This window comes from Gadus morhua, chromosome 6, assembly GCF_902167405.1.
Source record: "Gadus morhua chromosome 6, gadMor3.0, whole genome shotgun sequence".
Lineage (NCBI taxonomy): Eukaryota > Metazoa > Chordata > Actinopteri > Gadiformes > Gadidae > Gadus > Gadus morhua.
Window position 1 is genome coordinate 24,747,415 of NC_044053.1, and position 63,588 is coordinate 24,811,002.

The following is a 63,588-nucleotide window of genomic DNA, read 5'->3' on the forward strand; positions in this document are numbered from 1 at the left end:
TGGTAGGAAGGATGGATCTCAGCCTGCGGCTGTTGAGCAGCTGGGCCGGTGATTTGAAACCGTCCACTGGAGTGTTCCGGTATTCCAGTAGGCTGAGGTACGGGTCCTTCTTTTCTGCCCGTGCCTTGTCCAGTATAATCTAGGCTGTCTGGACAGTTTTTTCTGCGAGCCCATTGCTTTGGGGGTAGTGCGGGCTTGTCGTTGTGTGTTTGAAATCCCATGTGTTTGCAAAGTTCTTAAAGTCCTGTGAGCTGTATTGTGGGCCATTATCCGAGATCACCTTCTCGGGGATGCCATTACGGGAGAACATGGCTTTCAGTTTTCGGATTACCGCTGATGAAGTAGTGGAATACAGCCTCTCGATCTCGAAGTACCTGCTGTAGTAATCCACCGATACAACATAGTCTTCTCCATTCCATGCAAACAGGTCAGTTGCAATGACCTGCCATGGTCTGTCGGGGATTTCATGAGATAGCATTGGCTCTTTTGGGTTTGACTTCCTGTGTTGCAGGCAGATGGTGCACTTTTCCACCATGGCCTCTATTTCTCTCCCCATTCCTGGCCAGAAAAGGATGTCTCTCGCTCGTAGTTTGCTCTTTTCCATGCCTAGGTGCGGAGTGTGTATTGCTGTAAGCATGCTGGCTTGGAGAGAGTGTGGGACTATGATCTTTTCCCCTTTGAATAGGATTCCGTCCATCTCTGATATTTCATCCCTGTGGTTCCAGTATTCGGCAGTGGTGGGTGAGCATTTCTTCCTGGTTTCAGGCCACCCAGACAGTACAGACTCTTTCAGCATGGTGAGCTGAGGATCCTGTTCAGTGGCTGTTCTGATGTCTGTAAGCTTTCTGTCGCTCACAGGGAGGTTGCTGATAACCGTGTGGACTTGCGTATCCATGCCCTCACTCAGAGTGTGGTCGTTGCAGGCTAATGACTTCCTGGAGAGTGTGTCTGCGACAGGGATGTGTTTACCTGGGCGGTGGATGATGGTGATGTCATACTTCTGCGGCTGCAGGATCATCCGTTGTAAGCGTGGTGGGGCCGCTGCGAGGGGCTTTCTCATAATTGATTCCAACGGCTTGTGATCGGACTCGACGACAACCTGGCGCCCGTAGACATACTGGTGAAAACGCTTACATCCAAAGAGAACAGCGAACAGTTCCTTCTCAATTTGAGCATAGTTTTCTTCTGTGGCTGTGAGTGATTTTGAAGCGTAGGCGACGGGCTTTTCTTCTTGCAGGAGCACAGCCCCCAAACCACTTTTAGACGCGTCGACCTGGAGCCTCAGCTCCTTGCTTGGGTCAAAGTAGGTGAGCACAGGTCCTGGCTCCCGTGTGATGAGGTCCTTCATTTGCTGGAAGGCGGAGTTGTGTGTTTCATCCCACACAAATTCGCTGCTTTGCTTCAGTAACTGGCGGAGGGGTGCGTTTATTTCAGACAGACTTGGGGCAAATCGAGCCAGGTAGTTCACCATCCCCATAATGGTCTCCAGTTCGGCTTTGTTCTGGGGTGGCTCCATCTCTTTTACAGCTTTCACCTTGTCAGGTTCTGGCTTGATACCTTCTCGTGTGAGCCTGTGTCCAAAGTATTTGACCTCTGTGACACAGATCCTGCTCTTCTCGGGGTTGAGCCGTACACCTCTCTCTCTGGTCCTCTCCAGCATGGCCCGCAGGTTAGCGTCGTGTTCCTCTCTGGTTCGCCCGTAGACCAGGATATCGTCAACTATTGCAGCGACGCCTTTCAGGCCCTCATACGTCTCGTCTATTTTTCTCTGAAACTCATCCTGGGCTGATACGATGCCGAAAGGAAGGCGGAGGAACCTGTATCGGCCGAACACAGTGTTGAACGTCGTAAGCATGGATGAATCCTCGGTTAGTTTAATGGCCCAATAGCCTGACCTTGCGTCCATGACGCTGAAAAACTGTGCGCCTGCCAGTCTTGGGGTGACATCCTCCAGAGTGGGGAGTGGGTAGTGAGGTCTTTTTATAGCTTTGTTTAGCTCGCGGAGATCTAGGCATACTCTCAGTTTACCTGTATGTGGCTTCTCTACTACCACCAGTGCATTCACCCAGTCTGTAGGCTCGGTCACTTTCGCGATGATTTCGGCCCCTTCCATCTCATCGAGCTCGTCCTTCAGGCGGCTGCGGAGGGTGAACGGGATTCTCCGTGGTGGGCACACGACGGGTGTGGCTGTGGGGTCCAGGCGTATGCTGCATTCACCTGGGAACTGTCCAACGCCCTGGAACACATCTGCAAATTCCTCCCTCACATCACAGCCTTCTGTTTGAGTTGCATTTACAGACAAAACTAGTTAAATGAGGTCCATATCAATACATGCTCTAAGTCCTAATACAGGTGGAGCTTTGGTGGTGACTATGTAGAACTCCAGTGTCATAGCAGTTCCTTTGTATTTACAGCTTAGGTTGCATGTCCCTTTTACATCAAGTGGCTCACCACCATATCCTGTGAGGCGGCGGGTTGTGGGCTTCATGTCTGCCTTGCTAAACAGTTTGTGAAATCTTTGAGCTGGGATTATGTTGACTTGGGCACCGGTATCTAACTTGAATTTGACTTTGTGATTTTTCTGTCCAATTTCCATCTCAGCAATGGCCACATCATTGTCTGTGCCTTTTGAAATTGTGTCAATGTATAGTGTCTCCTGTTCGTCTGTATCGCTGTCTTGGGCGTTAGCGCCCTCTACTGCATGCACTGGCTTGGCCCTGCGTTGCTGCTGAGATCTGCATACCTGGGCGAAATGATCAAAATGTTTGCACTTGTTGCATTGTCGGCCCCTAGCTGGGCAGTCCTGACGGTCACTGTGTTGTTCTCTTCCACAATTCCCACACGTTTTGCCATGTGGTCTGGCTCTGTCTCCACTGCTTGAATATTTCCCCCCTTGACTGTAGTTAGCGCTGTATTTTGGCGCCTCTCTGTGCATCTTGGCGCGGCCCACAGCGTGTATGTCGTGGCTATCAACGTTAGCTGGTGCTCGACTGTTCATGGCTTTCATTTGTCCCTGGGCTAGCTCATGCGAGCGTGCAATGTCTATTGCTTTGATCAGATCTAGCGTAGCTCCATGACTGAGTAGTTTCTCACGTACCTTATGAGAGTTCGTTGCGAAAACTATCCGGTCCCTAACCATCTGGTCCGATTCAGCATAGCCATGGTCCTTGACCAGCAACTTCAAATCCCCGACGAATTGCTCAAATGGCTCGCCAGAGCCTTGCATTCTTTCTTGAAACTTGTATCTTGCAAAAATGGGGTTCGCTTTTGGGGTCACATATTCCTCAAACTTGACGTAGTACGTCTCCAACAATTTAGCCTGATCTTCCGTGAGTGTCCAAGTGTTAAAAATGCCCCGACCTTTGTCTCCGACCCACAGTAGAAGGTAACTGCATTTATCCTCCTCGCTCACGGCTTTCAGTGGGCCGGTGAACATTAGCTTCACATGCTGCTTGAACCTTCTCCACGACTCCGGTAAATTAGCAGATTCCCAGTCCAAAGTTGGGCTCTGAACACCAGAGGAATGCATCCCGACTGAATGGTAAGCGTTGAGTTCTTAATAACTCTGACACCATGTAATATTCTTATGTTGTAGCAGTTAAATGACGGGACCGATTTAACATGACGGGTACTTTATTCGAGCGTCCATTTCCTTGTGCCCACAAAACGATACATCCCGCGCCTCACCCTTCACATATGCAAATGAGGTGTCATCTGACCAATCACAGTAACCCATCTATCTGTAGGATATTACAACCCCCACCCTCCTCCTTGACCCGCATCGCTCCTCCTCATTTGCATTATAGCTACAAACACCAAAACAGCGCATTTGGGGGAAGCTCAATGTGCGACTGGCTCGGAGTGGCTGTAACTCTGCACCACGGCTGAATTTCGGGAACGTCTTTGAAGCCCTGTCTAACCTAACGTTACATAATATGAATAATATTATGATGCGACGCCACATAACTGGCCATAAACTTTGTCTTGTAGCCCCTCAGATACAAAATGCATCACCAAGCACCAGCCATGACCCCACAGGTCTAGAGTGCGCAGGTAGGATTGCTCATTAAGTGAATGTTATTAGAATTAATATAATGAGAATACTGTGTTAGTTGCCCACTAATACCTTTAGGCTATTAAATACATAAAATAGCATGTCATGGGACCTTTAAGCACATTACGCTTGCGGGTAAAAACGACCAAATATTTTATCGGAAGTGCCTTTCGTTTAGACGGTGATGGCGTTTTTGATGCTTAAAAAAGCAAAAATCTGAAACTACCCTCCAGAGTGGAAAACTTGAATACGCTCCGCACACTGCCATGACGCATAACTCTGCTCACGTCGCGTACGCGTTTACGTCACACAGAGCGCCAGTACAGGGAAATAAAACATGTTGGATTATTTCCATGCGTCGGACCGTCAAGATGCTCTGGCAGCTCTAATACATTTACAGGAGTCTTTCCACGATATGTACAGATAGTATTACTGAAAAGAGAAGGATCTGTAATTATGTTTTGGTTTTCGCTGCGCAGATAAGAGAAGATTCAGCGCATGCGCTCAGACAAGTGTGATAGTGTATCACAGCACAGCACCACCTAGCCATCTGACATGCATACCCAATCTAAAAACACTTGTCACCGTATGCACGCAGATTTCCCCCCGAAAACGCTCGTTTAAACGCGGTATAAAGTGAAGACGCGACGCCACTTTTGTGTCTTCTGTTCAGACCCTCATCATGTAGCCTAGGCTAACCGGTTTACTTCTAAAACCAACATGACCGTGTGCATCACATTAAAGAAACAGCTTTTTGGTTCATGCCAAAAAAGGCTTGCGCCACTGCCTAATATTTTTGCCAATGCTGCTTTATGCCTCATGAAGAAATGTATAATTTTATGTATATTTCTGAATATACCCAGAATAATGTTAAGTCTGAAAATAATCCAACCACTTTGCCCATAATATTTGTAGCCTTTCAATGATGAACCCATTGTGATGTTATATACGAAGGATAGCTTATTGTCCTGAAGAGGACAATGGTTGGGAAGTTTGTAGGTCCAGGATTATTACACATAAAAGGAACCTTTCAGGACATTTTCTTCAGTAAAATTTGATTTCTCCCTTTGTACATTTACTGACTAAACTCCAACCGATCAGAGTAGCTGGGCACATGGAACCCCTGTCAGTCAACATTAAATGGGACGTCCCAAAGTAGCAACAGACATCACTTGCTAATAACGGAAGACAGAAAGTGAGTCTTTTCATTTTTTTATTGAAGCAATTGAAAGAAACCTTTAAGCCTTGACTGCGAACTTGCGCACAGCATAAATAAGGTCCTTGCGCTGCTGCTTCTTGGTCCTCAGACTCTGCTCACTTTTGGTGAGCTCGCGTCGCAGAGCACGGGTCTTCTTGGGTCTAAGGTCCAGGGGCTTGTACTTCTTGCCCTACAGAAGGAACACAATTTTGGTCAACAGAAATCAATCAATTCCTGCTGGATCAATGAGTTATACAGTGCAGGTATAAACCTTTTACATATAATTTAAAGGGGCTAAGAATCAGGCTGTACAAGACTAAAATGTTTCACATTTAACCAGAGAATATAAAGGATTTGTAGGCCTTTAAAAGATAGACATATAGTGGTCCTCTCTGATCTCAGTCTTTTGGTAAGCGGTTATTCATCAGAGAAACATCAGCTCAAAAGTATCATCTCAGACCAGAAGCAACATCTTTACTAGCATTGTTGGAGCCATCTTCAGACCCGTGCTTCATTCTCACCTTGTAGAACTTCCTCAGGTTCTCCTTCTGTGTCTGGTTGATGACGGTGAGGACTCTGGCGATGGATTTTCGGACAACACGGCTGAAAGAAACAAGGCAGGTTAGAATTTCATAGTCTACCATCATCATCACTTTTTCCCTCTTGGCACACTAGTTGCCTTGGGTGCTCCCGTCTGAAGATATTGTCGAGCTATCGCAGTGGGCAGCCAGTGCCCGGGGAGCAGGTTTCAGGTGTCTTTGCTGGAGGACACCTCATCCGTGGATGAGGACGTAGGAGAGTGCTGTACAACTACTCGCCACGTCCACATTTTTGGGTAGCGGTCGGGACTCAAGCCGCCAACCTCCGGTTACCGGTCCAACTCCTTAACTAGTAGGCCACTGATGCCCCATCCACTCATTAACCCATCTGGGATACAATGACCAGCATACCCTTAAACAAAAAAATCACATTAAACGAGTACGCCGAACATTACACGGTTATGTTCCTTCTTCACAAAATACTTTCCCTGATCTTTCCCACATGTTAAGTAAAACTCCAGAAGGTTTGCAGTCATCAAGTGATAATCAGTTCGGACACCAACAGTCCAAGAGAGCTGTTTGAAGACAGTGTGAAACAGTAGTCACTGCCGTTGAGCCAAGAAGACATCCTATGACTTCGGCAAACATCTGTGTGGGTTGAGGAACATGGCAAACTGATTTTAATAAAACCATACATTTTATAAGCCAATAACCATTTGTCATCTTGGTCTCAGTCTTTTGGTAAGCGGTTATTCATCAGAGAAATATCAGCTCATAAGTATCATCCCAGACCAGATGCCAAAACAGAAACTCAGGTTCAATCCGTCAATCAACCGCCAATCAATTATACCCCTAAACAGACACTTACATCTTGGAGAGCTTGGAGGCTGCTCCACCGGTGACCTTGGCGACGCGGAGCTGGGACAGCTCGTTCTTCAGGTCGTCCAGCTGCTTCAGCAGCTCCTCCTTCTTCTTGCCCCGCAGATCTCGAGCCTTGATCTTTGCCTAAGGATAAAACGTCAAAGTGTTAGAAAGTACAGTACCTTTATAAGACAACCAAAATAAATTAAGGCGTGAATTGGAAGGGTAGTTTTAAAAATAAACCACTGTTCATCTCTGGTCTCAGTCTTTTGGTAAGCGGTTATTCATCAGAGAAACATCAGCTCAAAAGTATCATCTCAGACCAAATCCCAGAAGTGGATCTATATTTTCCGTTTTGTAACACACGACGCACACGTACACTATATTTAACCAACAAGTACTGTTCCGAGTTGTGATTTAGCGACATTAGGCCTAAAAATGCTTCTCAGGCAGTGAGCCCCCAATGGTTCGGTAAAACAGCTTTAAAAAACGATCCATCCGAACCAAAGCAGCGGTCCAGCTAAACATCAGAAGGCTCTCATTAACGCAGTTAATATGACAATATAATACCTAGTTTATGCACGTAATTATATTATAGTCAATATACAAATTATGCGGTTCATCCGCATGGCTTTATGTATCGGCTGCACACGGCCCACAGACCGATACACGACCGCGTGGATACGACTGATTAACGTTCAAAACCCAAATTCTACGGAGCTAGTCGAGCTAAATACACATAATTGACGAGCTAACAATCTGAGGCGAAAAATGTATGACAAACTACGGCGTTTTGATTTACGAATAACATGTAAATTAGCCGTTTTTCCGAGGAGATATTTCACTCACCATGTTACTCCTCGCTGCCCTGTTGGAAAGACCGGATGTAGTGCGCGGCGAGAAGAAGTAGCTTCCGGCAAGGGCGGGGCTTATCTCCTCCAGAAAAAGCTCCCCCTCGCGTCACGGAGGACCTAATAGTCATAATACCAATACAGCACATCATTATAAACATCAATGAGTGTTACAAATCAAGAATGCCAAACCAATGAGGACATTTGTTTTCATGGAGCATTAAATTGAAAAGTGGAGGAAAATACATGAAATAGAGAGTACCCTTAACTCTAATGAGTGCATGTGTCACGGAAAATATGAATGTGTTTAATTAAGTCAAGTTCACGAAAACTCATACATCTTTTATTAATAAATGAGAAAGATTGTGCTGACAGATATTGTTAAATTGAAACATGAAAATCTGTAGTGATTGTACAGTATTTGCTGAGATTCCAACACACAGAAGACAGTGAAAGCAAGTCACAGAAGTGCATCACTCTTGTTTGTTGACAGTATGTAAATCCTTGGGTGAAATACCAGCCATTTCTAGCTTAAACTTTTATTTTACCGTTTCATATGTAAAGACTCTACATCCCCCTTCATCGATATCTCGGTCGATTGAAAACCTACCGCTTCAATCCTATTGCAAGCATGCTGAACCACTGTACATATCATTTTTTGCATAAAGTTTTTTTTATTTTTTATATCTTTGAGAAGAGAGCTGGTTCTATCCCAGAGAGAGAGAGAGAGAGAGAGAGAGAGAGAGAGAGAGAGAGAGAGAGAGAGAGAGAGAGAGAGAGAGAGAGAGAGAGAGAGAGAGAGAGAGAGAGAGAGAGAGAGACACACCCACCCCTTAGGAGCGCCATCAGGAGGCATGCAGATATTGTGGCGCTTTCATCAAAACAACATCACTCTGGTACACAGATCACAGCATTGTAATACAGTACAAACATCATAGCACTGTGGTAACAGGACTATAAATACTGAGGCGATCATATCGTGTCCACTCCTCACTTATAAAGTTCTGAATGCAAATTAACATTTCCATATGTATAAATATCATACCTAATGTATATAATATGTGGAATGTCAGTTCCTCTACAGCGACACAAGGCAGGTCAAGGTATGTGCATGTCCTCTGATCAACCTTTACCCTTCATTCACCAGCACCACCAACCGGTAACCACCAGTTCCCACAGGTCTGAGTCGTGTAGGCCCTGGAAGCCCTGCAGGATGAGTCTTCAAGCGGACCTTGTCAGCTTTGTACAGACAACAGGTTTGGAGGGGGTTGGAAGGCCCAGTAAGTGTCATGTTTTGATTCTGGATGGAACCCAGTGCCCAGCCCTAACCCCCAGAGTTTAGAGCAAACGCCTGGTAAGCCCTGTATCTAACACCTGTCCCTGGAAGCCCCTCCCCTCGGCCCAGCAAGACACACCTCCTTGTCTCTCTGGCCCTGTAACTAGGTCCTAATATCAAACCCCTTTCCTAAACCTGGTTCCCAATCATTCTTCCATAGATGCCCTTGTCCACTCGTCACCTGAAAGTAAAAAACAATCCAAAGCTTCACAAGAGATAATAAATAGTTCTGTTTGTCTCCTGATCACTCTGAAGAAACTCCAAAAAAGCTCCATTATCTTGATATAAAAAAGCAGAAAAAGTAAAGGAACATTTGAAAGCAGAGTTGGAAACAGATTAAAGCTCAGTCATCATGGTGGTGTCCAGGTTCTCTTCATCAGCTCCATTGTGCAGCAGCTCCAGAGATAGAAGGTCGGATGCTCCCTTTAGGAGAGGGCTTGGATCCAAACCAGGACATCTAGCAAAAGATCACATGAAATATCAGCTTCACAATATCTTTATTACTCCTAGGAATATTAGGGGACCAATAACCCAAAGTAATCATTGTATCTGAGAGGGCAATATTCTGGGTCGAAATGTGTTCCCAAAGTGTAAGCGCTGCACCAAACACAAAATAGGAAACACCTGTTTGATAAGGTCTACGTTACACCAGATCTCATGGTTGGTCTACGTTACACCAGATCTCCTTGGCCCAGTTTTTCAAAAGAAATCCAGTGGGATTTCGGATCACGGATTGAATAAAATCTTGGAAATGGGTTTTTCAAAGCTAAAGAGAAATTACGAACTAAAATCAGATCATGTAATCCGATTTTAAATTTGATCTGGATCAAAACTGCCCTTTGGGTTATTCAAAACTTTGAACTCGGTTGGGGTTCTATTTGATAAAAAAAAAAGGATTACCTGTTCCCATCGGAAGGTTGATTCAGTTGGTTATCCTGAAATTTAATATTTGGATCACAGTGATCCAATCCAATGCCGTTCAAAAACGGCAAAAAAGTAAGATGGATCAGGTGATCCTGGATAGCAATCCGGATCAATTTGATCCAGATTATAAAAAACAAAAAACTGGGCCCTGGTTGGTCTGCGTTACACCAGATCTCCTGGTTGGTCTACGTTACATCAGATCTCCTGGTTGGTCTATGTTACACCAGATCTCCTGGTTGGTCTATGTTACACCAGATCCTCTGGTTGTTCTACGATACAACAGATCTCCTGGTTGGTCTACGTTACACCAATTGTTACGTAGACGGTAGACCGGATGTTCATATGTATGTTACTCCAGACATTGTGTTTGGACTGAAAGTTAGTTACTCTTAAACGTTCACAAAACACTTAAGAGAAAGAGTCACTAAGAGGCCTTGGAGATGTTCTTGTGGAGGTAAACCCTGCTATGTGGGTTCGCTGCCCACCTTGTACTCTAGTGTCTTCTTCAACAAGTCCTCCTCCTCTCGCGTGAAGTTGAGCAGAACGGAGACGGCTCGGATCAGATGGAAGGCCTGAGGATCAGAGAAACATCATCACCTTGAGGAGTCAGCCAGAGTGGTCACATCAACCTATCACACACTGAGCAATCAAACACATAAACCCAAATTATGCTCCTAAAAAGGTGGATCTCTATGTCCCCATTTTTGGAGCAGAGGTCCACATAAGCTACGTCACCCTCATCAGTTAGGCTTAAAATGCACACTCCACTGAGACGGCTCTACTCGCATTGACTGAGTCACTCAGTTCTGCCAGAGCCTCGTCCCTCTCATTCTCCTCGACCCGTCTGCGGCGTTCAGCACCGTGAACCACCAGATCCTCCTCGCCACTCTCGCCGAACTTGCCTTTGCTGACTCTGCGCTATCCTGGTTCACATCCTACCTGACGAATCGCACCTCTCAGGCAAATTGAATGGCTCCTTGTCCAAACTCTGCACTCTTGACACTGGCGTCCCTCAAGGCTCTGTACTGGGACACCTTCTGTTCTCCCTACATACTAGATCATTATGCTCTGTTAACACATAACACGTTTCTTCCTATCACTGCCACCCTGACAACTACTGCTTTGACTACTGCAAGCTCCTGGGTAGACTCCCTGCGTCCGTGTTCAAACCTATGCAGCATATCCAGAACGCTGCCGCACGCCTCCTGTTCAATCTACCTAAATTCTCCCATGTGACCCCCCTCTTCTGGCACCTCCACTGGCTCCCTGTAGGAGCTTGCATCAGGTTCAAGAAGATGGTACGCCATCACTACGGGCAAGCAAAGTTCGATCATCAAAGTCACAACTCTTTTTTTCTGTTTTGGCCCAGTGGTGGAACGAGCTCCCTGCCGATGTCAGGACCGCAGAGTGGCTCACAAGCTTCCGCAAGAGACTCAAGACTCAATTGTTCAGAGTTCACCTGGACTCTTCAAAGCCACCCCCTCCTACCCCTCCAACTCACTTATTCAATGATGTACGTCCTGGTACTTAATGTACGCAGTTATTGTATGTTTTACGTCCTGGCACTTAAAGATAGTACTTAGTATCATGTAGCATCTTATCCTAGCTTTGAGGAGAATGGGTTAACCTAGCGATTGTTCGTACTTGGCCCTTAGTTCTATGAAAAACCTTACTGTACACACAGCGATATATTGTTTGTCTTTCTTCTGACAAATTCATTTATTGTACTTTGCTTTGAATACATTTACTACAATATGCCCTAAATGTAAATGTAACAATTAAAAATAAATATTTTTCTCATTTAAAAAAGGAAATTTCATTATCAAATCCATAACAACCAGAACTTTGGATAAACTCCATCTTAAAAAATAAGGGCATATATATTTTTTTTAATTGAGGCAAATGCTTGAGTTTCTGTTTTTTACTTGTTTGTTAACTCCATTTCAAATCTTAACAGTCTTGACCAATTTGATCAACAATATCAAAACATTGTATCTACTTAAATGCTTTGATGATGCTTTGATATCTCCCATCTTTTTCTTTCGCTCTTATATCCCATACCCCTGCATTCTCTGGAGTCTGTCCATACTTGAATATAAGCTGATGCTGATTGCCCTGTTGAATTTAATTTTTTGTTAGTTCACCTCCATTTGTTTGTGTTTCTCACTCACTAACTTGTAAAAATGCTTGTCGGGTATTTGGATTTGATTGGCTGAGTAGCATCACATTTACAATGCAATTGGTCTCCGAGATTCCTGGGCCGCTAAACCATTGCCGTGATGGCTAGAAAGTGATCCATTAGAACTAGAATCACTCAGTCAAAGTGTAATAATTCTCATTAATTTATGCGTCATAGGTTGGGCTCTGGATAGGATGCCGTCTTGGTCCAGACCCGGGCAGAGGATTACTGTACGTCCACACCAGGAGCGACCAAAGCGTCAAAGACGCTTTGGTCGCTCACAAAGTTTCGCTGCGAATTTTTCTGTTCGCTTTGGTCGCTCAAGTCGCTCATGACGTACAATTCAATTATGCAGACGCATTTAAAGGAGCCGTATGCGTTTAGTAGGCCCTACAGACAGCCATATCAAATAGTGAACTCTCCCATACACCTTGGCCATATTGCCGAGACGGTTTTGCTTGTTCGATAAAGTGCTTCGACAACAAGTAGGACAGTGATTCCCCCCAATACAAAAAAAATCCTAAAATGTAGGCTAATTACAACCGAGAACAAAAAACCCTGCGTGCTGTAGTAGTTAAAATATGTTTCACTGATCTGGATCTGCAAATCATGATCTGCACTCATTCGTCGCATTCAAAACAAATAGACATTCGCGCACATGGCTAATTTGCATACGCGCACAGGACTGGTTGGCTCCGCAAGGCAAATAATGGAACATATCGATCTATCTAGGCTTTTCTGTCTATCTATCTATCAACGCGTGTCTAGTTTTAATGTGATGTATTGTGTGTATGTCCAGTCAGACTTGTTCTGTGTGGTAGGCTACTGTCCTGTGTGGGCCGAACCACCTAAATGGATTCCCGACGATTTGTGTCGTTTGGTATTAATAAAGACTTGACTAGGCTTTCTATCTATCTAGACTAGATATATCCCTTGTCATTTATCCCTCGTCTTGTCGATTAGTTTGTTTATGTGACGATTTCAAAAACTTTTTGGGTTTTGTTTAAAGCATGCTACACGCGATTGGTTGGTTAGATTGGTGGCATGGAGAGCAAATTAAAATGATTCCCGCTTAAATACGAACGTTCTAGATGTAGCCTATAAATACTCCCGCTTATCATCACTTGATATCCAAACCACTACGGCGTTTCGATCTCTGAACTGAAAAGGGGTGGGTTCGTACAACACCGGGTGCCCAGTTACAGCCGCGATTAATACTTCAGCCGACATTTTGTTCAGTGAGTGAATAAAGATAGGTAGGAACCAAAGTGCCTGCCGATGTTCCCTGGGATCCACGCAAGCGAAGAGCGTCTACATTCCGATTGGCTGTCAGTGTTTGGCCGCTGAAGCGAATAATAGTCATTTGCATAAAGTTAAAAAGTTTTCAACTTATTTTTGACGCTCTGGTCGCTCAACTTTGGCCGCTGGTAGCGTTGGTCGCTTTGGTCGCTTTGGTCGCTCTTGCCCATAGAAAGTGAATGACTTCCGGCGATTTGGTCGCTCAATTCGCTTCTGGTGTGGACGGACAGTTACTGTCCTCTGCCCTAGACCAAACCCAGACCTTCTCACCTCAGCCTCGCGGCACGACATGAACTTGAGCACCACATGTTTCAGGTACTCAAAGTTGATCTCCCGTGAGTCGTTGAGGTCGGAGGTGTTGGTGACGGTGACGGTGCAGGTGGAGGTAGGGCGGCGGGGCGTGGCCAGGCCAGGTAAGGGGGCGGGGCCTGGAGGAGGGGCAGGGGAGGAGGTGGTGAAGGAGGTGCAGGTGGTTGCTAGAGGATCACTGCTGGGCCGTTGGTCCTGCCTCTCTCCCCGGTCCTCTGCTGCCCTCTCCACTCTCCCCTGGGGCTCCAGGTCTGGCTTCAGCTTCTGGAAACACCCACAGGTACCATGAATACTGCTACGTAGTGCTTTTACATTGTATACTTCCAGTGAGTCTAATGAAGAATACCATGGTAAGCAATCACCATGCTCAAATATCTTATTGCGCATACACAAGTCATTTTTGTAAATAAAAACATCAGAGAAATGTGACCAGCTCAAGGCGTTTCACCCACCAGCTCCTTCTGGAAGGTTCTCTTCAGCTCAGCTAACCTCTGCTGCAGCTGCTTGATGGTCTGCAGAACACAAGAAACAACATCTGTTTAAACATAGTCTGCTTTTATGGCGACACATTAGTGCCATAATTCACTAATGTGATAAAAGATGCATTCGGGCGTATTATATTATTCCACACGCGTAGATATTAACTGCGAGCGCGCAAATGATCTCTGCGCGCGCAAATCAGCCTCTTGCGCGCGCAAATTACCTCAGCGCGCGCAAAACAGCCTCTCGCGCGCGCAAATTACCTCAGCGCGCGCAAAACCTCTCGCGAAAGATGTTTGTACGCTCTCGCTCGAATTTCATTTTGGCACTATGGGGGAGGGAACCAAGGCAGGGCGGGCTTTCCTATGATTGGCCGTTTCTGAAGCGCGATATTTGATTGACAGCCCTCCTCTCATTCAATTCTGAATTGTACAGTAAATGGCTGAAACGATAGTTACTTATTGTAACTCTAGATTCTATGAGTATAGGCGCCTTTTAAGGCTATCGCTATTGGGTTATCCCTAGGCGTGAGCCGTAGCACTGAAAAATTTGTAATCCCCGACCACCAACAGCGTGGGCCTCAATTACGTCCGCGTGCGGCGTGCCTCAACGACGTCCCCATTTCGCAGATATAGTCGGGCGCCGGCGGACGTTCTGCTCCCAATAAACAGCTTTTCTTCAGCTATTTAAGGGAAAATTAGGCCGACACTTAAAAGGCTGCGCCTATACTCATAGAATCTGGAGTTACAATACGTAACTATCGTTTCAGCCATTTACTGTACAATTCAGAATTGAATGAGAGGAGGGCTGAGGAGGGCTGTCAATCAAATATCGCGCTTCAGAAACGGCCAATCATAGGAAAGCCCGCCCTGCCTTGGTTCCCTCCCCCATAGTGGCAAAATTAAATTCGAGCGAGAGCGTAAAAACATCTTTTACGAGAGGTTTTGAGCGCGCTGAGGTAATTTGCGCGCGCGAGAGGCTGTTTTGCGCGCGTGAGAGGCTGTTTTGCGCACGCAGAGATCATTTGCGCGCTCGCAGTTAATATCTACGCGTGTGGAATAATATAATACGCCCGAATGCATCTTTTATCACATTACTGAATTATGGCACTAATGTGTCGCCATATGCTTTGACCATTCACAGCTTCACTTGGGCGGTACTTTTGAAGTCCTGTCTGCTTAATGGCTGAATGTAAACGTCCACATCTCCATTCACCTGGCAGATTAGATAGAAGTAGACATCTCCATTCACATGTTAGGTTATATAAACGTCCACCTCTCCATTCTCAAGGTAGGTTATATAAACGTCCACTTCTCCATTCACACGGTAGGTTATATAAACGTCCACCTCTCCATTCACACGGTAGGTTATATAAACGTCCACCTCTCCATTCACACGGTAGGTTATATTAACGTCCACCTCTCCATTCACATGTTACGTTATATAAACGTCCACCTCTCTGTTCACATGGTAGGTTATATAAACGTCCACCACTCCATTTACATGGTAGGTAACATAGGAGGATAAGTGAGGCTGCAGACCCGGTTCTTGTCGGCCAGCTGCTGCTCCAGGTCTCGGTTGGTCTTCTGGAGCAGGTCGAGGTCATCTACCGTCACCGCCCCGTTTAGCTCCGGCGGGACGCAGGTATCCGGGGGCTGGAGCTGCTCCGTCAGGGTCTCCACCTCCACTTCCAGGAAGGAGATCTGCAGACAGAGGAGACTCCTCAGTCTGGAGCTATATTGAAGTCGCTCTGGATGAAAGCGTCTTCTAAATGCCCTGAATGAATGCTTTATTATCCTTCTCCATTTTTCAATGTGGACCACAAAGATGTGTGTAGCAGCGTAGGAAGAGGACTGGGAATCCATATGTCCTCAAGGGCCAACATATAAGATAAAACAGCAGTAAATAATTAACTATTATTATTGATTCTATTGGAATAAAGAAAGTCACAATACTGACTCCTCACCACACATTAGAATCCAAAATAAAGCCTCCAAACTACAGCCCTACACCCTACGGGAGCCTTCGTCATATTTTACGTGCAGAAAGGTGTGCAGTCCTGACCCGTGATTGGCAGGAGTCCAACAGCTGTAATTGGCTGACGGCGTCCTCCCGGAGGCAGGCCAGCTGCTGGTCCTTCTCCGCCTCCTGCTGCTTAGCTTGGGCTCGCTGGCCCTCCAGCTGGGCCTGGACCTGGGCCTGGAGCTCCACAACACCTCCCCTGGATGCCTCGAGGTCTGAGATAGGGTCAGAGTTAAACACTGGAGGGACGTCAACCAGAAGACGCTAATAATTTGTATACAAAATAAAATATACAAATTCTAAGCAAACTAGTTGGAATGGCACATACATATAGCCTCATTTCGTACAAAATAAAACTAATATAACTCAATTTTTAAATCAATGTTTAAATCAATGTTTAATCAACATGATCAAGAGAAGAATTTACATAACTATAGTGACCATAAACACACTTTTAAAGACCACCAGAGGCTGCATAAGGCGAAAATACCTGATGGTAAACCAAATGCAAATCAGCCCTGTAAGGTGGAATCTTACACATAATCACATTAGGGGCTCGTATAACAGTACAGTACAGTTATATGCTCCTATAACGGCTAGCCGTTGGGAGTTGCTGGACCGGCCCAATTGTCGATCCAGCGATGAAATTCATTCAGTAGTAGATTTCGAGGAGAGGGTTACTGATCCCACCTGCCTCTAGTCCTCACAGGACGTGAGCTAACAGTCAGGGTTAGGTGCCTTGCTCAAGGACACCTCGACACTCAGCTAGGAGGAGCCGGGGATCGAACCAACAACCTTCAGGTTACCAGCCAACCCGCTCTACCTCCTGAGCTACTGCCGCCCTATATGTATAAGGTTCATACCATTCTTGAGCATAGTAATCTGCTCCTCTCTCTTGGCCAGCTGATTAGTGAGACCGGTCACTTTCTGTTGCACTTCATCATGGGACTTCAGCAGGTCTCCCACCTGAGATTTGGAATACCAAACTAAAGGTCACGAAAGGACAAAGGCAGCACTAAGGCCATGTCCACGAGGGAAGGGGGACAGAAATCCATTAATGTGACGATCGGGATTCTCTGCTTCTGCAGTATTTGCATGAGGTTATCCTAAAGAGGTAATTTGCATAAACGATGTTGTGGTTGGCAATATTCATTCATTAAAAAAATAAGAAAGCCAGACTTGTAGAACACCAACGTCTAACCACAGAAGATAAAATCACACAAAAGATTTAACCCAATGTCCTATGGTGAGTGTGTGACCTGTGCTTGAAGCTCCTCCTTCTGCCTCCTGCTGTCCTCAAGAGCCATGGCTATCTCCACACTCACTGTCTGACGGCTGACCAGCTCCGCCTAGCGCGCGCGCGCACACACACACACACACACACACACACACACACACACACACACACACACACACACACACACACACACACACACACACACACACACACACACACACACACACACACACACTTGAACCTGAAAACGATGGCTGCAGAAGTTTATGTTGGCCTTAAGGAGAGCAGTGTGCTCTTACCCTGGCTGCAGTCAGCTCCTCTGCCCGGGCCTGGAGGGAGGTGAAGGCCTTGTCCCTCTCCTCCTCCATACCCCTCCTCGCCTCCTCGAGACTCCGCTTCTCCTCCTCCATACACCTCTTGTCCTCCTCCACCTCCCTCTGGAAGTGAGACACACATGAATGGGAGCGAACCACCTCAATGCATATACATATCAAACAACCAAACAATCAAACAACCCTATACTATACTGGAGAGTCAGGTATAAATCTGTCAGAGCGACAGCCACTCCGTCTACTTCCCCCCTTCGGAGGCAATAGAGGGGGTTCTGCAACGTCTCCTATGCACTCTGCGGTCACCACGGAGACCTGATCCTCACATCTCAGGTGAGATCTGCTCCTCTACTTCCCCATGACTGTACTAGCTAGACTATTTTCTCTATGTTCTTAACCCAGACTCATCTCTGGCTACAAGATCTAGTTTAATAAGTTATAATATAATACATATAACAATGTAAACTAGAACTGCAAGCAGTTATGCAGGGGTCCAAGAAATGTGCATTTCGCCGGCACAACGCGAAGCATGTGTGCAAAACGCTACCGTGAACCTGTGGATATAAAGGTTTTGACTGTGGGAGGTTCGGTGTGGGAGACATATCACCAAACGCGTTTTCAGAACATTCCTTTGGCCAGTTAGGAGATGAACAATTGCCTCGTTTATGGCGGCCCCTAATGGCGAAATTTTGTAGAAGATAAACAATTTCCTCGTTTATTGCGCCCCCTAATGGCGAAATTTTCCGAATTTTTTATCGAATGTCATGAAGGTTCGCACCAACATGTGTGTAAAATTTGGACTCGATCCGATGTCTAATTCTGGATTTTTTTGGATTTTTGATTTTCCACGTCTAATTTAGCTAATAAACCAATATTCAAAACGCTACCATTTCGTCGTCGAAGGACGGATCAAAAAAGGCAGTTTTGCGGTTTTCTCGATTTTGCGAAAAAAAATTATAGACGCAAATTGGCGTGGCCTATGCCAAAAGATGCGGCAGACTCCAGTGAATCTGTGTGTCTAACTCTTTTGACTGTGGGAGGTTCGGTGTGGGAGTTATAGCCCCAAACAAGTTTTCCTTGGTATAGCGCCACCTAGTGGCCGGCATGTCTGGATTTTGTCGTCTGCCGTCACCTCACGGACCTGGATCTAGTCATGTAATTGGCTTGTGTGCACCATTTACAGTTTGGGCTGTAGTACCACTTCTACGGAAGGAAGTATAAGACTAGAACTGCAAGCAGTTATGCAGGGGTCCAAGAAGTGTGCATTTCGCCGGCACAACACGACAAGAAATGTGCGTTTCGCCGGCACAACGCGAAGCATGTGTTCAAAACGCTACCCTGAACCTGTGGATACAAAGGATTTGACTGTGGTAGGAGTAGCGAGAAGTCAGTGTAGCGTTTTCGCGGCGAAATTTTGTAGAAGATATACAATTTCCTCGTTTATGGCGCCCCCTAATGGCGAAATTTTCCGAATTTTTTATCCAACGACCCTACAACATTTTTGCGGTTTTCGCGAAAATAAATTATAGACGCAAATGGGCGTGGCCTATGCCAAAAGATGCAGCAGACTCCAGTGAATATGTGGGTACAAGTTTTTGACTGTGGGAGGTTCGGTGTGGGAGTTATAGCCCCAAACGTGTTTCTCCTTGGTATAGCGCCACCTAGTGGCCGGCATGTCTGGATTTGGTTATCTGAGTAGCGGTGCCGGACCTGGTTCTAGTCATGTAATTGGCGCGTGTGCACCATTTACGGTTTGGGCTGTGGACCCACTTCTAAGGCGTATAGTATAATAAGAAAAATCCTTACAAAAACAATAGGGATCCAACCTGTTGGCTTGGACCCCTAAAAAATCCTTACAAAAACAATAGGGATCCAACCTGTTGGCTTGGACCCCTAAAAAATCCTTACAAAAACAATAGGGATCCAACCTGTTGGCTTGGACCCCTAATAATACAATTATGCAGATGCGGATAGAGCTACAGCAGCATGCTGTGAATAATTTCCCCCAGAAAGTCCTCCAAGCATTCTGAATGTGTCTACTCTATACACCATACTAGAAACGCACTGTGTTTGTTGACAGGTTTCTAACAAGCAGAAACGATGGGCTGAGGCAAGAGTACACCTAGTCGGTGTAACAACAGTATTTAAATGCTTATTGAAAACACTTCACGGCAATGGCCAATCTTGTCTCACCATCCTGAGGCATAGAGCCTCCTGCATGGTCTGGCTCTCTGATTTGACGATGGCCTTCTCCTGCTCTAGTCTATCATTGGTGTCCTCTCTGAGCTGCTTCTCTACCACCAACTGCTGGTCCAGCGATGCTTTCTCGGATAACCAACCTGTTTGCTGAGGAGCAGAGAGAGAAACATATCCCATCTAGGATTAATACAATACATCGTATTTTATGAATGATGGTGAATTCATGAATCCATGGAACATTTTTATTGGGTGTTCAAGACTGTTTGAGTCTTGGTTCTCAGCTGCTGCTCCTCACCATTGTGCTCAGCTCGTCCTGCAGCTCAGTGATCTCCCGCTCAGCTCTCTGGACCTTCCCTCTTGCCTCCACCACCTGCTGCTCGAGGGCTGTGATCTGCAGGGAGACAGGGAGGGGTCATGGAGCACAACCACCACCACTACTCCACCGCCACCATCGTGGTGGTGGTGGGTGTGCTGGTTTTGATCAGCCATTACAAGACATTTCAAAAGGAAGCCATAGTGACATCACAAGTGTGAGGGTCCACCCAGGGGCATTATGATGACTTCAGAAACGGAAAAGAAACTTCAGATCTTTGGGACATTTTCTTTCACTTCAAATTAGTTTGGACTCATATTGCAAGTGGCAGGGGTCTGTAGACATGTGTCACATGGAGCGGGTTTTTACTGGAAACAACCGGCTGAACCACAACAAACGTGATATGGCTGACCATTAATCACAGATCAAAAAGACAGAACCATAACTTCAACAATAGCATCTTCTTCCTATTGTCCGAATCCCTGCTTGGCAAACAAAACCAATGGTAAACTTCACTTTACCCACAGCTTGTGGAAAGTGCCCGGACACCAACATCCTGAAACAAAGTGTCGCTAGATGGGTCCCAATCATCCTGTGTAATAAACTGGCCCCTTTATAACCAGATTTGTTAAAATAGACTTCTGAAACCTCCATCTTGCACTCGCAAATAAGTTGATCTTTGAATAAATTGATCCTTAACAACACAGGAAACACTAACTCGGCCCCTCACACTGCCCCGCCTCAGGATCCAAGATGACCCCCCCGCTAAAGGGTGGCCCTACACACCTCCGCCATCTTGACCACCTGCTGAAGGGGCCGCCCTACATGATGGACCCCCACTGAAGGGGCGGCCCTGCACTCCATCTGGACCGTGTAAACTCAACACCTGGATGAGCCCCCAACATGTGATTTCACTAGAGGGTAAATGGCTGATGGTGGGGGCACTATGGGTCCTGGGTCTGACCTGAGCGTCGGTTCTCTCTCGGTAGGACTTGGACGAGTCTTCCTTGTGTCGGATGAGGGTCTGCAGCTCGCCCACCGTGCCACTGGCCATGCTCACCTGAGGAGACACAAGGTAGGGTCTAGAACATAGAGATAGTGTATCTCTGCAAAGATTCTGGGTGACAATACCAGAAGTAGAGGTTGAATGTTAAGCTCCTTTTTGTTTAAGGGACATTTGCTGGCTGGGGAGTGTCTCTATGGTGTGTCTGTGTGTATGTGTGTACCTGTGCTTCCAGGGAGCTGACAGTGTCCGCATGGCTTGTCCTGGCCTCCAACAGGTCCTCCCTTGCCTTCTCCAGTCTCTGCTCCACCTCCCGCTTCTGTGGAGAGGAGGAGATTCAGGTGGTCAGGGAGTATAAAGAAGGGAGTGAGGGAGGGAGGGGAGGGACTGGGAGGGAGGGGAGGCACTGGGGGTGGGGGGGGGAGGGACTGGGGTGAAGGGAGGGACTGAGGGTGAGGGGAGCGACTGGGGATGAGGGACTGGGGGTGAGGGGAGGGACTGGGGTGAGGGGAGGGACTGAGGGTGAGGGGAGGGACTGAGGCTGAGGGATTGGGGGTGAGGGGAGGGACTGAGAAGGACTGGGGGTTGATAGGGAGGGTGTAGCGTGTAGGTGTAGACCTCCTCCATCAGCCCCTGGAGGTGCTGGTCCAGGCTGAATTCCTGCTGCAGCCTTCTCTCTAGACTGACCACCTTGGCCTGGAGCTCTGATAGGGTGGAGGCATGGTCTTCCTCCACCACCTCCGCCTGGAGACATACATATCACTAGATAGATAGAGGGTACATGGCACAAGATACCGAAATATTGACTTATGCCGCGTTTCCACTGCAGGGTGCGGAACGGATCGGATCGCAAAGGGGCGGTAGGGAGGGGGCGGTATAGCCCAGCTCAGTTCCGAGGTCGCGTTTCCACCGCCGACAGTACCCTTTGTGGTAGGCCGGATGTCGATCGCCGCGGCAGCTACGTAAACATCGTAAACAACGTCTTCCTCCGCAAGAATGCAGACAAACGTCTCCACCTCCTTGTTCGCCCAAGCAAGCTTTTTACGCGACATGTTAATTGTAAAGAATAATACCTCGAGGCTACTGTTTGTTTGTTTTTATCCCCGCGTCAGCCGGAAGTGACGATTCTGTCGACCAATCAACGGAGGGGGGGTGTAGCTAGAATTCCAGGGTACCCTTTCAGGCGTCTGGTCTCGTTTTGGGTACCGCAACGGAGGAGTCCCTAAAATGGGGTCGGAACGGGCACGGCAAAGTCCGGGTCACGCCCACTTTTGGCGGTGGAAACGCGATCCGACCCGCACCTTTGCGATCCGATCCGTTCCGCACCCTGCAGTGGAAATGCGCCAATAGATATAAAACAGCCAGCTTGAGGGCTCCACTGTCACCTTGTGCTGCTGTAACTTGAGGTTGTTGTGTTCTGTCTGCAAGGAGTAGAGAGACCGCTCCAGACAAGAAACCAAGGCCTGGGACTGGACACACACACATATATCAAGACTATGCACATGCAGATTAATCACAGACTGACAGACACAGACACACACCCCTACCTTCTGGAAGTCCTCAGAGACCTGCTGGATGACCGCCTGCAGCTCCCTGCCCCTATGCTCCACCAACCTGCTCCTCTGCTCCGCCTCCCTGACCTTGCTCTCCGCCTCGTCCCGGGACACCAGCAGCTCCTCCCTGCCACAACATGAGAAGCAACGTTGAGTAATACTAACTCAAACAAGTAGTAACCAATACTAACCAAAACCAAACCTATTCCAACTTATACTATTACTACCCAATATTAACCAAAAACACTAACTTATACTAACTAACACCAATACCATCTAATACTATTACTTATCTATACTAACAAATTCTAACCAATACCAAGGTGCCATGGCATGAAAATCTGACTTTATGAGGTTTCCTAACATAAATATGAGTTCCCCTAGGCTGCCTATGGTTCCCCAGTGGCTAAAACTTGCGTTCGGTGTAAAATGAGCACTAGGTGTTCTGCTCGCCTTTGAAAAAAAAGAGGCTCAAGCGCGCTGAATTGGAATGTGGTTTCTTATGTCGTCACACTGCAGTAAGCTCCTCCCCTTACTCTGCCTGGCCCGCCCAGAGACTTGAGCCACGACCGTGCGAGCGCCGTGTGTGTGTGTGTGTGCGTGTGTGCGTGTGTGTGTGTGTGTGTGTGTGTGTGTGTGTGTGTGTGTGTGTGTGTGTGTGTGTGTGTGTGTGTGTGTGTGTGTGTGTGTGTGTGTGTGTGTGTGTGTGTGTGTGTGAATACACACTGTACCGCAAGTGTTTTTTGTCGGTTCTTTGACGTCTCTTGTATTTCCACAATGAGACTGTAGTGGGGTTTATCTCAGCCATGGTTGAGAAGGAATTGGGGGAAAGGAACTTTGGCTTTGACTCCCTGAAGTACATGAACTGCGACATGCCGCCGGTTGCCGCCGCGAAGCACCACCGCCCGGCAGCGGGCATCCGGCAGCAGGCCGTGATAATATGTATTATATGATATAGATATCTATGCATTATATGATATTATTTAGATATAGAGCTCCAGAACTGTAACGCAAGTGTTGTACACTTCCTTGTTATTTGGATAACCGTTCTGCTTTTGGTATTATGGCGCACAACACGTCGGACTCTCGTCTCTGGTATTTCTACAACGAGACTCGTAGTGGGGGTTATCTCAGCCATGGTTGAGAATGAATTGGGGGAAAGGAACTTTGTCTTTGACTCCCTCAAGATTATGAACCACGACATGGAGGAGAAAGGGATTGTTGGCGGCGAATGTCTCCTGCTTGAGCCCCGCTTCCCGCTGCCGAGGGACCACCGCCTCGGCGCTGCAGGAGGCGGAGGTGCCTAAGCGATACCCGGCAACAATCCCTTTCTCCTCGTCGCGGTTCAGTCTACTTCACATTGATGTGGACGTGGAAGAACCAGGAACGTCGGAGAACCCAACGCGGTCGTTTGAGATTCATAATATCGGCTCACACAGCTTTTGGCCGTGATAATATTTATTATATTGTAGTGCTGGAGGAAAAGGAGGCAACGTAATAATAACCGTTATTCCAAGAGACAGAGAAGGACAATCACTCACAAGCTGTGTTCGAAATCGTTCCCTATCATGGATATAGTGCACTAAATAGGGTGCACGCCATTTTGTAGGGTGTTCGAATTCTCACTGGTCCACTATATAGGGCACTATATAGTGGAATTAAAATAGGGTACATACGATGTACCCTACATGTTACTCCCGTATACCACAATGCAATGCGGTCGTGTTTTTCCGGAGGAGAAGAAGAAGCTGAATAACCGCGAAAAAAAACGGAAAGTCTCCGGCTTTCGTATATAAATGTCAACAATTTATTTGGGATTTAACATAGAAAATTTAACATTCAGAATTAGTTAAAAAAAACTTGAACAAGGAAATGTAACATTCAACATCAATACAACCTCCAGCTTTCCTCGTGAGTGCCCGGTTGTTTACATGATGTGGGCGCATCTGTCTGCGTCACACAAATACCCGGCGCATTTACTGACGCAAATGAAGTTTAGAAATGTTCAGCGTAGTGTCCGAATTCTCGTTCCCTATTCCCTATATAGTGCACTATATCATGTACACTATATAGGGAATAGGGAACGAGTGTATAGGGAACGATTTCGAACACAGCTACAGTGCATGGCTAGAACAACTCGTGCAACCGCAAAAACAGTCCCCCTAGACCCCGTGACTCATAGCCAGTTCCCTCCCACTCAATCAGTAAGAGGGGAACACAAACCCATAATGTAGTCACTACACCAGCCCCCCCAGTGTTCACCTCAATATTCAAAATCCCCGCGGCGAGGAGGGCGTATGGCCCGGCCCCTACGACTGTAGGCAAAGTCAGGAGGTGCGGGAGGAGGTGTGACATCGTCCATCACATCCTCTTGTTGGGCGGGGCGGGGGGAAGCGACGACAGGAGGGCCGCAAGCTGTGGGGGCTTGTAGGGGCTGGAGGGGGGGTAGCAGGGCTCTAAAGTGCGACCAATTTGGTCGCACATGCAACCTAATTTCTCAATGGTGCGACCAAAAAAAATCAGAGGTCGCACCGGTGCAACCAGCTGTTCAAAAAGAAAAAAACGCAGGGGATAACATGAGAGCCCCAGCTCGCCGCATAGTAGCCTGGGTGATTTAAGCATGGAATAAGCTGGATACGGAGTGGGTGAAAAACTATGTGTGTGTAAAACTATGTGTGTGTGTGTGTGTGTGTGTGTGAGAGAGAGTTTGTGTGTCACTCTGTTCGAGCTTGCATGAGAGTTCAATGTTGTCATTAGCTGTTACGTCTTTCTGACCAATCGCAGTCAAGGCCGACCTGGGCTGTACCACTTCGGGAGGGGGCGCTCAGTTACTCCCCTCTAGACAAAACCGAATTGGTTGCGACGTTGACCCGGCGCCGCCCGAAACGCTAACGGGCCACAGGGAATTCTCCCAACTCTCCCGATTACTACTGTGCGTGCGTGCGTGCGTGCGTGCGTGCGTGCGTGCGTGCGTGCGTGCGTGCGTGCGTGCGTGCGTGCGTGCGTGCGTGCGTGCGTGCGTGCGTGCGTGCGTGCGTGCGTGCGTGCGTGCGTGCGTGCGTGCGTGCGTGCGTGCGTGCGTGCGTGCGTGCGTGCGTGCGTGCGTGCGTGCGTGCGTGCGTGCGTGCGTGCGTGCGTGCGTGCGTGCGTGCGTGCGTGCGTGCGTGCGTGCGTGCGTGCGTGCGTGCGTGCGTGCGTGCGTGCGTGCGTGCGTGCGTGCGTGCGTGCGTGCGTGCGTGCGTGCGTGCGTGCGTGCGTGCGTGCGTGCGTGCGTGCGTGCGTGCGTGCGTGCGTGCGTGCGTGCGTGCGTGCGTGCGTGCGTGCGTGCGTGCGTGCGTGCGTGCGTGCGTGCGTGCGTGCGTGCGTGCGTGCGTGCGTGCGTGCGTGCGTGCGTGCGTGCGTGCGTGCGTGCGTGCGTGCGTGCGTGCGTGCGTGCGTGCGTGCGTGCGTGCGTTATTCAATTGCCTGGTAAACATATAGGCAGCTACGGTAATATTCATACTAGGGATGGACGTGAGGAATCGATTACTCGAGTACTACTCGTTACAAATGAACTCGGTTGGTGGACAGGCAAACTCGAGTTTGCATATACAGACACAAACAAAGTTTTCTGAAGCAAATGTATCAATTTTCTGTCGGCGCCACTAACGCATGACGTGGGCACAAAGAAAATTAAATGCATCCATTTCCATGGCGCGTTCCGTCCCGTGTGCAGGCACGCCAGAATTCAAAAAGTTAAGAGATGGCGGTTAAAGCAAATCGCAGCGAAGAATTGAAATACTTTAAAGAAATAGGAGATCATAAGGTGAAATGTAAAATATGCCAAGCGAAATCGAGCTACCAGAAAGTACTATGCGGCAACATATGCTCCTGAAACACAACGGTGAGTTCGGGAAAGCAGACCCGCAGCAACGGTGAAAGTGAAAGTGTGTCGGCTATTTTCACCGCCGCAAGACGCAGCTGTAATCCCGGGCGTGTAGAGAAGATCACAACACTTGAGTATTTCCATAGTCCATTTGCTGCCGTTTTATTTGCAGCTTTAAGCATTTATTTGCAATGGTTAGGTTACTTGTTTCGGGGTTTTTTTAAAACTGTCACAGGCCTTGGTTCGACGTGATTTAAATTGTGAGACGCATATTTATTTTTGTAAGGAAAATGTGTTTTGAACGTTTGCAAAAATAAATAATGAATACTCTGATAACTCTGACTGTTTTGATGGAGAATAAGCATTACATGTTTGGTTGGTAATTGCCGTTCATCATCAGGCCTGCCGCCTATTCCTGCTGCAGATGCGTTGCATTCTAAAAATAGATTTGATTTAACGAGTACTCGATTGATCCTCGAGGAATTCCTTCGATCACTCGAGTTTGGAATTTACTACTCGTGCCCATCCCTAATTCATACTGGTTTAAATAATGCATTTGATAGTAGGCTATTTCCCATCGTTTTGTTCGAAAGTTCAGTGATAGAAAACAAATAATAGCCCGGGCTATTGACGTTTTACGGTACCACTGTCATGCACCTACCCGATGTCAAGTGGACCGGGTTGAATTTACTGCGGGTCTCTCTTCTTATATCCATCTTACCAAAGATATTTTGGTACTGTCCTTCTCAACACTCTGATCTCACTAAAAGGCTAGCAGCAAGAAACAGCAATATCGACGAGATGCGCTATGCATAGAGAAGAAAGAATATCGACGTTGAATTTGCAACATTTTGCAACAAATTACGGCAGAATTTTGAGGTTTCACTCGCTACAATGTTGCATCTGTGGCTGCTGGTAATTCAATCACAAAGAAGTAAACTCTACGGGGCTATTTTCAGCATTATGTTGGTTTTTTTACGGCACAGTGATCCGGGGCTATTCCCAAAAGATCCGGGGCTATAGCCTCGAATGCCCAGGTCTAACGACGCGCCTGGTGACCAGACGTCCCCGTTTTGGGTGACCTGTCCCCGGTCAAAGCTGTCCCCGAAAATGTCCCAGATTTTGACACTGAATGAGGGAAATATGTGCGCAGACACAAAAACGAGTTATTGCGGTAGCCATTTAAAGCATCGCCAGAGAAGACGTCGTATGACGTACAGACGTTATCAGGACGTACGACCAGATGCAGCAGCGTCAACGACAAAAATCTAGAGGCGGCAAAAAGGAAAGAAAAGAAGATCAGCGGTCATAAATGGTATGTTGTGTATATATTAATTTATTTATTGAATTTAGGTGGAAAACTGCTTTTGTAACATATGATTTTCCTGTAGGCATAGGAACATGACTCGACTCTGTTAAAAATAATAAATCAATTAATAATAAATCAATGGTTGATAGTTCTGTATTTTGTGTCGGGCTGTGAGGGTAACTAATGACTGTAGTAGGCCTAGCCTAGTTATAAATGCAGACCATCTGATTAGCTGATGCCCTCAGTCATGTATAAATTAATATAGTATATTAAAAATACATATTTAAACATATGAGTATAATACTCATATGTTTTGACTTGGTAATTATTATTATTTACATCTTTGATATTTACGATATTTATTTATGATAATATTTCATGATTTTTCACGGCGCCGCATTGAAAATGTCCCCGATTTTCATTTCAGAAATCTGGTCACCTTAATGTGGAGTGGATGACAAGATCAAGATGAAAAGAACGATTGAAAGCTTTTTCGTTAAAAAAGTTAATAAGTTAAGGCCTGATCCGAACGAATGCTCTGACACGGATCTCCCTTCAACTTCCCAGGTTATGTCAGGCCCTAATCAGGAGACGGCATCGGCTAATGAGCCGCACACGATCAACTCCGAGCCACAGCCCGCCGAAATTAAAAGGAGGAAAGTGTATGCATTTAGAAGAGAGTGGCTTGACCAGTTTCCCTGGCTAAGATACGATAAAACCGGGAACGAGATGCACTGCATTTACTGTAAAGAGTGTGGGAAGACCATGGCCGGCAATAGTGCTTTTGTGACTGGTTCCAATACATTTCGTATTGAAACTCTGAAAAAGCACAATGCATCCATGAAACACATTACATGCCGCGATAAATGCACTGCCACAGTGTCCCCTCTCCCCGCTGCCTTTCAGCGGCAGGAAGCAGCAAACAGAACATCAGATGAGGCCAAGATGATGATCAAGTTTAACATTGCCTACAATATTGCAAAAGAAGAACTTCCCTTCACTAAATTCAAGTCTGAAATAATTCTTCACAAGAAAAATGGCTTGAACGTAAACCCGACCTACAGCAATGATGTCATGTGCGCCCAATTTATTGGAGTCATCGCAGATACTCTGAAAAAAAATACATCGGTGCAAATTGCGAACAGTGCATACATGGCATTCCTGATCGACGGAGACACAGACATCGCCAAAAAGGAATGCGTCATTGTGTATGGTCGTATCTTGCAGAGAGGAGGACCGGTGAATATACTGATTGGACACATCGAGGTCCAGCATGCCCATGCCCAAGGTAAATGTCATTTAGCCTATGCCATGCCTACCGTTTCAGTTCTGAGTATGTTATATTGTAATTACTGAAAATTTAAAAATATATATTTATAATGAAATGAAAATTAAAAAGTGGATTGCATTATAAACTCTTGATCTGGGAAATAAATTGTATTCTTTTTTTTATTTGTTTAATTAGGAATTTATGCTGCCTCAAAGAAAGCATTTGCTGCTCTTGGGGACCAGTGCAGTAACTGGCTGGAGAAAATTATTGCTCTGGGTGCTGATGGTGCTGCTGTTAATTTGGGCAGCAAAGGGGGTGTCATAGCCCTTTTGCAGCAAGAGGCAGGTGATCACATTGTGCCTTTCCACTGCATGCCTCACAGGTAAGACTAGGAGATAAGGTATGACTGAAACCCTTAAGTCACTGTTATTTTCTTTTATAGAGCGGATATATCTATATTTAAAATGTGACTATCTTTTCAGATTGGAATTGGCAATGCTGTCAGTGCAGAGGGACAATCAAATGATGGGGCAATTGTACGACCTTCTACATTTAATTTGGAAGACTTACCATTTCAGCCCAAAATCAATGAGAGAGCTCAGGGTCATTGGGGCTGACTTGGGGGTAAATGTGCTGATGCCCAGTGGGGTGAAGGGGACAAGGTGGCTCCCACATGTTTCAAGGGCCTTGGAGACCTTTCTTAAACCAGGACAGTTCACTGCTGTGTACTACCATATGGACCATTTGGCAAGCTCCTCTACCAATGCAGACATTGCAGGCCGAGCTACAAAGGCCAGTGCATTCTTTCAGGATATTCCTTTCATTAGAGCCACTTGTTATTAAAGTATTTTTAGGAATTTAGTTCATCAATGTTCTATGTGACTAATTTTTATTGTTGTATGGTACAGGTTAAGAAATCAATGGAGGATGCTACCTTTGTGGCCTTTTGCCATGTTATTGCAGACATGTTCAGTGGCATTAGTAAGTTTAGCCTCCTGCTTCAGAGGAATGACATCATCTTACCACAGGTAAGGGAAATGTGCAAATTTGAATTGTGTTTGTGGTCATCTTCAGCTGTGTTAATAATACTGCACTGAAATATCTAAACAGGCAGTTTGTGGCCTTGAAAAACTGCTGGTGACCACAGAGGCAATGGCTGTGAGACCCAAGCCTGGGGGAAGACTGTCAGAGTTCCTGGCTGACCTGAGGCTGCAGAGGAGGAGGCAGCAAGAAAAGGGTGAAATGGCAATCTACAAATTCCGGGTATGTGGTTCTGTCTCCCATTTAAACAGAGAACAGTCTATTTGTACAAATATTTCTAATATCTAACTCACAATCTCTATGTATGGTTTATGCAACACACAGACAATAACACTCAAAGGACAGGCATCAGAGCTGGCAGGAGACACTAAACTTGAAAAAGTAATGGATGCAACGATCATATCCACTGTAAAACATCTGAAAGCAAGATTCAGTAGCCTCCTAGGTAAGTGTAGTCACCTGTCTTATAAACACATGTAGATGAGAAATATTGTTACTCATTAACTAAAATGTATTTGTTCTTACAATAGGGGAGAGTGCTTCTGGGTCTGACACAGCCAAGGCTGTCAAATGTTTCAACATTTTCAATCACGATAGCTGGCCAGAGAACCAAGAAGACTTAGTAGACCATGGTGCTGATGACCTTGCATTTCTCTTGGATCACTTCTCCACAGTTCTGAGAAGGTAGCTGGTGGATTACTACAATATTATGTGTGCTGGTGGTGGTAGATATTTTGTTCATGTAGAATAGAATATCTTTATTGTCATTCTAACAGGTACAACTAAATTTCAGTACGTATATTTTTATATTTTGGTATGTGAACACTGATTAGCTGTGTAATCCACATCATTTTCAGAAATGGTGTAAACACTGACCTTGCAAAAGAAGAGTTTGTGGGCTTAAAGCTATTAATTGCAAGGATGTTCCAAGACAAGACCTACCTCAGCCTTTGGGAGCTCATGCTGACCAGAGAGCCCTACTGCTCACAGTACAAGGTCAGTTTTTGTTAATGTTCTTTCTTAAGATTGTGTCAGTTTTGCTATCTAACACACATTGCTTAAATACATCTCTTGAATGTATTTTTTTCCAGAACATCCTGCATCTTGTACACATTATGCTGGTCCTCCCTGTCTCAGCTGCAGTTTGTGAAAGAGGATTCTCTGCACAGAAGAGGATCAAATCAGACACTAGGGCATCCCTCCATTCAGACACAGTAGAAGATCTGATAAGAATCAGTGTAGAGGGACCAAGTCTGGAAGATTTTGACGCTAGAGAGTGTGGGAAGCTGGTTTAGCCAAGGCCAAAGATCAAGAAGGCCAAACTTCCTTAGTTGGCCATCAGAGGGGCATGTGACTGCAATTGAGGTCCATAGTCCATAAGACCTGGAGCCATGAGATGTGTTTGAAGTTTCAGTTTAAAACACTTAATTTAGATTTTCTTTTTATTTCACTTATCTTCTGATGTTTTAAATTTAAATCGCAGCTCAGTGAAGCTGCAATAATTATTCAAATAAAGAACTTTATGTTGACCAGATTCTTAGTTCATCATTTACAAGTCAATATTGCCTATATGGACAGCTATTTAAAAAACGTGAACCTGTAAAACTGCAGTGTTGAATGCGATATGGTTGACAATTTGGGTGCACCTAACTTTTGTGCTGGTGCACCTAAGAAAAAAAGTTAGGCGCACCAGTGCAACCAGTGAAAAATGTTAGTTTAGAGCCCTGGGTAGGACGGGCGGGGGGCGGCCCCTGCGCGGTGGCAGAGCCAAGTCTGGGGGCAGTTCAAGGTCCAAGTGAGCCGGTTTGAGGCGATCAACAGACACACACTCAGGCTTACCCCCATGTCAACCTAGAAGTACTTGGCTCCTGCCTCGATGACATGGAAGGGTCCATCATAGGGGGGGTCGTAGCGGAGCCCTGTGGCCGTCATGGCGGATGAAAACGTAACCCGCTGACTGCAGCTCCGGGGGCACCTGCGAAGCAGGGACGCCATGCCACGTGGTCGGGACCGGGGCAAGGACCTTGCACCGTCCAGCAGGGAGGCGCGATGAGCGGAGGCGGACCAGGGCTCCGTCGACTTGGGGATGAAGTCACCAGGGACCCGCAGCGGCTGTCCGAACCCCAGCTCGGCCGACGATTACCGGAGGTCCTCCTTGGGCGCTGTCCTGAGCCCCAGTATAACCCACGGCAGTTTGTCGAGCCAGTTGCTGTCCGTGAGGCTGGCTCGAAGGGCAGCCTTCATGGAGCGATGAAAGCGCTCAACAAGTCCGTTAGCCTGCGGGTGGTAGGCGGTAGTGCGGTGGAGCTTGACCCCCAGATTCTCTGCCCCCGCCACCCACAGCTCCAAAGTAAACTGCGGGCCACGGTCAGAGGAGGGGTCAGCAGGAGTGCCATAGCGGGAGTCCCACGCCGCAATGAACGCCCGGGCCAAGTCGTGGGCTGTCGTTGAGGAGAGCGGGACTGCTTCCGGCCAGCGCGTCGTCCTGTCCACCATGGTAAAGAGGTAGGTAAAGCCGTGCGAGGGGGGCAGGGGTCCCACCAGGTCCACGTTGACATGGTCGAACCTCCGCTCGGGCACCAAGAACTCTTCCAGGGGGGCCTTGACATGGCGATGCACCGTGGCGCGTTGACAGGCAGTGCAAGTGTCAACCCAGGCCCTCACATCTCTCTTGAGCCCGTGCCAGACGAACTTCTCTGACACCAGCCCCGAGGACGGTTTCCTACCTGGGTGAGACAAGCTGTGTACCGCCTCGAAGAGGGGGCGTCTCCAGTTGGCGGGTAATACAGCAGGGCGAGCGGCACCGTTTGGCCTTGGCGCCAAAAGTGGCGTGGTAGAAACAATGGCCCGCAGCGTTACCCTGCTGGCCAGAGGGTCTGGCGTCGTCCTTCGCTCTCCTGCGACGGTCCGGTGGCAGGGCAGCCGCGGGAGCAAGCAGGTCGGGGGACCGTTGAGGCATGGCCAAGACGAACCGGTCCGCCTCCCTGGCCAGGGCGCGGGGTCCAACGATGGTGGCGCTAGCCAGCGCCATCCTGACCTGAGCTGGTCGTGTGCGCATAAACAGCTCCGTGAAGAGGATCATGGGGTCTTCTGTACCGAGGAGGTTTAGCATCCTCTCCATACGTGCAGAGGGCCTCTCGTCTCCCAAGACATGTCAAATGAGGGGCGCACCCTCTCTGCGGTGGACAGCTCAAATGTCTCCAGGGGCAGGGCCTTGAGGCGCTCATATTTGTTTGTCATCGGGGGGGCGGACAGAAACCCCACCACACGCCCTGCGATGGAGCTGCCCAACATAGCCACAGCATGGTTGTTGAGATGTGCCTTCACTATAGCAAACCATGCAGCAGGCGTTGAGTCCCAGAACTCTGGCAGCTTAAGAGTGGGGGTGCGCACGTCCTGCGTCACCCTGACAGGAGATGGTGATGTCTGCCGCTGTGAACGTCTTCCTCGGGCGGACATGTTGCAGAATTGCAGTGTTCGCTCGCGCGGTTTTTGTAAACAAATAAATAACAAAAACGAACGTCGGGGTCACCAGTGTAGTGCCGGAGGAAATGGAGGATGTAGGCAACGTAATAATAACCGTTTTAATCCAAGAAACAGAGCAGAACAATCCCTCAGAGTGCATGGCTTGTACAACTCGTGCAACCGCAAAAACAGTCCACCTAGACCCCGTGACTCATAGCCAGTTCCCTCCCACTCGATCAGTAACAGGGGAACACAAACCCATAATGTATTCACTACAATATGATATAGATATCTATGTAGGCTATATGATATTATTTAGATATAGAGCTCCAGCACTCCTGTGTGTTCTAGAATATTTACAGAACACGGCTAATGGCTGTGTGCACCTCGCCATTGCGATACATCCACTGTAAACAGAGTGCATGGTACCTCGGATGCAAGCTACTCAGGGCCACACCCCCACCCTCGTCCTTGGCCCGCCTCGCTCCTCCTCATTTGCATTATAGCTACAGACACCAATACAGCGCATTTGGGGGAAGCTCAATGTGCGACTGGCTCGGAGTGGCTGTAACTCTGCACCACGGCTGAATTTCGGGAACGTCTTTGAATGCTGTGTTAGTGGCCCACTAATACCTATATTAAAGCACCCATAAAATAGCATGTCATGGCACCTTTTATTCACCAATGCTAGCTTATATGCTTTTCCCTCATGAACTCCGGATCACTCAGGAGATTCAGGTCCGGAGATGATCCGAGTTGCCCTTTCACACATGCAACACACAGCCGGAGGTGAGCCACATCAGACGTTTTCACATGTAGCGGAGATACTCCGGATAATTCAGGCGAGGGGTGGCGCTTGGGTAGAGCGTGTAGGACTAGGAGGCAGGACGTGACGCAGAAAGTATGCAGTAGTCGCAGTGTTCTGTTTACAACACCTCACATTGACGGGTGAGGCTTTCTACTCCATAATGCTGACTCTTTTTGCGGTTACAACAATGCTGCATTTGTTTAGACGTATCCGCAGAGTGGAAGGTAGAGAAAAGTTGGAACACAAAAAACAGTACAAGCAGCTTCACTCCTTGCTCCCGGTTTGGTGCCAGTCACATGACTGCACACGTCCATCCACATCCACACGTCAACACGCCCACTCGCTGATTGTGAACTCTCCGATTCTCCGTACTTTACACACGTAAATGTACACAAACTAATACTTATACTAACTTATGCCAACCGACACTAACTAAAACGAACCAATCCTATCTGGAGGGCATTGTGTCTCTCACCTCTCTATCTCCAGCTCTGTGTTCAGCTGGCTGATCTCCTGGTGCTCCTGGCCCAGGAGGAGCAGTCGTCCCTGGGCCTCCGCCAGCGACCGCCGGGCCGCCTGCAGCTGCACCTCCTTCCCCTCCAGCTCCTTCTCCCGCTGGCTCAGCTGCTCCTCCTTCCTCAGCAACTACAGGGAGGGAGAGATGAAAGTACGTTTATTCCTTTCACAAATCACTATTGTTACTCGTAGACAGTCACTTCCCAAAGGAACGTCTGGGCTGTAACTGCTTCAGTTTTTCTGTATGTTGTAACAAAACAAATGATAATACAAAACAAAAACGAGCCACCGTGTCAACTGCTGTTTAATATTTTGTTGAAGAGAAGGAATGCATTTTCTGTCACTATTTAGTAGTGCTGTCAATTTATATTTTTATTTTATTAATTTAGCTCACAATTTGGCCACTGATTGGCCAGAGAGTGACGCCACTGGACGAGTCATGATGACCGCGATGTCTGAGCCTCACACCCGACACCCCGGCATCTGGAGACGCTCCTGTGTGTAGCCCTGTCTGTTTATTTGTCGCATTGATAAGTACGTCACTGTTGTTTTGCGCATGCCTGCTATGACGACCTGGCCACATTGAAGAGGTACTCTATTCTAGATGGAAACAGGACCTGCCAGGAACCAAACCAAGTCGTGCCTTGCAAAGTCGTGGCGATTTCAGCTGGTACTTTCGGTGGAAAAGGCATTAGTTACCGAAATAAGTCCCAAATTTGAAGGCAAAATGGGTATATTCCATTCGCCCCAAAACACAATGTGAATGTTCCAGTGAACATGAGGGCTGTTCTGCTCATGACGTCAGACTACCTTGTCCGAGTTAGTCTGACATCATGACCAAGTGGCACCGGTGGTGTGGTTTGCGTGGACGTGTGCAGCTCTGTCTTGGCATCGATTTATTTAATGTCCACGTCTGAGTAAGGGTTAGGCTTCCCGGACACCTCTAGTACTACGGTGTGTGCCTGCTTTCATATACAACCATCCTTTAGTTTGGTGAAGCCCTGTAGTTTCCGTAGGGTGTTTTGCTTTGAGGTGATATTTCAAAGATAGATAAATTCTTTGGTAATTCAATGTGGCTTTGTAGATTACTTTTGTCTCCTCTAAAAATCTGTCGGGCAACTTTTTTGCAGCACACTGATCGTCAGCTGCCACAGATAGTAATCAAAGTTGGGGGGCGCTGTTGAGCAGCTATGGGGTGAGAAGTGCATTGTCTAGCTCCTCAGAACAATTTGCAAATTTAAAAAAGGCAATTTCTTTGCAGTTAATCGTGAAAACACAGTATTACAAGATTACGGGTCATGGGGAAATGTAGGAGTGCAGCAGGTGCATCGGAGCCGGGACATAGCTCGCCCTCACTGGGGGCTAGCTCGGCAGTTCATCCTTGGCCTTGAGTGATACGGGAGACAGTGCTGCTGATAGCCCCGCTGGGGATAACGGAGCTAACGCGTAAGACTTCAAGCGCGACTTGCTTTCTTCCTTGCGTGCAGACTTTGTTGACATGATAAAAAACGGATGTGAGGGTGTTGAAGATTAAAATGGTGGCAATAAGAACGGATGTCCGTGCTATCAAGACGGGCTTTGATGACATTAAGATGGCTATTACTGCTGAACTAGCAACACTGAGCAGTAGCATGAGCGACACTGAACGTAGCCTGACTGTACGCTCTGATGACGTTGACGTCTTGAAACGGGAGGTGAATACATTGCAAAACAAATGTAAAGATCAGGGGACTCATTTATAAAACTGTGCATGGGATCGTTACTAAAAGTGTAGGTACGCCCAAAAGCCAAGTTTTGCGTGCGCCAAAAAATATTCAGATTTGTAAAACCCTGCGTACGCACACTTCTAAGCAATCTTTGCTTTATAAATCACAGAGTGCCTACAAGTGTTCACAGCTGAATCAGCTTCACGTTCCGCCCTGTGCACGCCCCTTATTAACCATAAATGGTCAATGCAAATGACCTCATGAATGCGATCTGCATATAAAATGGCAGAAGTACTGAGAAAAGCAAAAAACGAAATTTCACGGCCGCTGAAGTGGAGACACTTGTGGGTGAGAAGGAGGGCCGAAAAGTAGTTTTGTTCGGTGGTCACGGGATTGGGATCGCCAACAACAAAAAGTAGAGTGAGTGGCAACATGTTGCTGCAGCAGTGAACTCTGTCAGTAGCACGGAGCGCACAGTCCCAGAATTAAAAAGAAGTGGACTGACATAAAAGGTACATATTTTTATGTAGCCTACCAATAAATCGTTATGGTCCCTAAAGACCCTCTCCCTCCGAATCCTGCCATTTGCATGGTCCGCCAGAAGTGCCAAATGGTGCAGCATTACCACGGCGCTCACCTCTGTATTTATAGAGTTACGGTAGACTGACCGAGAACACCTTGGATAATCAGTTTATAATCACCCACGTAAAATGTTCTTGAACATAACCCCTTTTTAATGCCTGATTTGTCATGAAAAGCATCAAGAGTAACGGACAACGATTGTGATGAGGAGTGTGGCTTGGTTTTCCACACTTGGGATTTAATTGACATTTGATTATGTGTTTACAGTGTCACATAAAAACATTATGTTATTGACACATGTTGGACAGATGCTTTATTCCATGCAGTCGCGCCGTCAGTGGACAGTATGGAGAGACGGGATTAAATATAGAGATTTATTTTTATTTCTATTCTAAGGAGATGTTTCTGGAGTTATAACTGAGAAATAACGCAGTTGACTTAAATTATTCTGATTACGTAGATTTAACGCATGATACGGGTTGAAATTAAATTTATGAAGGGAGATGATAAAACAATCGTTCTTCTCACTCTACAATTCTTCCATCTGACTTCAGTTCACCACCACACCATCTGCGTCGCCAACTCTCCTTTTCCTCCAAACCCTGCGTACGCATGGGTCAGAGTTTGCTTAGGGCTGCGCACATTCTCCCGTCAAGTTGGTTTTTTATAGATCACAACCTTGGTGTGGAAAATCACGTACGCCAATTTCAGCCCCGTTTTGTGCGTACACAACGGTTATAATGAGACCCCTGGAATCTAGATCCAGAAGGAATAACATCAGAATTGTGGGGGTGCCCAAACAGCTGCTCTTCAACTTCAGTTGCTGACTTGCTGCAGACAGCATTCAACCTAACCGATGCCCCAGTGATAGACAGGTCCCACCGATCGCTACAGCCGGTGCCAATACCAGGTCCGAATCCGAGGACCATTGTAGCCCGCCTTCATTACTCCAGTGACTGTGCCTCTATATTGCGTCAGGCCAGGGAGAAGCACAGGATCAAGGTGAAGGACATTACTATCTCCGTCTACCCTGACTACACCGCTCATGTGGCCAAAGCCTGCGCAGCCTTCAATGACGTCCGGCAACAGCTCAGGGGTCTCATTTATAACCGTTGCGTACGCACAAAACGGGGCTGAAATTTGCGTACGTGACTTTCCACGCCAAGGTTGTGATCTATAAAAAACCGGGAGAATGTGCGCAGCCCTAAGCAAACTCTGACCCATGCGTACGCATGGTTTGGAGGAAAAGGAGAAATGGCGTCACAGATGCTGTGGTGGTGAACTGAAGTCAGACAGAAGAATTGTAGAGTGAGAAGAACGATAATGTTTTATCATCGCCCTTCATAAATTTAATTTCGACCCGTATCATGCGTTAAATCTACGTAATCAGAATAATTTAAGTCAACTGCGTTATTTCTCAGTTATAACTCCAGAAACATCTCCTTAGAATAGAAATCAAAATAAATCTCTATATTTAATCCCGTCACTCCATACTGTCCACTGACGGCGCGACTGCATGGAATAAAGCATCCGTCCAACATGTGTCAACAACATAATATTTTTATGTAACACTGTAAACGCATAATCAAATGTCAATTAAATCCCAAGTGTGGAAAACCAAGCCACACTCCTCATCACAATCGTCGTCCGTTACTCTTGATGCTTTTCATTAAGTGTTCTCGGTCAGTCTACCGTAACCCTATAAATACAGAGGTGAGCGCCGTGGTAATGCTGCACCATATGGCACTTCTGGCGGACCATGCAAATGGCAGGATTCGGAGGGAGAAGGTCTTTAGGGACCATAACGATTTATTGGTAGGCTACATAAAAATATGTACCTTTATGTCAGACGAGTCCACTTCTTTTTTAATTCTGGGACTGTGCGCTCCGTGCTACTGACAGAGTTCACTGCTGCAGCAACATGTTGCCGCTCACTCTGCTTTTTGTTGTTGGCGATCCCATCCGTGACCACCGAACAAAACTACTTTTCGGGCCTCCATCTCACCCACAAGTGTCTCCACTTCAGCCTCCGTGAAATTTCGCTTTTCTGCTTTTCCTAGTATTTCTGCCATTGTTTCCGACAAGACATAATACTTGCATCCGAGTCCGTTTTATATGCAGATCGCATTCATGAGGTCATTTGCATTGACCAATTATGGTTAAAAAGGGGCGTGTACAGGGCGGAACCTGATGCTGATTCAGCTGCGCACACTTGTAGGCACTCTGTGATTTATAAAGCAAAGATTGCGTACGGTGTGCGTACGCAGGGTTTATAAATCTGAATATTTTTTGGCGCACACATGACTTGGCTTTTGGGCGTACGTACACTTTTAGTAACGATCCCTCGCACAGTTTTATAAATGAGACCCCAGAGGCCTACAGGGAGTCCGTTTTGGCATCGTCCACCCCACCTGTCTTCGCATCACCAACGGCGACACTGAGAAGAGCTTACTGACCCCAGAAGATGCCCAGTTCTATGTCGCATAGAAACATCATTCCTCATGCCACTCGAGTGGATAAATAAACTTCATCCAACCTACTTTCCTGGAGAGGCCGTATCTACACTGAACTTAACTCAGATATTGCAATGACACTTTGAGCAGCTATTTTCCACCTTGTGAAATTTGAATATACAACTGCTCCCTGATGCCAATGGTGGAACGACAGTGTGTGAGTAGCCTACCAACTTGATCTGTTGATAAGGCTTATTGTATTCTGACTGTTATAACCTCTTTTGCCTTAATAATTTGACAAGACATGTTATGCAGGTTCGTTAGCGTTTTCCTGTAAATCAAGCACCTTAAATGTGCTTTATCTTTCTTAACTTAGAAGAGGTTAGTGCGATCTTCTGTTTGGGGGGGGATCTGCATTGGTGTTACGGTTGCGGACTGACGCCCCGCCCTCATGGGTAAAATCCTCAGTTTGTCGACGGCCATGCAAATGACCATGTGTTTTCCCCGCGTGTGATTTGTTGACCGTTATGTTAATTTTGATGTGCCTTTCTCCGGACGTGATTGGTTGCTGCATCGGAAGGCCGAGGATCCAGGAAGATAAAAGACGGGCAAGCTCAACATTCACGGCAGCTCGTCTTGGATTCGCAGCTTGCCATATTGGGTCTTCGAATAGTTATTGGTTGATTGATGAGGCTCTTGTTAGCTACCTGGGAACTGGGCCAGGGTTGGTTAGAAGTTATCGAACACCGACACGCAGCTATACCTATGTTAAAAACACTAGTCACAGGGGTGCTGTTCCGCTCATGTATTTTGGGAGCTTCTCTTTTGGTTATATTAATTTCTTGTATTTGGACAGCACCCAATGGTCCTTTTCCTTTTGTAGTTTTGCCTCCTCTGTTTGTGTTATATTGATTACCCCAAGCTCCGGGCTAAATAAACTACTTCCAGTTTACCAAAGACATCTGGTTTTATGTCGCCAACCCTTCCCCTAGCGGGGGACGTAACAAAAGGGAATTTGGACTCCCTTTTTAGTTTTGTTTTCTCTATTCTATTTTATGTTTGTGTTTTCATATGGAAAAGATTGACAATGAGGCCTTTAAATCATCTAGAGTCAAGCCACTTAATTCCACATATTTTTGATGAATATGACGTCACCTAGTTCCAACACTCCAGGCTCCATTAGGCTCATCAGCTGGAATATTAAAGGGATTCATCATCCAATTAAGCGCAGCCGACGTGCATCAAAAATCAGTAGGTTCAGACATTATTTTTCTGCAAGAGACCCACCTCCGTACTAATGAGCACACCAAACTTGAGAGAGGATGGGTTGGACAGATATTTTGTTCCAAATACAGGGATAGGTCCAGGGGTGCTGCAATTCTAATTAGAATAGGAATTCCTTTTGCACCGACTTCTGTAATTGCTGATGATAATGGGAGATATGTAATTGTTGCTGGCCAACTTTTTGGGTCCCGAATTGAACAGATAGATTTGTTATCGTGACAGGCCTAGTTATCACTATGACTCATGACTGCTTTGTTGTTATGTGCTGATGCTGATCAGCCTCTTTTGGCAAGCTTTAATTGAATTAACATGTCCTTTGAAGTATGTACAAAATAAGTGTATATAATGTGTAGAAATTTAGTGTCCATGACATTGGATGACCTGATTGTTGAGTTGATCTATTCGACTAAGCCTCTAAAATAGTTGTATTTATTTATCCCATGCTGTCATAATAATGTCTGGTTGTCATTATGTTGTTGTTTTTTTTGCTAGGGTGCCCATGGGGTGGGAGATGTGGGGGGGGGTATGTTTTTGATGTTTGCATGCATATTTTCAAAAATCTATAAATAAAGTATAGAAAAAAATAAAAAAAATAAAGTAATCAAAGTTGATCACGTTAAACTTTCAAAATGAACGCAAAGATTAACACGTTCATTTTGACAGCACAACTATTTAGTCATAATGTGACGCTTGATGCTTGCGTGAAAACCAACTTGTAGGAAATTCAGATCCATGTTATTGAGGAGCAAGTTATGGGGTCAGAACAGTCTCATTAATAATGAATGCACAGAGAAGGATTCACAAATGTATTTTGTGATTTATATATAAATTACTCTCTTCTCACAAATACATTTCAATGTACACATAAATGGATATCGGTATGTATAAATGTAAAATAAATCCATAAACATTTCTGATCCACACACAAATGTAACTTGTTTTGAATAAATGTAATATAAATCCATAAATATATTAATTAAAAAATGATTTGCAATTTTCATCACAATGTATTTGGATGTTGTTACTTTTATATACAAAATGTTAAACTTGTATTTACAAGACGTTTTTCATTTGTGAACTTATTTGCATTTGTGTGTGAACTGGTCTGTATTTATGTGTGGATTTTTGAGACTCTCCTGACGTCGCTAGATTCACAAATGCATTTTTTTCAACAAGGAACTCTGTAGCCAATAAGATGCCTCCCTCGTTTTCAGCCAATCACATGACTGCAGTTCCGACCTCTGAGTTCCCTCTGTCAAATGTCTACTCTATGGGAAAGAACATGGTTTTTTTGAATGATCGTACATAACAATCTCTAGGTGGTGAAGAAGTAAAAGCTGCGTCACGTTTAGCTACACACTTTTTCCATCTAGTTTCGACTGGGTTTTGGGATTATCGGTGCCGTTAAAGTAGTAAACGGCACCGATGAAAAAACCCAGTCACTGCAGTCATGTGATTGGCTGAAAACGAGGGAGGCATCTGATTGGCTACAGAGAGTTCGTTGTTGAAAAAAATGCATTTGTGAATCTAGCGACGTCAGGAGAGTCTCAAAAATCCACACATAAATACAGACCAGTTCACACACAAATGCAAATAAGTTCACAAATGAAAAACGTCTTGTAAATACAAGTTTAACAGTTTGTATATAAATGTAACAACATCCAAATACATTGTGATGAAAATTGCAAATATTTTTTTAATTAATATATTTATGGATTTATATTACATTTATTTAAAACAAGGTACATTTGTGTGTGGATCAGAAATGTGTTTGTGAAACTTATTTTTGTTTATGGATTTATTTTACATTTATACATACCGATATCCATTTATGTGTGCATTGAAATGTATTTGTGAGAAGAGAGTAATATATATATAAATCACAAAATACATTTGTGAATCCTTCTCTGTGCATTCATTATTAATGAGACTGTTCTGACCCCATAGCAAGTAGAGGCGTGTTTGTGTGTATAAACGGTTGTGTTTCTGTGCATACAAATACATACACACATATTTACACTCAAGCACAAGCACAAGCACAAGCACAAGCACAAGCACAAGCACACACACACACACACACACACCATGTGTTTGACTTTGGCCAGCTCCTGCTGTTGGAAGGTCTCAAGCTCGTCACGGTCATCCCTCTTCTGGAACAAAGTGAGGCTCTTCTCCGTCAGCTCCTCCACCTGCATTCTTAGCACCTCCTTCTCCTGGGGAGCCAAAAGGCGTTCAGTGTTTAGTCATTATTTGTGACTTATCAACAGTTCCACTGCGGATACCTATCTAACTTCCGGTCTTGGTTAAACACTAGTCATGGTTGCCCAGATGGATAAAAAAAATCCTTTAGGGTACATGCCTTATTTTGCATGCTGAACGTTTTTGCCACCTTGAACCATAATGTCCGTATAGCGCCACCTAGTGGCCGGCGTGTCTGGATTTAGTTATCTGAGTAGCGGTGCCGTACCTGGATCTAGTCATGCAATTGGCGCGTGTGCACCATTTACGGTTTGGGCTGTGGTACCACTTCTAAGGCGTACGAAATAATAAAAGTCCTTACAAAAACAATAGGGATCCAACCTGTTGGCTTGGACCCCTAAAAATCAACCTTAATTCCAAATGATCTATGGACCTGCCTAAGGGGCCGTGTCCACCAAAAGCCTTTTTAAAAGGCGGAGCGCTCCGTGCACTGCTTTCAACGCGTTTGTGCGCGCCGCTCAAAAAAGGCGCACGGAGCGTTTTTTGTTTACGTCATTAATACGCATCATCGCTTGTATCCATAGATATACAGCTTCTATCTGTTGGCTCCATCATCTGGCATCTGACACCTGAACGTCCTCTCTGGTTGCTCCTACAATTTTATTCGAAAATGAATGCAAGATTAATAGCGCTTCTTGCCGCGGCAGGCAGCGGAGGTTGCGGACGATCCCCCTGCGCCTGTCGTGGTTGCCCGGAGGAGAGTGCGGGTCCACAGCATTAATCGTGGCAGGAGGCAGTACGGGGAATACCACCTTTAACGTGAGGTCGTACAGGACCGGACACTCACTCACAGCTGTTATTAAACTTTCGTCCGACATGTTTCAGTTTGTGTTCTGTTGATACTTTTAGCCTTGCCTCCTCCTCGATTTTGATTGGTCGTTCGAAAAAAGCGCAGATGACGTGGAGCGCTTTTCTTCAAAAGTTCAACTGTTTTCAACTGGGGCGCGCGTCTAAAAGCGCGAGGAGCGTTTAACCGCCCCGGGCGGCTTTTTAAAAGGCGCGCTGCTTGCGCGTTCTGCCATAGAGAATGCATTGCAGACAGGCGCTCCGCCTTTTAAAAAGGCTTTTGGTGGACACGGCCCCTTACTCAGTTTTAATTGATAAAAAAATTATTAAATTAGTCAGATTTATGAAAAAAAGACAAAGATTTTCTTTTGAAAATGGCGGCTGCTGGGATAGGTGGCGCATGGACTGTTAGTAGCTTGTGTGAATGCTTGCAGTCCTAGTTCACACTGTTTTCAAAACGCTATTATAATATTAAGTTAAATCCGTTTATCTGTAGGAAATGACGATGCATTGAGGTGTATCCCTGATGGATTATGAGCCTGTGAGCCTGCCGTCCATCAACACTCACCTTCTCAAGAACCCCCATTTTCTCCATCCATTCCTGTGCGTGGAGAAATGCATTACAGAGCATAATGTTTTAGCCTTTTATATTCAACCTTTATTTTACTTGGCAGACATGTTTAATTAAATGATAAATTGTGTTACATCTATTTGTAATCTAGCTTTTCATTTTCCATGTCAATAACGCTCTTTCGAATTGAATGGAAGGGGGTCCATACCTGGTCCCTCTTCTCCAGGGCCAGAGTCAGACCCTCAGCCATCTTGGCTCTACCAGCCTGGTTGGACTCGTTCTGCTCCTGCAGCTTCCTCATTGAAGCTGGTGGGGAAAGAGAGAAAGAAAGAGACAGAGCAGCCAGTTTGTACGCCACTAACAGCAGAGAGATGTTGTCACAGAGAAGCACGTGCAGGTAGTAGCTGTGAGAAGCAGAGATCAGACTACTGACACTCAAGTCAAATCATTTAAACATATATTTATATATGTAGACATATTTTTTTAATACTAACCTCGGCCCAGTTAATATTTACGGTGGCGCATTGCATTCACATCACAAAAAAAAGTATCAGGTTATCTCGTAATAATGACATAAATATCTCATAATTATGAGAAAATATCTCATAATTACGAGATCTTTATGTAATAATTACGAGATAATTATCTCATAATTATGAGATCTTTATCTTTCTGTATCTCGTAATTATGAGATAATTATCTCGTAATTACGACATCAGAATCCCATAGCCTAGACTTCCACCACATGTGGTTCAGTTGATTGTTAGTCAGACTTGGTACTTCCGCAAAGATGGAAAGAAATGGGCAGATTCTGAGTTTGCGGTTCAATAGATCATCAGTGAAGCATCGTTGCGACAACAATGACACCTCTAGCTAAATGTATTAATCTAGAGACCCAGCTACAACATTGTTTTCAGCCAAACAAGCTGTCTTCAGCGAACGGTGAATTGCATTGGCTTCTATGAGCTGTCGGCTTTCAGTCGCGAGCTTAGGGATCGTCTGCAAAGTGCAAAACGGAAAACGACCACAATGGTCAAATTTCAATACCGTCTCCATTATTGACTCTAGAGCCCCACAACTTGTTCCATATCTTGGCCTCTATATGGTCTTACTACAATCTTTAGTTTTGAAAAATATAACCCTCTACTTATTTTAAAGGATTTTTCATTTTGCAACAATTTCAATAGCGTCCCCTCCCCATTAATAACTCTAGAGCGCCAAAACTTGTTCCATATAGGCATGAACCATATTTTTCCAAACCAAAGGTTGTAGTCGGAACATAATGAGCCCAAGCCTCTATGGAACAAGTTTTGGGGCTCTAGAGTCAATAATGGCGACGCTTTTTAAATTGCGAAATTCCTCAAAAATAAGAAAATATATATTTTTCAAAACTAATGGTTGCACTAAGACCAGTGTTTCCCCCACGTTCACACAGCAGCGGCGCTGAATCTTCTCCGCCGCTGCAATAAAAATCCTTCTATTTTTTTTTTTTTTTTACGTAGCTCCTTTTAGAAAATGTACAGCGCGTAACGTCAATTGCGCAGCACGCGGCACATCGTCACGTAACCAACATCAAAGAAGAAAAATACACAGCGAGTGTGGCAGTTGTTGGCAGTAGGCTACCCTACACGGTTGCAAAGTTACATTGATTCTAGCAGTAGCGAGTGAAGCGGAAGATCGAAGATAGAAGGAAAGAGAGAGACAGAGAGAGAGAGACAGACAGAGAGAGAGAGAGAGAGAGAAAGTAAGTTGCTAAAATGTGTCGCTACATGACCACCAGTGTTAAAAACCCTCTGAGCCCAATCATTTTATTGTATCTATAAACCGCAACCTCCGTTTTTCCTCTAGTATTGTGTGTGTGTGTGTGTGTGTGTGTGTGTGTGTGTGTGTGTGTGTGTGTGTGTGTGTGTGTGTGTGCGTGTTGTCGCTCTTTTTGGGATCACTCATAGCCTTTACAGGAGCTTATATCCAGTCAGGAATTTATAGCTTAGGTATTTTCGGGAACTTTGAAAAATGAATCCATACTGTTAGATCCGATGTTGTTCTTTAATTGCCATATAAAATCCGTTTATCACGTATTTTAGTTAGGGATTTATGCTAATCGCCTGTAAGCATGTGGTCATTAGCATAAATGCAGGGAAAAAACCTAAGGACATTTTTGAACAAAGTGTCTTATGTAAAAAAACAGTTATGCTTTGGGCATAGAGTGGCGAAGTCACGCCTCTTCCGGTAGAGCTCATGGGACCTATGAGATCGAAAAATATGAATGGGTGTCAATGGAGAGAAAATAATTATTTTCTGGTCCCAGTCTTTATATGACCTGGATTACACATATGTTGTTTGTGGATTTGAATGATAATTTTTCATGCAAAGAAAACTAAACATTTTCGTGAAGAAGATTGATAATTTTAGGTTTTATGGGAGGCCGCTTTGTGAACTACAGCTCTTCGCTGCTCTCGACGCATATGATATACGTCACAACACCTGCACTTGGAACTCGGCACAGAGATGGCGATCTCTCTGCCCCACTTCACTGCTGTTTCCAAGGGGAGGATAAAAGCATCGAAAGAGGTGAAAACCATCATAAATCGGGGCACGTGCAGAGTTTCAGTTATGCCGATGGGAAGATTGTCGGTCTTCTCCACGCCAGTCGCAGGGAGCGTGACGTCACATACGAGCCGTATAGTCTTTCTCGTTGGGTTTTCTCTACAGCCTTTATCTGAACAATTGCACAATAAACGGTTGAACTCTTTGCATGAAAAATTATCATTTAAACCCACAAACAACATATGTGTAATCCAGGGCATATAAAGACCGGGACCAGAAAATAATTATTTTCTCTCCATTGACACCCATTCATATTTTTCGATCTCATAGGTCCCATGAGCACTACCGGAAGGGGCGTGACTTCGCCACTCTATAGCAACCAGTGCCGTGTTCCAATACCCGTACTTCCATGAGTATACTTAAAGGAAGTACACTATCTGCACTATCCGTACTCACTTGAGTACGCTCTTTTTTTAGATGCGAGTGCTGTTCCAAATCGAGTACTCTGTGGTGCACTTACCGGAAATGACGATCACGACTGCCGCCGTGGCTCCTCCCCCGCAATCAACATCCCGCTTTGAACGGTGAACTATTTACGCCTAGCAGCTATAAAAAGCTATAACAACTATAAAACTACAAAATGACTCTATTAATGCAGGCTATGTGGAAAATGCGCCGACTTTGGCTCAGCCTGGCTCCGCCTCTTCCGCTACGTAGCTAAGATGGCTGCCGTTGAGTACGGGGAGTGTCCTTCGATCCACACTTCACGATTAGCCCGTTTTGAGTACGGCATCCGGGTCCTTGAAGTATATTTCTTTTCGCCGGATCTGAATTGGAACGTACTGCGTACTCAAATTTTGAGTACGCAGTACGGACAGTACGGGTATTGGAACACGGCCCATGTTTAGTGTTTAAGCATTAGGCAAAAATCTGTAAATAAATTGTGCAAATTATATTTGCGTTGTGGCATTTTTTGTTTAAATATTACTATACAAAAATATAAAAATCTGTAAATGAAGACACAAAAGGCAAAGTTACAACACCAATAATCCCATCTACAGTAATACACAGGACTTTTTGAATAGGATTTAAGTGCATTTTCTCCTCTCAAAGTGCACCAGATTCATGCATTCCAATGTAAAGGGTACAAAAATAATTCGACCGGGGCGGCATGCCCCCGGACCCCCCTAGAGGGTTTCGGGGACCACACCACCGCTGCTGAAAAAAATCCTGCGGGAAACATTGAAGACCATATAGAGAACATCCCAATATGGAAAACGTTTTGGGGCTATAAAGTCAAAAATGGCGACGCTATTGAATTCTTTGCCCAATATAAATTCCTCAAAAATAAGAAGATATATTTTTCAAAACTAAAGGTTTTAGTAAGACCATATAGAGGCCATGCCTATATGGAACAAGTTTTGAGGCTCTAGAATGAATAATGGCGACGCTATTGAAATTGTTGCTAAATAGAAAATCCTTAAAGGTCCCATGGCATGAAAATCTCACTTAATGAGGTTTTCTAACATAAATATGAGTTCCCCTAGCCTGCCTATGGTCCCCCAGTGGCTAAAACTGGCGTTCGGTGTAAAACGAGCACTAGGTGTTCGGCTCGCCTTTGAAGACAACGGAGGGTCAAGCTTGCTGATATGGAATGTGGTCCCATATGTCGTCATAAAGCATCTAAGCTCCTCCCCTTTCTCTGCCTTGCGCTCCCAGAGAATTTGGCCCGCCAATGAGACACGACCGTGCGAGCGCCACATGTGTGTATGATTACACATACTGTAACGTAAGTGTTTGCTGTCGGTTCTTTAACGTCTCTTGTATTTACACAACGAGACTGTAGTGGGGGTTATCTCAGCCATGGTTGAGAAGGAATTGGGGGAAAGGAACTTTGGCTTCGACTCCCTGAAGTACATGAACTGCAACATGCCGCCAGTTGCCGCGAGGCACCACCGCCCGGCAGCGGGCAGCCAGCAGCGGGCAGCCGGCAGCAGGCAGCCGGCAGCAGGCAGTGCGCGGTTCAGTCTACTTCAGATTGATGTGGAAGTGGAAGAACCAGAGACGTCAGAGAACCCAACCAAGTCGTTTGTGAATCATAATATCGTCTGGAGGCGCACACAGCTGTTGGCCGTAATAATATGTATTATATGATATAGATATCTATGTATTATATGATATTATTTAGATATAGAGCTCCAGGACTGTAATGCAAGTGTTGTACACTTCCTTGTTATTTGGATAACCGTTCTGCTTTTGGTGTTATGGCGCATAACACGTCAGACTCTCGTCTCTGGTATTTCTACAACGAGACTCGTAGTGGGGGTTATCTCAGCCATGGTTGAGAATGAAATGGGGGAAAGGAACTTTGGCTTTGACTCCCTCAAGAACATGAACCACGACACGGAGGAGAAAGGGATTGTTGGCGGCTAATGTCTCCCGCTTGAGCCCCACTTCCCGCTGCCGAGGGACCACCGCCTCGGCGCTGCAGGAGGCGGAGGTGCCTAAACGCTGCCCGTCAACAATCCCTTTCTCCTCCATGTCGCGGTTCAGTCTATTTCAGATTGATATGGACGTGGAAGAACCAGGAACGTCGGAGAACCCAATGCGGTCGTTTGAGATTCATAATATCGGCTCACACAGCTTTCGACCGTGATAATATATATTATATGATATAGATATCTATGTATAATATGATATTATTTAGATATAGAGCTTCAGGACTCCCGCGTGTCCTAGAATATTTACAGAACACGGCTAAAGGCTGTGTGCGCCTCACGATTGCGATACATCCACTGTAAACAGAGCGCATGGTACCGTGGCTGCAAGCTGCTCAGGGCCACACCCCCACCCTCCTCCTTGACCCGCCTCGCTCCTCCTCATTTGCATTATAGATACAGACACCAAAACAGCGCATTTGGGGGAAGCTCAATGTGACTAGCTCGGAGTGGCTGTAACTCTGCACCACGGCTGAATTTCGGGAACTTCTTTGAATACCGTGTTAGTGGCCCACTCATACCTATATTAAAGCGTCCATAAAATAGCATGTCATGGGACATTTAAAAATAATTTGAGACATATTTTTCAAAGCTAAAGGTTGTAGTAAGACCATATAGAGGCCATGACTATCTGAAACAAGTTGTGGGACTAGAGTCAATAATGGCGACGCTATTGTGGTCGTTTTCAATTTTGCACTTTGCAGACAGTCCCTAAGCTCGCGGCTGAAAGCCGACAGCTCATAGAAGCCAATGCAATTCACCGTTCGCTAAAAACGGCTTGTTTGGATGAAAACAAGGTTGTAGCTGGTTCTCTAGGTTACTACATTTAGCTAGAGGAGTCATTGGTGTCGCAACGACGCTTCCCTGATGAACTATTGAACCGCAAACTCAGAATCTGCCCATTTCTTTCCATTTTTACGGAAGTACTGAGTCCGACCAACTATCAATTGAACCCCATGTGGTGGAAGACTAGGCTATGGGATTCTGATGTCGTAAGTACGAGATAACGATCTCATAATTACGAGATACATATATCGTAATTATGAGATAATTATCTCGTAATTATGACATAAAGATCTCGTAATTATGAGATAACTATCTCGTAATTATGAGAAAGATAAAGGTCTCGTAATTATGAAATAATTATCTCGTAATTATAACATAAAGATCTCGTAATTATAACATAAAGATCTCGTAATTATGAGATAATTTCTCATAATTATGAGATCTTTATGTCATAATTACGAGATAACCTGATTTCTTTTTTTTTGATGTGAATGCAATGCGCCACCGTAAATATTATACTATTATTATGTATAATACTGTGCCTAGGAGAATGTGGTCTTTACTCGGTTAACGTGCAGACCATTCATCCATCTGAGTGCACTCCAGTATGTAGTACCCCAAGCGTGTCACCGCAGGAAGCCAACAACATTCTGCTACTGCGTGTGAATGGAGGAAGCGGCCACCGTCACCAAGGCACTGTCACTCAAATCACTCGGTGACCGGGACGGGATTGCGGTTGTAGAAGGAAAACCAACAGCATGTCATGTGACCAGCGATAGCCACTGATCAGGCACCAGACAGACATTAAGCAGGGGCGGTTGGTGGGGAGTCAGGGGTGAGGCAGGGAGCAGGCGGGTGGAAAAGAGGGGAAAATAAAAGGTACGTACAATCCTGATGCTTTTCTAACGCAAACTCAACCTTTTCCTTGGTCTTCTGCAATATTCTCAGCTGCTCAGCGTAGTCTAGTGGGGAGATGAGGGGGACCACACACACACACACACACACACACACACACACACACACACACACACACACACACACACACACACACACACACACACACACACACAAGAAAGAATAGGAGAGGAGTAGGGAAGGGTGGGGGGAAAGGAGGGGGGAGGGTAGGAGGCGGGGGGGGAGGGGGAGGGTGATATGGGGAAACAACACAGTTGAGACGGAATGAAAGGAAAAGGAAATGCTTTTCTAGCATTAGAAAACCATTGGGGTCTGAAAAGCTACAATTCCCTTTAAAGAGTGACATGAAACCAAGTCTAAGGACCAGAGCCCCTGGCAGTTAATAGAGGGTATTACAACTTTATTTAATGTATTTCATATTGTGATGAATTGGTTTTCTGAGAGATTCACGTGAATGGTTACTTTTTAAAAGGCTATGGAGCAGCTTTAAACCATTAGTCATGCACTGGTGTAGATGGCACGGAGGAGGGGAACATCACGCTACTCCATACTAATGTCACAGAGCTGACCAAGGCTCAAGGCGGTTCATCTGGACAGTTCAGCTGGTTTCGATCCGTGGTTGTGATTGTGTTCAGACGTGTTTGTTGTCCCTACCGGTGAGCTTGGCCTCCAGCCTGCGGACCTGGTCGTTCCTCCGGAGGACCTGCGAGGAGAGGTCGTCCCTGGAGCTGCTCCCGTCAGACGCCTAGAGCGACAACACAACAGCCAATCAGAACCTCCCGACAGACGCCTAGAGCGACAACACAACAGCCAATCAGAACCTCCCGTCAGACGCCTAGAGCCACAACACAACAGCCAATCAGAACCTCCCATCAGACGCCTAGAGCCACAACACAACAGCCAATCAGAACCTCCCGTCAGACGCTTAGAGCCACAACACAACAGCCAATCAGAACCAAGGTCAACACGTCTCTTTAGTCATTTCATGTTGGGATGAAATCTCAACAGTTTATCACCTCAACAATCTTATCACCTCAGCTAAAATTTAAGAACAACTTAAACCATTGTTTCATTAAACTTCCTCTATACCTAGAGAGTCGGCGGCACCACTCAGACAAATCATATATGTTCAAATATTGCTTAAGCATGTGTGTGATAAAGCTGGTTCATATCTGTTGTACTGCATTACACACTACTAGATAGAGCTGGGACGACTAGTCGACATAGTCGACTTCAAAAATTCGTTGCCATGAATAATTTGCGTCGACGCGTCGCCTCCCCCAAAGATAAAAGTTTGTTTGTTTATTAATATTAATATTCGAATATATTCGAATATTTATTAATAATATTTGGACAAATTAAATGCCTTCAGCAAGACCTATATGGTATAAAACTCGGCCAAAAGCCGAGCTCAGAGGGTTTGTTTACCAGCGTTGCTAAGGTGACCAGTCTTGCGTGTTCCAACGGTTTATTAGGTATCTAATAAACTGTCTAATCACTTCATTTACTGCCTCTTCCGTGGTCATTAAAATATTATGAATAGACTATGTCGGGTTCGGATCTTATACTCTGGTGAAAAGAGAACTTTTGTCATGTTATGTAGCTGTTGACTGTCGAAATTCCACGATCTAGCAACCAGTTCTAAGTAGCAAGAGAACTTTTGTCATGTTATGTAGTTCTAGTCTAGCTGTTGACTGTCGAAATTCCACGATCTATCAACCAGTTCTAAGTAGTAAACACACACTACAAGTTGACAATTTAAATTACATAAATCCTTTTCGAAGTTGAGCCTCTGAGGTGGCAGTAGTAGTAGTAGTAGTAGTAGTATACTGTGTTATCAACTAGCACAGGGATGGGCAACTTTCATGATAAAGAGGGCCACATTTTTCATCATAACCATCGGAGGGCCACATGACTGCACACTTCAACTAAACGTGAGCTGAGAGAAGCTACACAATTTTGAATTTGGTAGATATGATTTCCTGTATTCTGGTGCATTTTGGGGATGGCCACTACCTAAAAAATCATCCAGAATCATAACCTATGTACGGTATGTTAATTGAACCAACATACATTCATTTCATGTTTTCCATGCTCAAACAGCCACATGAATGGTCAGTATTTTTATCAGTGCAAAGGGCTCACATACATCATCATTCAATGAAGTCAAAAAACTGAAAAACAGTGGCCCAACATTAAGTGCAACAACTCAATGAACTCAAACCCAACAAGCAGTTGTAGTAGTTGTAGTGGCGACTTAAGTGGATATCTTTAGTGACTGATATCGCTTCTAAGCAAACTAGACGCATGGGTTTGCCTTCGAATTCTATGAATTCTTCTCATCTTTCTTGACCGAGTTTTCTGTAACTCGATCAATTATTATTATTCTTTTTTTTTTCTTTTTTTTTATTATGTGCGGGCCTGACTGAGTGAGGTTACGGGCCGCCAGTTGCCCATCCCTGAAATAGCATAACAACAACAATCATGTGGATTTATGCTATATTTATGATGTGAAATAATCGGTAACTGAAAAAGTAATCGTTAGATTAACCGTAAAATGTGTCGTTAGATTGGTCGACTAATCGAAAAAATAATCGCTAGATTAAACGTTTGAAAAATAATCGTTTGGGACAGGTCTACTACTAGACTACTAGCTTTTCACTTAGCCACTCCTACACTCAGCTAGCCTTAGATGACATCTCCTAGCGTTGCCTGCCCTCACGGACCCCTTCCTCATAGCATATGTTTTCTGTCCCACTGTGATGACATGTTTTTCTTGTTGTTTGACTGGAAAAAAGATACTCTCTGTGGAACGGTTGCTCGTCAATGATTCAAGTCTCACTCAATAATTCAAACTTCTGGAACTGTGATCTGCTTTAAGTGTCTGAGCTCTCAGACCTCAGTAAGCTTCCACTAGACAGGCTTCTCCAACACAGGAATGCAATTAATAGAAATAATTAATATACATGAGGAATTGGTTCAGCCTAGTTCTTCACAGCACAAAGCAGTTTTTTAACATAAACAGCCAAATCACAACACAAAGTTTGCCAGGATAATTCACTACCTGAATTCAAAATAACTTTCTGAAATGACCCATGACATGCCAGCAGGTGTGGCCTTGCAAGCTGTTTTGAAAATCTGTCTCTTAGGACATCACAAGTGGGTGTGTTCACCTAGATTTGTGGTGGATGGATGATAAACGTTTGCTACCGTCCAAAGGTTAGGCAGGTAGATTGATCTATTTAGCACACATCTAGGTGGACACGCCCACTTGTGATGTCATAAGAGCCAGATTTTCAACCGGCTTGTCAGGCTAATCACACTCACACCTGGTGGCATGTCATGGGACCTTTAAGAGTCAGGGAAGAAAGAACTGGGGCCAGATTCAAAGAAGTATGTTCAGATGCTTAAGACACTTGAAATAACTCGTAATCTCTGTAGTAAATATATAAAGTCCTGAACGCTGATGAACAAATTGCGATGTTAGTATAGTGTGTAATAGCCTATTACCATTTCACTTTCTATGTAACAATCATGCATATTTTGAATTAGTGAGAAGCGACATCTTAAATTGGGATTAATAAATATTGTAAATAGCAGCAATTAAAACTAGAAATCTATATTATCAATTAATGTAGGATCTCAGTTTCCAAGAACCCTATTCATCTTCATTTAAAAAGAAGAAAGACACATACATTCTTAATGTATCCTTTGGTTAATAGCAGTTTTTCTTAACTTTCCTCATAAGTCCAATCTTCAGAAAGAAAACAGCTGTCAAGATCTTTGAGCTTAAGATGCATTAAGATCGTCATGGCGATACACTTATACACCACAAAACATTCCCTTCATAGGGGAGAGAGTGAAACCAAGTGTCATAATACCCCCCCTCCCCCCTCCCGCAGCAGCAGAACTCACAAAGTCGTCTCCGGAGTCAGCGCCCCCTGAGGTGATGGACTCCTTGCTGGCGGAGCGCGGGATGCGGGCACCGGTCCGAGGGGCCGTGGCCGCCTCCTCTGCGATCTTCTTCTTCAGTTTAGCGAACATCTCTTCTTCGTCTCTCTGCAGACGAGTCTGGAACGCAGCGGGGGAGCGGTGGATCAGTGAGGGGCGGTGTGCCGTCTGGGATTCAGGGGGAGACACGACGACGAAGGAGTAGGTGGAGTGTAGGGTGGTGCCATGCTGCTACATCTGGTAGAGAGGCAGAGAACCAGACATGGGTTCAAAATGCTGAGGAGATATGGTTCTCCCTCAAAGAACTACACATCTCCCTCTTACCAACACATAACATGCCCCAAGTGCGAGTCACTAGATCTGTCTCCATGGCCCCCCACCCAGTGCCCGCATTCAATAACGGCTATGGGCAGAGGTCCTTCATCCATAATTTCACCAAAGTCTGGAATGGCATTCCCCATCACATTAGAGTATTACAATCCATCACACAGTTCAAAAAAGCTTATAAACTATTACTCCTCACCACATACACTTGCAAACACTGACTTATATAGATCACTGTCTGTGCTCAGTCTGCTGTTTATATGATTGTCCTACTGATGTCTGACGTGCTATGCCCCTGTTATGTGTTGTATGTAAATGTGACGTGTGATGTGCCTTGTCCCTGTTACATGTTATATGTGCTGCAGAACAGGAACCTGCTGGAAATCAGCTATTTTACTGAGACAGGCCTGTTTTAAATTGTAACTTTGTTACTTTAATACTTTCCTGTATAATAAATAAAAAGAAAGAAAGAAATATTCATTCAGAGCGGTCTTCATTTACATATTTAACTATCTTGTTGCAGTTGAGAAACCAAGAGGAAAAAGCATGAATGCTTTGCCCCTTTTGTCCTGGCTTTAGGATGTAAGGAAACAAGAAAAACAGGAAGAAAACAACAAGGTCTTGAAACTATCACCTAAATATTTAACGTGTTGCTCTGCCATTTCTACAAACACACATAGCTGGTGGTGACATCATATATAGAGCCTCCGTCAGGGGGACATGTGGGTGGGAGTGAGCCCAGCCATGGTGACCCCCCACCCCCACCCACCCAACCAGTACACGATGAGATGTACTAAGTGGTCAAAGCATCATTTGCAGTAAAAAACCCAACAGCCAGTGACCCAGAGCATAGCTCTGACAACCACATTTACCTCTGAGAAGACACAGTTTGACCCACATCTGTGTGGGTTTATGCCTCCAATATAAAACATATCGAAACGCACCAAAATACATTGAGTCACGAGAACCTAATATCTTACATAACAGCTGGTATAGACCCCGGATCTGACTATATAGCTGCCTTATCTATACTACTAACCCACAGTAATCAGAACCAACCAGTGTGTATATAGTGTCACCTACATTAGCCTGCTAGGGCTCACTAAGTCTTCTTTGTCTTACCATAAAACACTTGGATACAACTGCTCAGTCTGTAGTATTTTATATGCACAGTCAGTGGTGAACTCCTTTTTTCGGCGCACAGACTTGCCAAGGTTGATCAAGTTGTTATTATTCCCCAAAGTGCTTCAGTTTACCCTGATGCTCCTATCGTCTGACAGGCTAGCATTAGCCTGTAGCTAACAGCCTGCGAGCTATTACAGCAACTCCACGTCATCGGCCCTGCACACATGTGACCATCGACGTCAAGTCTGTTGATATTTTATGACGTGACCAGATTTGGATCAGAATGCGCAATTATAAATGTAAAATGTAAGTGCAAATGTTAATGTAAATCTAATGCTACATATGAAGAATTATTCAAGAGGAATATGAAAGCTTTCATAATTGTTTAATTAGTTAAATATTTTCGTTGATCTGTTTTTGTACTACTAGGCCTATTAGTAGGCCTAGCCTATAGTTAGGTGAGAGCTGCATTATGGTAAGCCGATATGACATAAATACGCTAGACTGGATATGTGTTGCAGATATCTGCAATTCAGTTTTGATTAGAGATATCTAAAATTGTAGATATATGTAACTTTCATTACGCCTAGTCAAAATCTAATTACAGATATCTTGAATTTGAGTTTTGACTAGGCAAAATGACGTTACAGATATCTTGAATGAAATTTCCAACTATTCAAAATGTAATTACGACTAGTCAGAAAGAAGTTGTTGATATCTACAATGTTAATACCGGATAGTAAAACTTAGTTAATAAATGACAATTCGGCTAGCCATACTGCATGCAGCGCTCAACTATTGTTCTTCATAAGTTGTATTAGGTGAGTGCTGCATGCAGGGCTCAACTATTGATCTTCATAAGTTTTATCCTTTCTTTCTCTCTTTCTTTCTTTCTTTCTTTCTTTCTTTCTTTCTTTCTTTCTTTCTTTCTTTCTTTCTTTCTTTTTTTCTTTCTTTCTTTCTTTCTTTCTTTCTTTCTTTCTTTCTTTCTTTCTTTCTTTCTTTCTTTCTTTCTTTCTTTCTTTCTTTCTTTCTTTCTTTCATTATTATTCTCTGCAAACTTTGGGACCTATCACCTTCCTCAAATTTTCACCTAGAGACTCCATTCACATTTTAAAATATTAAAATATCTATTAAAATAGAATAGCTTGGAATCGCGAGCCTCTTTTCAGATTTTTTTAATATTTAATACTTTTTAAGATATTCTACTTTTAAAATGTTGTAACCGAGCGTTTTATTGTAGCCTATGGGTAATATATAAGGAAGAATCGGTTAACATTCACTGAACGGGGCAATCCACTTTAATTTCTGCGCTCCCAACAGAGTCAAAACAGCAACCCACACGCAGACACTTCCTTTCTTTTCCTTCAGAATAAGAGTCCCTGACAGGAACTGGGTTACAATATTATCTTATCACTTGTCACTTTATTTGTTTCGAACCAATTACTTTTTCTTAAATGGTGTGCATGTTTACACTGTTTACTCCATTTAGACTTTGAACCTTTGTTCAAATCCCTTCACTTGATTTAAGCCATTTAACGTTTCTTAATCTATGTGGCTTTATTAAAAAATATGTTCAACCTCACTTTGTACCACAGCACTCACCGCAGTTTCTGCATGAAATGCATTTTCTAGTTATATATTATTATTTTATGTGTGCATGTATCCATTATGTTGTCCATTTGTTCATTTATCTGAGCAAAGAAAACATCCTCGAAGACACTAAATGAATTGCGTTAAGCAAACAAACAGCAGATTGACAGCAGGTTCAGTTCTGTCTGTCTCTCTTTTTCTATCACTACTTTCAGTCATGTCTTTCAGTCCGTCTCGCTTTTTCTATCACTACGTTCAGTTCTGTCTTTCTGTCCGTCTCTTTCTCTATCACTACTTTCAGTCATGTCTTTCTGTCAGTCTCTCTTTCTCTATTACTACCTTCAGTTGTCTTTCTGTCTGTCTCTTTCTCTTTCATGAAAATAACCGCCGTATGCAGAGAGGTGGGTCTCGCAAAGGACTTTTGTGAGACGCTTCTTTGAGGTGCGCAAACCCAGGGTTGCCGCAGGTCCAGTGGGTGATCATGCAAGGAATGTGGTGTCTGTGAATGAGACTGTAATGTAGATATGTCTGTGTCTCCTATGACCGGTATAAGAGTTGTCATATAACTCGCGTGGCCTGCGCCTCGGACATGGGGCAGGGGACAAAGCGCAGCGAATTGTAATTGAAAAGCTCTTTGAGAATACAGACATCTTGTGCATACAAGAAACATTTTTATCTAAACAAGACCTAGTGAACACTGTTAATAGTGACTTCCATGGGGCAGGGGAGTCCACAACAGATCTAAGCATGTTGGGAAAAATAACCTGCTGAGTACATCACATGTACATTATAAATATAGCTAACTCCTACCATAGCCTGATGAGCACATCACATGGCAGACACATTACAATATAGTCAACTCTTGCTCTAACCCAACGAACACAAACATGATAATATATAGTCAGGTCAAGGCCGGAGCCGAAGGCCCCATTTCCCAGGCTGGCAGATGGTGGACACTCAGACAATGCACCAGTCATCCTCAAGAACGGGAGAGCCACATTAATTTATCACACAAGAGACACTTTGAAGCTCTCCCCCGTTAGAAGGAACCAAGAGAAACACCTGCCCATACCAAGGGCCTGAGAGCCACATTAAATTATCACACACGAGACAGTTCGGGGGGGCACTCCCCATTTTAATTTATCACACCGGAGACACGAGGAGCTCTCCCCCGTTAGGAGGCATACACCAGGGCCTGGGAGCTAAGGCCAAGCAAGAACACACAGAACCACACAAACCTCAAACGCACACACCTCATCGAGAGGAGGATACAGCATAAAACTGTATCACACAGGGACTCTTCACCTTCTTCTGAAGCAGACCTTCCACGGAGGCGAAGCTCTGGACGAACCATCAGCGCTGATTAGGGACTTAGACATATTCGATTTCTCACGCTTTATGACTCTGTATAACCGTTGCCACTTTACTTAATAAATCCAAGGTCCTCGTGCCGACAGACTTTATTACCTCTCCGTCTCATTTCATCTGGTCCAGTAACTAGACAGACCGTTTTTCCCCTCAAGCACTGGAATACTGCGGGGCAGAATCCATGGGGGAGTGGCCATACTTTGGCATAAGAAATACGACCCACTGATCAGTGTGATTAGGTTTGAGGTTGACTGGGGTATTGCCATCAAAGTTGCACATAAAAGCAAAGCTTTTGTTATTTTAAACGTTTATACTCCATATGAATGTTACTCCGACAAGAAATCTCTGTTTGGCCAACACTGTTTTGTGAAGACAGCAAGCTGGTTCTCTCCTGCAAAGTACTTTTGCCTGTAGATAGCTACACATATATAAGTGAAGCATGGCATACAACATCCTGGCTGGATCACTGTGTATGTACAGATGATGCTCATGACTGTCTAGAGAAAATTGCGATAATGTATGGGATGGCTACATCACATACCTGTCTCATTGATGTAAAATGTTGAAAGTTTGCCTGAATTGTCCAGCTATGATAACCATGAACCAATAGGGAAACTAAATTGGGCAAGGATGACAGAAAAGGACCTCTGGCATTACAAGTCATTGACTGATAAGGGTTTTAGCAATGTTGATATCCAATCTGATGCTTTCCTATGTGATAACATTAACTGTAAGAACCAGAATCATAGTAAAGATCTGTGTATGATACTGTATATGACAAGATTGTGAACTGTCTTATCCGTAGTGGTAAGCTTTTTTGCAATAATAGCTTTAAACATAATGTCAGACCAGGATGGAATGAATATGTGTCTGAACTCCATGCAGTGGCCAAAGAAGCTTTTAAAACCTGGGTGTTATCAGGGAAAGCTAGGCATGGGCCTGAATGTGAGCGTAAGAAACAGGCAAATGCAAGATTCAAGTATGCCGTACGCTTTAATTAAAAGAAACGAGCAAGCTATGAGGGCTAACTCCATGGCCAAAAAGCTTCAGCAGAATAATGCCTATGATTTCTGGAAAGAAGTTAAGGTTATTAATAACAGTAAGGTGCCCTTGCCGTCTAGTATTGCTGGGATCACTGGATCTAAAAATATTGCAGAACTTTGGAGAAACATTATAGTGACATTTTTAATTGTGTTAAAGGGACTCTTACCTTTGTTGCATTTTTACACTTTTTTTGGATAAGGTTAAATTGGTATTAATAAGGTAATAACACTCTAATATGCAAGACAGACCCACCAGGAGTAAAAACAAACAATTATTTTACTCTCATAATATTTAGTGAAAACTTCAACCAATAAAATTCTTCGGACCGAATGACCTTATTGGCCGACAGACCTGTCTGTTTGCTGCATGGATATATAAGGTTTTCCGTCTGCTTCTTGTGGCGCATTCGGGCCCGCGTCATCAAGGCGCGTCCTCAACTAGAGGGTTTGTTTTGATTCCACGGCAGACAGTAGCGAGTAGCTACCGTAGCGACTGACGATGGCAGACCAAAGTGGTCCACGCAGAGCCGGATTAACCCAAAGGCAAACTAGGCACGTGCCTAGGGCCTGATTGGCGGGGGGGGGGCCCAGACAGAAGTACAAAAAAAAATAAAAAAAAAATAAATAAAATGAAATAGCCAATACAAATGTCCTACCTACTATTTATTTCAGTGATAATATATCAATATATATTAATTAACTAAAAATAGTGACGTTGTTTATCTTACCGTTACGTCACATTAACGCCAATCAGTTAAATCCGAGGGGAGGTCAGCGGGTCAAGACTAAGCGGAACAATAAAGCTAGCAGGCAGATCGTTTCTTGAGTAGGCTAACATTCAAGATGCTTTCGGGTGCGGCAAAACGTAAAAAGAAAAAAAATGAAGAGGAACAAAAGAAGAAACAGCGGGGGGCTTTACAGAAGTTTCTGTCGGGCAGCCGTCCGACAGCTGTGAACCTGCTCGTGTCAGCAGAGCCAGAGGCCGAGCAAGGCCCGCAGCCAGAGGCCGAGCCAGGCCCGCAGCCAGGACCGGAGCCAGGCCCGGAGACGCGGCCCGAAGACGCGGCGGAAGACGCTGTGGCGCCGTCAACATCAGCGCCGTCACAGAATGACAAAATGAGGGAAGAACAGCAGCCGGCCAGAAAAAGTGAGCCCAATATCATTTTGACGGAGCCTCTAGACCCGGTAAGGGTATTGACAAGCTATCCATCTGATCCTGCAAAGTGGGACCAAATTGACGACAGGATGCGTGAGTACTTTGCACGAAACCATCCCTGTCAAAATATTGGAGATTTCTCTGCATCAAAGAGGAAATATGGAGACATTAACCGAAGCTTAACTAAGGCACATTTCTTTAGAAAAAAGCTAAATGGAAAAACCCTGTCAAGAAAATGGTTAGTGTACTCACCGTCTACTGGTAATGTATTCTGTTACTGCTGCAAGTTGTTCAGTATAAGAGACAATCAATTTGTCACTGGATTTAATGACTGGAAAAACTGTGCTAATCGCTTGCATGAACATGAGAATTGTATGGATCATCGCACTGCTGTGCTAAGTCTATCATCACTTGGAAATAAAAATGCACGCATAGATTCAAACACAGTACAGCAACAGGAGTCTGAGAGGGCATACTGGCTCAACATTTTGAAACGTATAGTGGCAACTATTCAGTTTCTTTCTTCTCGAGGACTGCCCTTCCGTGGGGACGATGAGTTAGTAGGATCACCCCACAATGGGAACTTTTTGGGATGCTTGGAGTTAATTAGTCGCTTTGATCTACTACTGTCAGAACATCTAGCCAGATACGGAAACAAGGGCACGCTATGTGAAATATGAATTAACTTTTATTAGTAACTTTGGCAAGTGTTAGGGTTAGGTTAGGTTATCGATGGAGGGGGGCCCAAAAAATACAGTCTGCCTAGTGTAGTCCCTTTATTTAATCCGGCTCTGGGTCCACGGCGTACTGAAACTGCACCATTCAGTCCGATTAGGGGACTCATCTCGGACTCAGACTCACAGAGTTACCCTCCTCTGGAGCCTCAGGAAGACCTCCAGACTGTTGGCCACCAACTGCACCATTCAGTCCGACAAGGGGACCCGATTCGGCCTCAGAAGCCAAGTGGTCCCGCTCCCCTGGATGATTCTCAGGACCTCCAGACCGTTGGCAACCAACCGCACCACTTAGTCCGATTAGGGGACCCGTTTCGGACTCAGACGCGAAGTTGTCCCGCTACTCTGGAGCTCCGGGAAGACCTCCAGACCGTTGGCACCCAACCGCACCACTCAGTCCGATTACGGGACCCATTTCGGACTCAGACGCGACGTTGTCCCGCTACTCTGGAGCTACAGGAAGACCTCCAGACCGTTGGCACCCAACCGCACCACTCAGTCCGATTACGGGACCCATTTCGGACTCAGACGCGACGTTGTCCCGCTACTCTGGAGCTACAGGAAGACCTCCAGACCGTTGGCACCCAACCGCACCACTCAGTCCGATTACGCGACCCATTTCGGACTCAGACGCGACGTTGTCCCGCTACTCTGGAGCTACAGGAAGACCTCCAGACCGTTGGCACCCAACCGCACCATTCAGTCCGATTAGGGGACCCATTTCGGCCTCAGACGCTACGTTGTCCCGCTACTCTGTTTGTAATGCTTATACACCTTTCTTATACTCAGTGGGACCACTGTCCTTCAACATGGGGCCTCAAAACGGTATCACACGAAGCCCATAAAATTACAGTGAGCCACCTGCTAAATTTCTTGTTTACTAGACCCCTGGTAGATATTATGACCCCTGGGAGTCTAAACATAACCCATGGGAGTCTAGAACTTTT

The 63,588-nt window shown here is 45.2% G+C and overlaps 4 protein-coding genes across 8 annotated transcripts; 2 read left to right on the plus strand and 2 right to left on the minus strand.

Moving 5' to 3' along the window:
• Positions 1–5,250: 5,250 nt before the first annotated feature.
• On the minus strand, positions 5,251–7,618 carry rpl35 (ribosomal protein L35). Its single transcript, XM_030358160.1, has 4 exons — positions 7,502–7,618; positions 6,660–6,796; positions 5,774–5,855; positions 5,251–5,442 (listed from the first exon to the last, which is right to left on the minus strand). The coding sequence occupies exons 1-4, from the start codon at positions 7,502–7,504 to the stop codon at positions 5,293–5,295; spliced, it is 372 nt and encodes a 123-aa protein (XP_030214020.1). The 5' UTR covers positions 7,505–7,618; the 3' UTR covers positions 5,251–5,292.
• Positions 7,619–7,830: 212 nt separating this feature from the next.
• On the minus strand, positions 7,831–56,972 carry golga1 (golgin A1). 4 transcript variants are annotated; one of them, XM_030358157.1, is made up of 24 exons: positions 56,745–56,972; positions 55,263–55,535; positions 52,002–52,092; positions 51,320–51,394; positions 44,810–44,907; positions 44,599–44,631; positions 43,070–43,198; positions 34,920–35,089; positions 22,681–22,813; positions 22,519–22,602; positions 21,752–21,877; positions 21,357–21,452; positions 21,095–21,190; positions 20,113–20,208; positions 19,812–19,964; positions 17,589–17,726; positions 17,312–17,401; positions 16,916–17,018; positions 16,095–16,267; positions 15,572–15,733; positions 14,003–14,062; positions 13,512–13,814; positions 10,249–10,335; positions 7,831–9,296 (listed from the first exon to the last, which is right to left on the minus strand). In XM_030358157.1, the coding sequence occupies exons 2-24, from the start codon at positions 55,389–55,391 to the stop codon at positions 9,216–9,218; spliced, it is 2,706 nt and encodes a 901-aa protein (XP_030214017.1). In that variant the 5' UTR covers positions 55,392–55,535; positions 56,745–56,972; the 3' UTR covers positions 7,831–9,215. The 4 variants fall into 4 exon arrangements, with proteins under 4 accessions (XP_030214017.1, XP_030214015.1, XP_030214014.1 ...); XM_030358155.1 differs by having other exon boundaries at positions 55,263–55,418; positions 56,745–56,964; XM_030358154.1 differs by having other exon boundaries at positions 55,263–55,466; positions 56,745–56,964.
• LOC115545216 (zinc finger protein 862) lies at positions 28,236–30,535 on the plus strand. 2 transcript variants are annotated; one of them, XR_003977065.1, is made up of 4 exons: positions 28,236–29,512; positions 29,613–30,158; positions 30,241–30,393; positions 30,496–30,535. XR_003977065.1 is itself a non-coding variant. In XM_030358158.1 (4 exons), the coding sequence occupies exons 1-3, from the start codon at positions 28,329–28,331 to the stop codon at positions 29,971–29,973; spliced, it is 1,368 nt and encodes a 455-aa protein (XP_030214018.1). In that variant the 5' UTR covers positions 28,236–28,328; the 3' UTR covers positions 29,974–30,158; positions 30,241–30,393. The 2 variants fall into 2 exon arrangements, 1 of the variants encoding a protein (XP_030214018.1); XM_030358158.1 differs by lacking the exon at positions 30,496–30,535 and having other exon boundaries at positions 28,236–29,148; positions 29,326–29,512.
• LOC115545217 (zinc finger protein 862-like) lies at positions 30,545–31,892 on the plus strand. Its single transcript, XM_030358159.1, has 4 exons — positions 30,545–30,616; positions 30,702–30,855; positions 31,029–31,167; positions 31,263–31,892. Exons 1-4 carry the CDS (start codon positions 30,556–30,558, stop codon positions 31,464–31,466), a joined length of 558 nt encoding a protein of 185 aa, XP_030214019.1. The 5' UTR covers positions 30,545–30,555; the 3' UTR covers positions 31,467–31,892.
• Positions 56,973–63,588: the final 6,616 nt, after the last annotated feature.

Bases quoted from the DNA above. Each gene is read 5' to 3' on its own strand.
- LOC115545216 (XM_030358158.1), top strand. From the start codon at position 28,329: ATGAAAAGAACGATTGAAAGCTTTTTCGTTAAAAAAGTTAATAAGTTA. The intron at 29,149-29,325 runs GTAAATGTCATT...TTGTTTAATTAG, and splicing joins CCAGCATGCCCATGCCCAAG to GAATTTATGCTGCCTCAAAG. The intron at 29,513-29,612 runs GTAAGACTAGGA...CTATCTTTTCAG, and splicing joins TTCCACTGCATGCCTCACAG to ATTGGAATTGGCAATGCTGT.
- rpl35 (XM_030358160.1), bottom strand. The intron at 5,856-6,659 runs GTAAGTGTCTGT...TGTTTCTTTCAG, and splicing joins GCCTCCAAGCTCTCCAAGAT to CCGTGTTGTCCGAAAATCCA. The intron at 5,443-5,773 runs GTGAGAATGAAG...TTCCTTCTGTAG, and splicing joins ACCTGAGGAAGTTCTACAAG to GGCAAGAAGTACAAGCCCCT.
- golga1 (XM_030358154.1), bottom strand. The intron at 22,814-34,919 runs GTGAGAGACACA...ATGTTGTGGCAG, and splicing joins ACAGAGCTGGAGATAGAGAG to GGAGGAGCTGCTGGTGTCCC. The intron at 10,336-13,511 runs GTGAGAAGGTCT...TCTGATCCTCAG, and splicing joins TGTCGTGCCGCGAGGCTGAG to GCCTTCCATCTGATCCGAGC.
- LOC115545217 (XM_030358159.1), top strand. From the start codon at position 30,556: ATGGATGCAACGATCATATCCACTGTAAAACATCTGAAAGCAAGATTC. The intron at 30,617-30,701 runs GTAAGTGTAGTC...TTCTTACAATAG, and splicing joins AAGATTCAGTAGCCTCCTAG to GGGAGAGTGCTTCTGGGTCT. The intron at 30,856-31,028 runs GTAGCTGGTGGA...CATCATTTTCAG, and splicing joins TTCTCCACAGTTCTGAGAAG to AAATGGTGTAAACACTGACC.